Source organism: Triticum aestivum, chromosome 4D, assembly GCF_018294505.1.
Source record: "Triticum aestivum cultivar Chinese Spring chromosome 4D, IWGSC CS RefSeq v2.1, whole genome shotgun sequence".
NCBI classification, from domain to species: domain Eukaryota; kingdom Viridiplantae; phylum Streptophyta; class Magnoliopsida; order Poales; family Poaceae; genus Triticum; species Triticum aestivum.
Genome location: NC_057805.1, coordinates 98,721,683 through 98,793,062, shown reverse-complemented (window position 1 = coordinate 98,793,062; position 71,380 = coordinate 98,721,683). Strand labels below are relative to the sequence as shown.

At 46.7% G+C, this 71,380-nt stretch overlaps 3 protein-coding genes across 5 annotated transcripts; all 3 read right to left on the bottom strand.

The window, feature by feature from the left end:
* Window positions 1-7,652: 7,652 nt before the first annotated feature.
* LOC123096751 (uncharacterized) lies at window positions 7,653-10,568 on the bottom strand. Its single transcript, XM_044518519.1, has 4 exons — window positions 10,128-10,568; window positions 8,238-9,033; window positions 8,058-8,123; window positions 7,653-7,952 (listed from the first exon to the last, which is right to left on the bottom strand). Exons 1-4 carry the CDS (start codon window positions 10,566-10,568, stop codon window positions 7,939-7,941), a joined length of 1,317 nt encoding a protein of 438 aa, XP_044374454.1. The 3' UTR covers window positions 7,653-7,938.
* A 24,519-nt stretch (window positions 10,569-35,087) lies between these two features.
* On the bottom strand, window positions 35,088-41,999 carry LOC123096476 (uncharacterized). Of its 3 annotated transcripts, none has more exons than XM_044518219.1 (14): window positions 41,769-41,999; window positions 41,518-41,682; window positions 40,816-40,911; window positions 40,496-40,582; window positions 40,343-40,411; window positions 40,156-40,252; window positions 39,962-40,064; window positions 39,415-39,622; window positions 39,165-39,278; window positions 38,254-38,385; window positions 37,415-37,495; window positions 36,733-36,849; window positions 35,665-35,790; window positions 35,088-35,587 (listed from the first exon to the last, which is right to left on the bottom strand). In XM_044518219.1, the coding sequence occupies exons 1-13, from the start codon at window positions 41,976-41,978 to the stop codon at window positions 35,701-35,703; spliced, it is 1,569 nt and encodes a 522-aa protein (XP_044374154.1). In that variant the 5' UTR covers window positions 41,979-41,999; the 3' UTR covers window positions 35,088-35,587; window positions 35,665-35,700. The 3 variants fall into 3 exon arrangements, with proteins under 3 accessions (XP_044374154.1, XP_044374155.1, XP_044374153.1); XM_044518220.1 differs by having other exon boundaries at window positions 35,687-35,790; XM_044518218.1 differs by having other exon boundaries at window positions 35,088-35,790.
* Window positions 42,000-44,815: 2,816 nt separating this feature from the next.
* LOC123096477 (proactivator polypeptide-like 1) lies at window positions 44,816-47,523 on the bottom strand. Its single transcript, XM_044518221.1, has 6 exons — window positions 47,289-47,523; window positions 46,797-46,902; window positions 45,895-46,121; window positions 45,523-45,720; window positions 45,378-45,437; window positions 44,816-45,249 (listed from the first exon to the last, which is right to left on the bottom strand). Exons 2-6 carry the CDS (start codon window positions 46,876-46,878, stop codon window positions 45,091-45,093), a joined length of 726 nt encoding a protein of 241 aa, XP_044374156.1. The 5' UTR covers window positions 46,879-46,902; window positions 47,289-47,523; the 3' UTR covers window positions 44,816-45,090.
* Between the last annotated feature and the right edge of the window lie 23,857 nt (window positions 47,524-71,380).

Below are 71,380 nucleotides of genomic sequence, written 5' to 3'. Positions count from 1 at the left end.
AGTTTTAAGGGAGAGGTCGCATCTGCATGTTTGCAAAATTGGGTCGCGACTGCAAGTTTTTAGTGAGGGTCGCAACTGCAAGTTTTCAAAAGGGTCGCAACTACACATGACATATCCCATGGACAATTGCAAGAACTGCAATACATGTGCAACTGGTGCATGCCATTTTTTCCTTTCTTTTTTCTTGAAAAATGATTCTTCTCGAATGTATGTGGACCATGTGCAACTGCATGTGACGCAACTCAGCACAATTGTAATCGACGACATACACACACAATTTGATGCATGCTCGATTTATAAGAAAAATAATATCACTAGTTGTATGGGTATGCCGCTATAATTGATTTCTTAAATAAAAATACCATTCTAAGTATCATCCTTCCTTCAAGCTGTTTTTTCAACATAGCCGTTATTGTTTTTCCCCCTCATGACCAGTGAATCTTATTTGTGCAGCGGCTACATAGAAAAGCTAGAATCAAGTTGTTTTTACTAAGAAAATAAATAAATTATTACATCACAATTCATACAATAAGGGCACAATACTTCCTTTGTACAGGTATGTTTAGTTGTCAGAGTGGTTGAAGCTATCAAGCCATTACGTAAGGTCGTGGGTTTGACCCACATTTTTTGCATATTCCATTTTGCTTTTCTCTATGAGCGATTTATCAGGCCAGGTAGATCCAGCGCCCAGCAACAAGAACAGTACAAATAATTATTGGGCTGGGTAGATGCGAGGCACAACAACAACTGCCAGAAAAAATGATATGTCAGCCCAAAAGAATAAAATGATGGGCTAGTGAAAACAAACAGGTAAAATACATAATACAATGACGTCATGTGAATGAGACCATACTAAATCTCAGCTAGCTGAGTTCCAGGCGCTCCCATAAATATTTCCATGTTTCTTTGATTTTACTCTTTCTCTTCCTTTTTACTCCCAATATTCAGTTTATAAGTCAAATTTTATAAAATTTGGCCAGATTTACATTGAAAGGTATCAGCATCTATAAATTCAAATAGATACAATAAAAATATGTTCTATGATGAGTGTAAGGATCTTGATTTATCAGTAGCGACACATCCAATTTTAGCAGGCACACAACTACCCGGGATAAAGAAAATGCACAAATCTCAGCACCCCGGATTGTGTGGAGGACAATTTAGATGAGCCATTGCTAAATCTCAGCCAGGTTGACAAGGCCCTGCCCCCACCCCCACCTGCGGACCGCACGCAACCCGACATCAATGCCACCATCGCCGACGTGCTGGTCGCGCCCTTGAGCTTCCACGATGTCGGCGTCCAAGCCGGCGACGCCGCCCACAACCCCGCGGCCGGCGAAGAGCCCAACCCCTCCTGCATGCAGCCGGACCTCATCCTCGCCTGCAGCGCCCCTGTGCCCACGACCACCACGACGATGGAGCTGGGGCCGATCACGCAGATGGTGCGACAAACGCAGATTGGGGGCCCCAACGGCCTCTTCCAGGACGTGCCGCCCCCCGTCATCGCCATCCCCCCCCACGCGCCGAAGCTCCGCGCCACTCAAGGCCAGGGCGTCCTCGACTCCCACTCGCTAGAGGGCGAGGCAGGCCGCGGCTCGCACCACTGTGCCGATGGCGCAGCGCGCCGCCCTACTGGTCGTCAAGAAGCTCGGCCTGCTGGGGCCAAAGGAGAAGATGACGGCCAAGGTTGCCCAGGCGCTCATCCGGTGCTTCGACGAGCCCCTCACTGACGAGGACATCGCCATCATCGCGAAGCTCACACGTCTCGACCCGGACGCACTCCGCGTGGCGGGCGGGATGGCCGGACCTGAGGGCGGCGAGGAGGTCGCAATTTAGTGGATCATGTTAATCTATCATCGTTTTAGTCTCCGACGGCGGCTGGCCTTAAGCCGGCTAGAGTTAGGTTCTCTCAATGTCATCTGTAATAGGCATAGTGGCATCGATCGGCGGCAGAACACCTTGGGGCGTATGGGAGGGTTCTGCCGCGCCCATGGTAGCAAGGATGTGTACTTCTTCGTTCGTCTTCTTAGTAGAATTTTATGCTTGTCGGAGAAACACCAGTGGCCATATGAGTAACACACCAAACCTAGTCATGATGAACTGGAACGTGCGCGGCATGAACTCGTCGGCAAAGCAGGCTACTATCTGCGAGATCGCCAACAACCACCGCATATCCGTGCTCTGCCTGCAGGAGACGAAGATAGAAAACTGGTCCCCGGCCATTATTCGCGAGTTAGGTGGTAGCTGTAAGTGCACCTAGTGCCCCTTAGTGATTTTGGTGTATTGAAGACTTATAGGTTAAGTGACTAATGCGTTTGTGAGTGTACACATGTCTATAAGTCTATGAGGAGTTTGATATTTACAGAGAAAGTTGACCCCTAAGAATGAACGTCTTCAACTAAAGACTTTGGATTTCTGAAGACCTTCTGAAAACTTTGAAGATGAAGAAATTGGTGTGACCATGATGACTTGATATTCATGCGAGGAACATGAAGCGTGAAGACTTTTGTTTTCATAGTTTCATTTTCTCTTTCTTGAGTCATAGGAAACACCGTACTGTTAAAGGGGGTCGAGGAAAAACTAAGGAAATGTTTCCAAGTGATGCTCATCTCAAAATCCTACACCTACCAATCCCTTCGAGTGAAGCCATTGGAAATCTCATACAGTTCAGTCAAATTTCTTCAATGACAGAGACGAAGTTCTTCTGTTCTCTGAGGAATTTGTTCTAACTGAGAGTTAGGAATTCGCCAGTGCGGATTGCCTACAAGTGAGGAACATGATAGCCCTGAGGAATTTGAACCTCAAATTTCCGACCGTTGCTGTGCTACGCGCCAGCTGTCCCAAAATATCTACCCACCTAACGGTCATATCACTGAAGGGCATTTATGTCTTATCATGTCGGGCTCTTCCTAGGCTATAAATAGCCGCCCCCTACAACCACTAGCTGGTTGGCTGCTCCGAGAGAAACTGACACTTGTCATTGAGAGCATCCCATGCTCCGAGGACTTTGAGCGAAAATCATTAAGTGAGGAAAATCCAAACTCAAACACCTACAAACCCAAAGTGATTGAGCATCACTGAAGAGATTGAACCTGCGTGGATCCGACGCTTGTTACCTTTGAAGACTGTGCATCTTCCAGACGGTTAGGCGTCATGGTCTAGAGCATCCAAGAGGAAATTGTGGATCGCCGAGTGACCGAGTTTGTGAAGGTTTGGAAGTCACCTGAAGACTTACCACGAGTGATTGGGCGAGGTCTGTGTGACCTTAGCTCAAGGAGAATACAGTGAGGACTATGTGTCCAGGACTGTGTGTCCTCAGGTTTAAATACCTAGCCGCTCCAACCAGACGTACAACTGTCACAACAGTTGGAACTGGTCTACCAAATCATTGTCTTCACCGAGCTAACTGGTTCTATTTCGTCAACCCTTCCATTTCCTCATTATTGTGTTGTGTGCTTGTTCATATATGTTGAATACTTTGACTAAGACTTTCTCAATTTCCTCAGTTCAATTTCTTTAGTCTGTTTGTCTTCATCCTGTTTTATCATGTGCTTACGCTTCCTGTACTCTGTGTTTGTTTTCATTTCATCATAATGTCCATGCTTACGTTATGTCATGTATGCATCTAAGTACTTATTCCGCTGCAAGTAGTTCTTCACTTAGGAATTTCCTCACCTTGAAATTCCTCAGTGAAGAATTCATAAAAATCGCCTATTCACCCCCCCTCTAGTCGACTTAACGCACTTTCAGTAGCCGGCTGCAGGGTTGCGCCGTCCTGCCCGCCATCGGCACCAGCAGGGGCCTTGCTATCCTCTGGGACGTCAACATTGTCGACATCTGCACGCAAGGCGTAGGCGCGTACTCCATCACGACAAAAGTAGTCCTTTCCTCCGGCGACCCCTCCTCCTCGTTCTGGCTCACCACGGTCTACGGCCCCGTGGACAACGCAAGGAGGGAGGATTTCCTCTCCAAGCTAACCAGAGCAGCCCCCAATGGCTGAACCGTGGATCATCAATGGCGATTTTAACACCATCTACGAGGCGAGAGACAAAAACAACCCGAACCTCAACAGGCGAATCATGGGCAGGTTCAGAGGAGCAATTGACAGAGCAGGGCTGCATGAGATCAAGTGCAAAAATAGGAAGTACACATGGACAAACGAGCGCCAAAACCCAACGATGGTCTGTATCAACAAGGTATTCTACAACCATGAGTGGGACGCCAGGTTCCCGGAGTTCATGCTCATGGCCGCCTCTACGTCGTGCTCGGATCACTGTCCTCTGGTGCTCGCGAGCATGGCGGCCCCCCGGCCACCGCCCCGCTTCCGTTTTGAGAGTTTCTAGCCGCGCTTCCCATGGTTCCAGGAGACGGTGGCGGCAGCATGGAATAGGCCAGTAAACCACTCATGCCCATGGGTTCGGATGGAGACCAAGCTACAGAGGACTGCTGCCGACCTGAAAATTTGGGCAAACACCTTATTCAGCAATGCAAAAATTCAATTTCATCTGGCCTCAGAGGTGATCATGCAGCTGGACATCGCCCAGGAGAAGAGGGGGCTGACGCCTAGCGAATTTGATCTGCGCAAGATGCTGAAACAGAGGATTGTTGGTTTGGCGGCAATCGAGCGGGCATGAAAGAGGCAAGCATCCAGGATCACCTGGCTTCGAGCTGGAGATGCCAAAACTGCTTTCTTTCAGGAAAAGATCAATGGTCGGCGCCGCAAAAACTTCATTCACGCCCTGAGCTCGAGGGAGGGAGGGAGCATGGTGACCACGCACGAAGACAAGGCAGATATGATCCATCAGCATTTCACACAGCTGTTGTGCAGGGGGAAAACGAGGGGGCAAACCATCAACTGGGACAGCTTGGAGCTTCCACGGATCCAAAACGATGGATTGGACAACCCTTTCTCTGAAGAAGAACTGTGGGAGGCGATCAAGGCTTCACCAGCAGAGAAGGCGCCGGGGCCTGATGGCTTCTCTGGCACTTTTTTCCGGGCTTGCTGGGGCACAATCAAAATGGATGTCATGGCTGCTTTTGATCACTTCTATAGTCTTGCCACGGGAAACTTCAGCGACCTAAACCGCGCGATGATCATCCTGCTGCCAAAGAAAGACGGAGCCACTACTGTGAGCGATTTCAGACCCATCAGCCTCATCCACAGCATTGCTAAGCTGATCGCCAAAGTGTTGTCCATGCGCTTGGCCATTGTCATAGATCAGATCATCTCGCCGGCTCAGACAACTTTTCAAAAGAAGAAATGCATCCAGGACAGCTATATGTACGTTCAAAACACTATCAAGGCACTGCACCGCAGGAAGATCCCATCGCTCCTGCTCAAACTAGATATCGCAAAGGCCTTCGACAGTGTCTCCTGGGAGTACTTGCTCGAGCTCCTGCAGCGGCTTGGTTTCAGCGCACGTTGGAGGGATTGGATCGCCGCTCTCCTGAACATCGTCGTCGAGCTGTTTGCTGAATGGAAACCCTGGCGCGACCATCTTGCACCGTTGCGGCCTGCGCCAGGGTGACCCCCATTTCCCCCTCCTATTCATCATCGCTATAGATCAACTTCACCGGCTTCTAGAGCACGCGACAAGGGCAGGGATCATGCAGCCCCTACTGGACGACGCCGAGACTACGGGTTAGTTTATACGCCGACGACGCCATCATTTTCGCAAACCCGAGCCGGGAGGAGGTAGATGTGCTACTAGAGATCCTCAAACTCTTCGGGGATTCCACCGGGCTGTGCATCAACCAGCAGAAATCTTCCGCGATCCCGATTCGCTGCGACGACGTCGCCCTCGACCACGTGCTGCTAAATTTCGGCGGAGGACGAGCTAGCTTCCCTTTTAGATACCTCGGCCTCCCCGTCACAACGGCCAGAACCAGGCTAGTCCACTTACAGTTCATCCTAGATAGAATCCGAGCGCGGCTCGCGGGCTGGAAGGGCAAGCTCATACCTCTGGCCGGACGACGAGTGCTGGTCCGCTGCGTCCTTTCGGCCATGGCAACCTTCGCCCTGACTTTCCTACGGGTGCCCAAAAAGCTTTTCAAGGAGATCGACAAAGCTCGTCGTCGCTTCTTATGGGCGCAAGACGAGGAGGTGTCGGGAGGAAAGTGTAAGGTCGCCTGGAAGCTAGTCACCAAACCGGAGGACGATGGTGGCCTCGGCATCCATGACCTGGCGCAGTTTGCGCGGGCCCTCCAACTCAGATGGCTCTGGTGAAGCTGGCAACAGCCGGCGAGACCATGGGTGGGCACCATCACACCTTGCGATGATGGTGATCGCGCCCTCTTCACCGCGTTCACGACCGTCACCATAGGAGACGGCGCCACGGCCTCCTTCTGGCACTGCAATTGGCTCGGAGGACATCCCCTGTGCTCCACCTACCCCCTCCTGTACAACCACTCCTCGAGGAAGAACAGGTCGGTGCAGGCCGCCATGCAGGGGGACGGATGGCTGCTGGATTTGAGGCACGACGATGTGCAGGCGGTCACGCCGCAAGCGGTCGCTCTGGCCCGCGAGCTCCGGGCCACGGCGCCGGCACTCCAGCAGCATGCCAGGGACAGCATCGCATGGAACCTGACCAGCTCGGGTCAGTACTCCACCAGCTCGGCATACAAAGCGCAGAAGGAGGGAGGCAGCAGCAGTGGCTTCAAGACGATCATCTGGAAGGTGTGGGCGCCAGGCAAGAACAAGATGTTCCTATGGCTCCTCCACCTCAACAGGCTGTGGTGCAACGACAGATTGCAATGACGTGGATGGCCAAACGGGTATTTCTGCCCACTCTGTATGCGCAACCTCGAGAACTCGGTGCACCTCATCTGGGACTGCCCAACGGCCAGGCAGGTGTGGAGCACGGCGGCAACATGGGAGGGATGCTCAACCCTGCACCCAAACGCATGGAGCTCGGGGCAGACAACCACGGCCAAGGTCAAAATGATCGTCATTGCCGCCGCCGCGGTACCAGGAAAGGCGTCAAATCCATGATTGCGCTCATCTGCTGGCAAATCTGGATGGAGAGGAACTGCTGCACCTTCAAAGGGAAGCAGCCAAGCCCGGCCAACATCATCAGCGGCTGCCGCTCGGACATGGAACAATGGCGGATCGCGGGCGCGAAATGCTTAGAGCACCCCTTCCGGAACGTCCCATGAGATATCACCATGTTTGAGATTTGTTCTAGTTCCTTTTTCTTTCGCCCACCGATCACTTGATCAAACTCTTGTCACTCCCTTCTGCTAAGCTAATGAAACCCAGCAATGTTGGACAGTTCAAAAAAAAATCTCACCTAAATGAGAATTAGCAAATTTGATTTTCTTTTCTTTTGCTTTTTAGGTGGGTCCCGCCTGTAAAAGTGTGGGAAGGGTGAGTTTTCTTTTTCTCTTTTTAAGCGTGGGTCCCCCGTGTAAGTGATAGAGAGAGGGAAGTTTTATTTCTGTTTTTACTCGGGTGGATCCCACATATAAGTGACATATGGAGACGAGGACAAAATTGTCCAGAAAATGTAATGTAGATGGTCCAAGCTCTTTGACTAGACAGAAACGTGATGAAAGGACATTCATCATCACACTAATATGGAAGACTAAGTTAGTAAACACAAGCCAGGGCCAGATGGGCATTATAGGATCATCAAACGGAAAACCCATGTAAATAGTTTGAAACAATACTCCCTTTGATGCAATCTGCTCTTATAATTTTTTTTTGTTTACATTCTCAATAAGAAAAAGGAAAACATGCTAGCTATTACATCGATCAGTAATACTACGCCACAATTGGCACATGATGCGTTGACCACTCGATCTGGTGGCTGCAAAGTTGGTAGTAACCAGCTAGTTTCTCACGTTTGTAATCTTAATTAAACTTGGTAGATAGATACGTCCCGGGATAAATTGTGCCTGCGTGATGAGCAGTAACCAAATCCGATCGTCGGCACCAGCTCAAGGCGACAAGGCTGCACAGCAGATGGAAGACATCAGAATTCAGCTCACAGCAATCGAGCTTAACCATGCATGGACAGTATGGATTTTTCACTTTCAGAAGTGAGTGAGTAGTTGACCTGAAGAAGACGAGGTCTTCCAGGAGTCGGGAATCTGCTGCACCACCGGCGGCGTCGGCTGCCCAGCTGCATAAGTAGATTCCAAGACCATCATCAATCAAATCAATCCATCATGAGTGAGAAAGAGAGAGCGAGCGAGCGAGAGAGTGAGAGGGAGAGAGATTAATGGCGTTGGCGTACTGAAGCAGATGAAGAGGACTTGGGGCGGGAGGACGACGCCGCAGGCGATGGGGAGGTACATCATGCGGACGGGGTCGATGGGCTTGGGGAGCATGCGGTTCACGTCGCCGAGGATCACCGGGCACAGGCAACGCAGCGACCGGTCGTCCGCCGCCGCCGAGCTGTTGAGGAACATGCCCAGCCCGCCGCAGCACTCGCTCTGCGGCGTCGGCGTCTCCGCCTCGCTCCCCGTCAGGAACGACGCGCACGTCATCAGCCCCGCCAGCGGCGTCACGCAGTCCGTCGGCGCCAACGGCGGCGAGGGCGACGACCCTCCGAAGCCGCCGGCGCCGCCCACCGGCATGCCGGGGAAGCCGGGCTGTGGGTTCGCGGCGGTGCACGGGGGCGAGATGGGCGCCGGCGGCGCCTGCGCCTGAGACGGCGGCGGCGTCATCGGCCTGCCGCTGGGCGACGGCGGCGTTAGCCTGCCCGCGGACGGCGGCGACAGCCTTGAGCGAGGGAAACCCCGGAAGCCGCTGGGGCTACGCTGCCTGGTTCCCGGGTACCAGAGCACGCGGGTGTCGGCGTGGCGCCTCGTCGCCGCCGCCGCCGTCGCTGCCTCCGCCGGCTGCAGCAGCGCCGCCGCCCCCACCGCCACCGTGAACACGACGAGCAAGACGATGACGCTGCACCCCGACGCTGCCATTGCTATCAAATATGGCTGTTTGCTTCTTCCTAGCAAATTGGAGTATGAAGAAGCGCAAGAGCAAATGCTCACAGGAACGATCGATGTAATGTTGCCGTCTTCTTCTTCCTCCTGCCATTTTATATCTCTCGGGATTGCCTCAATTCATGCATGCGCACAAAGATCGTGCATTGTCACATTAATCCTACGTGCTTAAACATTCCATCTTTGGTTTTCCTTGTAAAGAAATGCAAAGCCATCTTTAGATGTACGTGTTCCAGAAACTGAGAAATACACAGACAAAAACTAGGTAGCACATTATCATTTTGTACTAGTATGCAGTGAGAATATGATTATATGAAGGGCCTTTGATGTGCAAATATGCCCTTTTAAAGCATGTACAGCAAGACTGTAACGCCCCGAGACCGACGCTTCAGAAGATTTCCATATATTTCGTGGTCACCGTGTGTTTCTTTTGTGCTTGCTCTTTTATTTTTGCATTGCATCATGTCATCATGCCATCATGTCATTAATCTTTGCATCTCAACTCAACTAATAAATTGCATAGATGGTCGATCTATTTAAATCGAGGGAAGGGTGACTTCTCTTGATAACATATCCTCCAAATATTAGGGAGCTATATTAAATATTTCTTAATTTGGAAATCACCATAACACACTTGCAAATAATCCCAATGCCTTTGTTATCTCAATTCTTGGTCTCCGACTTGTCCTCATATTCTTTTATCGTTTTATCGAGGCTCTTCCTAAATGTTCAACATTTTGGAAACTTCGGATTCACACTCCTTGTTCTAACCAATTGAATTTATATCTTTCAATCATGCCACTTCTATTTTTCCTGGATCAAGCGCATTTTTATGAGCCCGGGAAAATTAACCGCATGCGCAAATCCTTTCTCTAACCCTCTCTTTCCTTTTCTTTTCTCTAATACCATTCTGCCAAAGATTTAAGGGAGAGAGAAGAGAGAGACCCCCAGCGCACCCCAGCCAGCCACTTGGGCCTCATGTAGCTGCAGCCCGTGAGGCCCAGCCCAGCCTCTCTCCCTCGCTAACCCTAGCCTCCCTTCTCTCGATCCTATCTCCCTCCAGCGCCGCCAGGACCCCGATCCCCATCTCCCTCCGCTCGATCTCCTCCTCACCCTCTCGATCTCCCACACGCATACACCCAGCGCCTCCAAGGGAGACGCCCGATCCCCTAGACCCTGACCTCGGCCTTTGGCCATGGAGCCGCGCCAACGACCACCAGCAGGCCGCCGCCCTGTGCGCGCGCCCATGCAGGACTCTCCTTCCTCCGCCGCCTCCGTTCGCCGGTGTCCCTCGCCGCCGGACCTTCCCTCGCACCGTTCCTCTGCTTCCATGCCTCGCACCACCCAAGCCATGGCGCGGTGCCGCCCCTTGTGTCGTCCGCGAAGGCGACCACCTGCAGGTCGCTGCTCGCGCCATCTCTGTCTTCCTCCTCGCCCAGTGCTCCTGCCCTTCTTCCCTGCTGCACCTCTGCTCCGTCGCCGGACTCCTGCCCTCCGCCGCGCCCATCCATCCTTCCATCTCCCTGTGCCGCGCCTCGACGACATGAAGGCCCGAGCTTCGGCTGGGAGCAGCCGCAGCTACGTGGCGCCCCACCTCCAAGCGGTCGCGCATCGACGGCCATGTCTCCGCCGCCTCCTGCCTAGTCTGCATCCCCGTCGCTCCTCCTGGGTTTCTGTGTGGACCTCGTTGCCAAGACCCCAAGACACAGCCCCGGCCTCATGTACCCGTGCTGCAACACTACGACCCGCATGCCTGTCTGCCGTAGTGGATGACCACGACGCCCCGCTGTCATCATGCACCTGCGATGGTTGTTGCTGTTTGACTCAAAGTTCGACTACGTTTTGCTGCCTCGACCAAGACCGCCAAGTACCGCGACATCCGGAGCCCCCGGATACGCCAAGTTCCTCTACGACCGTGTACCACTACCATCGCCGAAGACCCGTGTACAACTACGGCCCGTGCACCACTACTTCCCTCAACGAACTTGATCCGTTCCGAAAGGCACGCTTCGAAGGTATAACCCCAAGACGACGCCCGTGAACGAATGCATGTGTGTTGTATGAGATGCTCGTGTTTGCACCGTGTCCGAGAGAGGTCTTTGCACGTTCCTCGTTTGCCATGCCGCCGTCCCGTGGGAACCCGGAATCCGGGAGCACCCCACCATCCTTGCATGACACGCTCACGCCCACTTCTTTTGCACCGGTATCTCCGTGAGCTATCGGAACCGATATGTTGTTGTGACATCATTTTCGGATTCGTTGCCGTGGCACACGTTTCGTTCCGCCATGGTGACCAAATGCTTCATAACATGCTCATGTCAACATTTTCATAAAACTGCTTAAAACTTGCTTTGTCATCCGCATCATGATAACAAGATTTAAATGTTTAAAATTGTTGTTTGCTTTATATTGCTAAATGACATATGGGGATTTTCCGGAATTGTTGTTTGTTGTTCCGGCCTCATTTAAACTTGCCTAGATAGATAGTCTTACTATGCTTCACCTCTTGCCATGTTTAATAACATTTAATATTGTTGGGTACATAAACGAGAGAGAACTAAATAATTGATGTGGTGTTTTGTCAATATGCAACTCGTTGCATATTGAGCTCCACTTAATTTGTAGTATTGTTTGTTGCATTTTGCCATGCCATGCCTCATTTAAACCGGACATGCATCATACTTGATTGTGCATCATGCCATGTTTATGTGATGGTTGTTTACTATGTTGTTTGTTTCTTTCCGGGTTGCTTCTCTCGTTAGCTTCGGTTTCGTTCCGGAGTTGTGAGGATTCATTCGACTACGTCTGTTTGTCTTCTTCATGGACTCGTTCTTCTTCCTTGCGGGATCTCAGGCAAGATGACCATACCCTCGAAATCACTTCTATCTTTGCTTGCTAGTTGTTCGCTCTATTGCTATGCCGCGCTACCTACCACTTGCCATATCATGCCTCCCATATTGCCATGTCAAGCCTCTAACCCACCTTTCCTAGCAAACCGTTGTTTGGCTATGTTACCGCTTTTGCTCAGCCCCTCTTATAGCGTTGCTAGTTGCAGGTGAAGATGAAGTTTGTTCCATGTTGGAACATGGATATGTTGGGATATCACAATATCTCTTATTTAATTAATGCATCTATATACTTGGTAAAGGGTGGAAGGCTCGGCCTTATGCCTGGTGTTTTGTTCCACTCTTGCCGCCCTAGTTTCCGTCATACCGGTGTTATGTTCCTTGATTTTGCGTTCCTTACGCGGTTGGGTGATTTATGGGACCCCCTTGACAGTTCGCTTTGAATAAAACTCCTCCAGCAAGGCCCAACCTTGGTTTTACCATTTGCTACCACCTATCCCCTTTTCCCTTGGGTTCTGCAGACTCAAGGGTCATTTTATTTTAACCCCCCGGGCCAGTGCTCCTTCGAGTGTTGGTCCGAACTGAGTAGACTGCGGGGCCCCCTCGGGGAAACTCGAGGTCTGGTTTTACTCGTAGGCTGTCTCATCCGGTGTTGCCCTGAGAACGAGATATGTGCAGCTCCTATCGGATTTGTCGGCACATCGGGCGGCTTTGCTGGTCTTGTTTTACCATTGTCGAAATGTCTTGTAAACCGGGATTCCGAGACTGATCGGGTCTTCCCGGGAGAAGGTTTATCCTTCGTTGACCGTGAGAGCTTATAATGGGCTAAGTTGGGACACCCCTGCAGGGTATAATCTTTCGAGAGCCGTGCCTGCGGTTATGTGGCAGATGGGAATTTGTTAATGTCCGGTTGTAGAGAACTTGACACTCGACTTAATTAAAACGCATCAACCGCGTGTGTAGCCGTGATGGTCTCTTTTCGGCGGAGTCCGGGAAGTGAACACGGCTTTTGGGTTATGTTTGACGTAAGTAGGAGTTCAGGATCACTTCTTGATCATTGCTAGTTGACGACCGTTCCGTTGCTCCTCTTCTCGCTCTTATTTGCGTATGTTAGCCACCATATATGCTTAGTGCTGCTGCAGCTCCACCTCACTTACCCCTTTCCTACTCATAAGCTTAAATAGTCTTGATCTCACGGGTGTGAGATTGCTGAGTCCTCGTGACTCACCAGATACTTCCAAACAGTTGCAGGTGCCGAGGATACCAGTGCAAGTGATGCTACCGAACTCAAGTGGGAGTTCGACGAGGACCTTGGTCGTTACTATGTTTCGTTTTCTGATGATCAGTAGTGGAGCCCAGTTGGGACGATCAGGGATCTAGCATTTGGGGTTATCTTCTTTTCATTTGGTTTGACCGTAGTTGGTCTATGTGTGTATCTTGAATGATGTATGAATTTATTTATGTATTGTGTGAAGTGGCGATTGTAAGCCAACTCTTTATCCCATTCTTGTTCATTACATGGGATTGTGTGAAGATGACCCTTCTTGCGACAAAACCACAATGCGGTTATGCCTCTAAGTTGTGCCTCGACACGTGGGAGATATAGCCGCATCGTGGGCGTTACAAGTTGGTAATCAGAGCCATCCCCGACTTAGGAGCCCCCTGCTTGATCGAATCGCTGGCGTTGTTGAGTCTAGAACAAAAATGTTTTGAGTCTTAGAATTATATATATCGGAGAGTAGGATTCTTTTTACTCCTCAGTCCCTACGTCGCTCTGGTGAGGTCTCCTGACGTAGAAGTTTTGACTTTTCTCTCCTCAAATTTCACTAAAAAAATTAGGATCATGCGGGTATCTTGGAATCGTTCCGATGGTTTTGTGACGAGAACATTGTTCTTGGTGCCTCCTGACATTTAGGGGTTGTGGCAGTGTCCCGGGGAGTTGAGCTCCGAGGTGTTGTCGTCACAATTTATCGTTGCAGTTCTGGAATACCTGAGTTTCGCCGACATCGAAAATCTCTTTTATGCAGTTGTTGGTGAGATCACCTCGACTCCACCCAGTACTGGGGCGGGAGTTCGAGAGTATTGCCATAACTCGTATAACAGATGCTTTTCGAAGGTTGAGGTAAATGATTTCCGAAGGTTTCTTGGTTATGTGTTGACGGATGGATACAGCTGGATCTAGGTATTGTTAGTTTGGGTGATATATATTGTGTCCCCTGTATCCCCAACACCTGATTGCATAACCAGAAAGTTTCGGGAGTTTATAAGTGGGAATTCAAGTAGCTCCTAGGATATCTTTCCGACAGATGCATGATATGAGATTGGGGTTCGACGTCTAGTGGTCCGCCTTTCCACGGTTGGTTTTACAGTGGTCTCGTAGTGTCTTAAAGAGTCCTTGGCTATGCCGACTCGGGGACGCTTCGTATGTCATGTGCACTGCCTTGTACATGATGGTGCTGTACGATCGAGCCCGTGTGGGCTCCACCACAAAAACTTTGGACGAAATCTCTATCATATGTTTGTTCCGGCTTATTCTGCAAGCCAAATCCTTTGTTTTGTTTTAAGTTGTGGTATTCGAGTCGCTTCGAAGTCAAGTGTTGATTCCCTACCTTTCCTAAGCGGTGTTCTCATACTTCTATGTGAATACCAATCCTTCTTGATCATCGAGATTGTCATCCCAATTCTTTCCAACCGGCGTGTTTCTCTTCAAGTGCATCTAGTCATTCCAACATTCGCAAGATCAGTTCTAAGCTTTTTCTCAACGGTGTTCTTTTCATCCGACCCAAGTTGCTTTTGTTTTCCCACCCTCCCACCCTTTTTCTTGAAACACTTAGATTTCTTAATCAAGTATCCATCTTATGGATGTGAAGTCTCTTCATTCTTTTCCTCCATGTTCTTAACCGGTGATTTCTCATGGAGATGCTCACGAAGCTTCAAGTTCATCATTCTCTTTTCTTCTCCGGTGGACTCAAGTCAAGCTTTCAGTGTTGATCGTATTCTTTTTCTCGTTTCAAATGCTTTCTCATGTCGGCGCATCTCTTAATCATCCACCTCTTGCTATTCATGTTATCTGGAGTGTTGAAGATATCTCAGGAGATTCACATTTCCATTCCCAATCCGTTCAAGCTATCTCGAGGTTGTTATCTCTTTTGAGCCATTTAATTCGACTGGCGCAACCTTTCTTTTAAATCATTCCAACGGTGTTTCTTTTGAGTGGGCCTAACCCACAGGTTTTTTTCCCAGGATCTTACCTGACGCTTATAATTCTTTCCGGAGTTATTCTCAAATTCATTGCAAAGTTTGACGTAAGAATGAATTATCATCAGTCAAATGTCTTTCTCCAAGATCTTTCAAATTCTTTTCGTCGTTGGTTCAACCTTTCCAATTTTCATTCCAGAGTGCCTCAACAATTCATGGTGGTGTTTCTCATCGTCATTCTCAACATTTCAAGATCAAGGTAGAATTTCTCTTGAATCTTGGTCCGTTCTCTTGAAGATTCATGGTTCTAGCTTATGCCATCCTCTCATAATTGTTTTCGATTGCGAGAATTCTTTTCATACCGATTCGGAGCATTTCAGAGTTGTTTTCATTTCTTGATCATCCAAAGGCCATCATTTCAGAAGATTTCTTCGATCTAAGTTTTCAGCCTCGTTCTCCAATTATTCTAAATTGATGTCTCTTCGTTCATCTCCATATTCTCCCAGTGCATCATTCAAGTATCCTCTAGTCAGCTCGTGATCTATTCGTTCTCATGTATCTAAATTCCCTCGAGTATTTTCGCACGTTCTTTAATTCTTACGGTGTTTCGTCCTCTTTTCTTCAATTGTTTTCAATTCTCGCGGTGGTTCGTTCAAGATTTCTCTTCCTTCGTTATCATATCAATTTATTCGTTGTTTCAATCCTACCGGTGGTTCGTTGAAGACTTTTCTCAAGTTTGCGCTATATCTATCTTAATCCTTTCTACGAGAATAAGTAGTATGCCAAATCCGTTGCTTGTCATCAATCTAAATTGGTGAAGGATACGCGTAATGTAATTCTTATTCTTGTTTCCTCCAAGTGGTTAATTCCTTCTTCCGGAGTTCGTTCATGATATCAAATTCTCGGTTCCAAGTTGTTCATCTTTTCTTTCCGGAGCTCCAAGTTATTTCAATTATATCATTTCAAAGCTTCATCTAATCATTGCAAGGCTTCTCCCGGAGTTCTTTTCAACTTTCCCTTTCGTTTGATCATTCTTTTATTACCGGAGTTCTTCATGGAGGCTCTACATGGTGCTTCGTCAAGGATTCTTTTCATTCTTCAATTGTTCGTCAAGAATTCTCTCGGAGTTAAGATCCGCTAAGCTATACTCTAAAATAAACATGGTGTTCAACACACGTTTTGTTTTGGGGAGTTCAAGCATTCTTCATCTTGCATTCCGAAGTGCAATTCTTTCTACCTTATCTTTTGAGGTGGTGTTATGTCATTGTTGATAATTTCCCTTCGTGTTCCATGATTCGCAAGTTGTTAAGAATGAGATACTTAAACCCATCATATTTCCTTCGTCCATGAGTTGTTTCAACCCATAATAATCTCTTTGTTGGAGTTATCTTGGTATAGATTTCACTTAAAGCCTTCTCGAACGAATGTTGCTAATTGTGGTGTCTATCAATGATCCAAGTTTTCTCCTATCCTCTCGGCGAGAGAAGTTTTCATCTCTTCGTTGATCTCAAGCAAGCAATTGTTTTTGTTAGTGGCAGAATTTCACCTCATGTTTTGAGATGTCTCCATAACCCCACGAGGATCATATCCTTTCTTTGTTGATTTTTTCAACAACTCCATTCTATCCTTCTTTTAAGGATGCTCTCTCAAATTCACTTAAGGTAGAACATTTGTTTTCTTCTCCGTTCTTTTCATTGCATTCTTTCATTTCTACCGGAGCCATTGTGATATTGCTCTCTTCGACCAATCTTCTTGTTTTGTCAAGATCATCTTTTTTCCTTGCTTATCCTTTTAACCGGAGTGTTGTGTCATCTCCTCAATTTCTTTTCATCTTATCAAGTTTTCCTTCTCTTTTTCAACCGGAGTGCTGTCAAAATTATGTCATTCTTGTTCCTTGGCTATCTCGTTATACCGGTGCGCTTTCATATTCTTTTTGGTCCGTTAAGCTCTTGTTTCATGTCCTTCAACCTACAAGGTTCTTGCAATGTGCCTTGTTCCTCTTGCTGAACGGAGTGTTTTAAATATTGTTCACCTCCGTCGTGTCATTTCTTCAAGCTCTGCGACCTCTCAAGGTTCTTTGGTTTCACTCATCTCGCAAAGAAGCAACTTAGCTTTACCTTTTCTCTTCCTCTTCCGTTGTTCTCTGGTGCCATCCTAGATCTCGGGACGAGATCCTCTTGTAGTGGTGGAGTGTTGTAACGCCCCGAGACCGACGCTTCAGAAGATTTCCATATATTTCGTGGTCAACGTGTGTTTCTTTTGTGCTTGCTCTTTTATTTTTGCATTGCATCATGTCATCATGCCATCATGTCATTAATCTTTGCATCTCAACTCAACTAATAAATTGCATAGATGGTCGATCTATTTAAATCGAGGGAAGGGTGACTTCTCTTGATAACGTATCCTCCCAATATTAGGGAACTATATTAAATATTTCTTAATTTGGAAATCACCATAACACACTTGCAAATAATCCCAATGCCTTTGTTATCTCAATTCTTGGTCTCCGACTTGTCCTCATATTCTTTTATCGTTTTATCGAGGCTCTTCCTAAATGTTCAACATTTTGGAAACTTCGGATTCACACTCCTTGTTCTAACCAATTGAATTTATATCTTTCAATCATGCCACTTCTATTTTTCCTGGATCAAGCGCATTTTTATGAGCCCGGGAAAATTAACCGCATGCGCAAATCCTTTCTCTAACCCTCTCTTTCTTTTTATTTTCTCTAATACCATTCTGCCAAAGATTTAAGGGAGAGAGAAGAGAGAGACCCCCAGCGCACCCCAGCCGGCCACTTGGGCCTCCTGTAGCTGCATCCCGTTAGGCCCAGCCCAGCCTCTCTCCCTCGCTAACCCTAGCCTCCCTTCTCTCGATCCTATCTCCCTCCAGCGCCGCCAGGACCCCGATCCCCATCTCCCTCCGCTCGATCTCCTCCTCACCCTCTCGATCTCCCACATGCATACACCCAGCGCCTCCAAGGGAGACGCCCGATCCCCTAGACCCTGACCTTGGCCTTTGGCCATGGAGCCGCGCCGACGACCACCAGCAGGCCGCCACCCTGTGCGCGCGCCCATGAAGGACTCTCCTTCCTCCGCCGCCTCCGTTCGCCGGTGTCCCTCACCGCCGGACCTTCCCTCACACCGTTCCTCTGCTTCCATGCCTCGCACCACCCAAGCCATGGCGCGGTGCCGCCCCTTGTGTCGTCCGCGAAGGCGACCACCTGCACGTCACTGCTCCGCGCTATCTCTGTCTTCCTCCTCGCCCAGTGCTCCTGCCCTTCTTCCCTGCTGCACCTCTGCTCCGTCGCCGGACTGCTGCCCTCCGCCGCGCCCATCCATCCTTCCATCTCCCTGTGCCGCGCCTCGACGACATGCAGGCCCGAGCTTCGGCTGGGAGCAGCCGCAGCTACGTGGCACCCCACCTCCAAGCGGTCGCGCATCGACGGCCATGTCTCCGCCGCCTCCTGCCTAGTCTGCATCCCCGTCACTCCTCCTGGGTTTCTGCGTGGACCTCGTTGCCAAGACCCCAAGACACAGCCCCGGCCTCATGTACCCGTGCTGCACCACTACGACCCACATGCCCTGTCTGCCGTAGTGGATGACCACGACGCCCCGCTGTCATCATGCACCTGCGATGGTTGTTGCTGTTTGACTCAAAGTTCGACTACGTTTTTCTGCCTCGACCAAGACCGCCAAGTACCGCGACATCCGGAGCCCCCGGATACGCCAAGTTCCTCTACGACCGTGTACCACTACCATCGCCGAAGACCCGTGTACAACTACGGCCCGTGCACCACTACTTCCCTCAACGAACTTGATCCGTTCCGAAAGGCACGCTTCGAAGGTATAACCCCAAGACGACGCCCGTGAACGAATGCATGTGTGTTGTATGAGATGCTCGTGTTTGCACCGTGTCCGAGAGAGGTCTTTGCACGTTCCTCGTTTGCCATGCCGCCGTCCCGTGGGAACCCGGAATCCGGGAGCACCCCACCATCCTTGCATGACACGCTCACGCCCACTTCTTTTGCACCGGTATCTCCGTGAGCTATCGGAACCGATATGTTGTTGTGACATCATTTTCGGATTCGTTGCCGTGGCACACGTTTCGTTCCGCCATGGTGACCAAATGCTTCATAACATGCTCATGTCAACATTTTCATAAAACTGCTTAAAACTTGCTTTGTCATCCGCATCATGATAACAAGATTTAAATATTTAAAATTGTTGTTTGCTTTATATTGCTAAATGACATATGGGGATTTTCCGGAATTGTTGTTTGTTGTTCCGGCCTCATTTAAACTTGCCTAGATAGATAGTCTTACTATGCTTCACCTCTTGCCATGTTTAATAACATTTAATATTGTTGGGTAGATAAACGAGAGAGAACTAAATAATTGATGTGGTGTTTTGTCAATATGCAACTCGTTGCATATTGAGCTCCACTTAATTTGTAGTATTGTTTGTTGCATTTTGCCATGCCATGCCTCATTTAAGCCGGACATGCATCATACTTGTTTGTGCATCATGCCATGTTTATGTGATGGTTGTTTTACTATGTTTTTTGTTTCTTTCCGGGTTGCTTCTCTCGTTAGCTTCGGTTTCGTTCCGGAGTTGTGAGGATTCATTCGACTACGTCTGTTTGTCTTCTTCATGGACTCGTTCTTCTTCCTTGCGGGATCTCAGGCAAGATGACCATACCCTTGAAATCACTTCTATCTTTGCTTGCTAGTTGTTCGCTCTATTGCTATGCCGCGCTACCTACCACTTGCCATATCATGCCTCCCATATTGCCATGTCAAGCCTCTAATCCACTCTTCCTAGCAAACCGTTGTTTGGCTATGTTACCGCTTTTGCTCAGCCCCTCTTATAGCGTTGCTAGTTGCAGGTGAAGATGAAGTTTGTTCCATGTTGGAACATGGATATGTTGGGATATCACAATATCTCTTATTTAATTAATGCATCTATATACTTGGTAAAGGGTGGAAGGCTCGGCCTTATGCCTGGTGTTTTGTTCCACTCTTGCCGCCCTAGTTTCCGTCATACCGGTGTTATGTTCCTTGATTTTGCGTTCCTTACGCGGTTGGGTGATTTATGGGACCCCCTTGACAGTTTGCTTTGAATAAAACTCCTCCAGCAAGGCCCAACCTTGGTTTTACCATTTGCTACCACCTATCCCCTTTTCCCTTGGGTTCTGCAGACTCAAGGGTCATCTTATTTTAACCCCCCCGGGCCAGTGCTCCTTCGAGTGTTGGTCCGAACTGAGTAGACTGCGGGGCCCCCTCGTGGAAACTCGAGGTCTGGTTTTACTCGTAGGATGTCTCATCCGGTGTTGCCCTGAGAACGAGATATGTGCAGCTCCTATCGGGATTTGTCGGCACATCGGGCGGCTTTGCTGGTCTTGTTTTACCATTGTCGAAATGTCTTGTAAACCGGGATTCCGAGACTGATCGGGTCTTCCCGGGAGAAGGTTTATCCTCCGTTGACCGTGAGAGCTTATTATGGGCTAAGCTGGGACACCCCTGCAGGTATAAACTTTCGAGAGCCGTGCCCGCGGTTATGTGGCAGATGGGAATTTGTTAATGTCCGGTTGTAGAGAACTTGACACTCGACTTATTTAAAACGCATCAACCGCGTGTGCAGCCGTGATGGTCTCTTTTCGGCGGAGTCCGGGAAGTGAACACGGCTTTTGGGTTATGTTTGACGTAAGTAGGAGTTCAGGATCACTTCTTGATCATTGCTAGTTGACGACCGTTCCGTTGCTCCTCTTCTCGCTCTTATTTGCGTATGTTAGCCACCATATATGCTTAGTCGCTGCTGCAACCTCACCACCTTACCCCTTTCCTACTCATAAGCTTAAATAGTCTTGATCTCGTGGGTGTGAGATTGCTGAGTCCTCGTGACTCACCAGATACTTCCAAACAGTTGCAGGTGCCGAGGATACCAGTGCAAGTGATGCTACCGAACTCAAGTGGGAGTTCGACGAGGACCTTGGTCGTTACTATGTTTCATTTTCTGATGATCAGTAGTGGAGCCCAGTTGGGATGATCAGGGATCTAGCATTTGGGGTTATCTTCTTTTCATTTGGTTTGACCGTAGTCGGTCTATGTGTGTATCTTGAATGATGTATGAATTTATTTATGTATTGTGTGAAGTGGCGATTGTAAGCCAACTCTTTATCTCATTCTTGTTCATTACATGGGATTGTGTGAAGATGACCCTTCTTGCGACAAAACCACGATGCGGTTATGCCTCTAAGTCGTGGCTCGACACGTGGGAGACATAGCCGCATCGTGGGCGTTAAAAGACATAGCAAATTCAGTCCCTTAAACGTCCGCGGACACGGCGGACACTGACTGGGCACGCCTTATTTGTTGGCTTTCACACCCACGTCCCTTATATACAAAACCTCAAAACCATACAACCCATGCAACTGTATGTAAAAGACGACAACGCACGCAGTTCATCAGATCAACATTTTATCGCCAGAAAAAAGGAGCATAGTTCATTGGAGTTCAATGGCGGAAAGTGCAAGTCCATACTACAAAGTACTTAAAACATAACTAAAATTAAACAAAATGGGAAAGGGCGGAGGAAATCACCATTTCCGCACCGACCCCTTCCCCTTACGGTCGTTGATGCGGTTGTGCCGCTCCTCCGTGTAGGCGTCGGCGTGCGGTGGTGCGTTGTTGTCAGAGCTAGAGCTGGAGCCGCCCATCAAGTTGGAGTTTGAGCAACAGCTTCGGCCCGACAGCCTGCGGAGCAGGCGGTTCTACTCCTTCGCATGGCGGTCCGCCTTCACGTTGGCCGCCACCTCCTCGCTTGCCTCGCGCTCGGACAACTCGATGGCGAGAGTGCCTTGGCATTCTTGCGGCGGAGGTGCCGCGCATCCATATCCGCCATCATGAGAGAGCGGCGAAGGGCTGACGCGAGGAGCGCAGCATCGGGATCGATCGGCACACTCACGCGTGCCCGGCGTCCGGTCAGCGCCTCCCCCGCCACCGCCCTCTTCCTTTCCGGTTGTCGCTCGTGGCAAGTTGCTCGTGTGTCAGACTCGGGCGTCCTCGTGTGCGTCGGCACCTGCGCGGGCACGAGGACCCAACGGTGGCCGGGTACCACTTTTGGAATAGAGGGTGGTGGTTACTAGCGTACCTAAAGGACGGGAGAGGAGCGGCCGAAGCTGCGTGCCAGGTAGGACAGGCCGGCAACGTCGTTGGCGCTGCGTCGACGGGCGCTGAGGAAGAAGATTCCCACTGCCGAGGCCGCCTTGCTCGAGCAGCAACCTCCTCAAGGCGATTCGGAGGGCCACCTCCTCCACATCGATGCTCAAGCCATCAGATTCTGCATCAGAGCCACCGCTGCTTCCGTCGCAGGTCATCGAATCAGAAGGGAGGGATTCAAAAGTGGAGTGAAGGAGAGGGGAGTGAAGTGAAGTTTGGATTGACCGATGTCTAGGGTTTTCCGGATGGGGATATTTGTGGGGCACATGGTAGACCAGGCAGGCCAAGCAGACGTGGCGGACGCGCCCGGGCCGCCTCATATTTGGGCTGGATATGAGGGGTGTTGGACGGCCCGGGCGTTTGAGGACCATTTAAGGCGGCAGAAATCACATATTTGACCTGAGGGCGAAATCAAATCACAAACTGACCTGCTCTCGAAAAAATTTCACTCTGTTGACCCTTTAGTGTGGCGCCTGATAGCGAGGCGCCGCGCCCTACTGTGCGGCGCCTCGGCCTTAGGCATCGCACCTCCTGCCAGCATGACAGCCCTGGTCCAGTTGCGGCCCCACAGACAGCTGAGCAGCGCCTAAGGTCTAGGCGCCACACTTGTAATGTGCAGCGCCTAGCCCTTAGGCGCCACACTTGTAATGTGCAGCGCCCGTTTCTTAGGCGCTGCATAGTCTGTGTGCCACTTAGGCTGGCCCCACCCTCTCTCCCCTCCCACCCCCACCCCACACACCCCCACCCCACCCAAACCCTTAGCCTTGCGCCCCTCCTCTCTTCCCCCCTCCCCCCTCTCAAATTCTTCTCAAATCTTGCAAATCCGGAGTATTTGACCGTGGATTTTGAAGCCAACCCCTCCCTTAAGGTAATCTCCTCCGATCCCCTCGTTTTCATCCATAGGAATTGTCACATTTGCTCAAATCTAGCTAGTTTGGGGAAACCCTAGTTTTGGCTTGGATTTGGAAATTTGTGTTGAATCATGTTATGTTTCTTTGCTAATTTGGTATGGTTAGGCTTTCATAGTATGCTAGGGTTAGGGTTATGTGTGTTTGATGTTGGTGTTAGGTTTATGCTATGGTTAGGGTTGTGGTAATTGTTATGTGGGGGTTAGGGTTATTAATTCATATATATGTTAGGGCATATGTATTTTGTGCTAATATTTTTGTTAAGTACTTACTTGATATATGTGTGGTTTTGATTATTGTAGGGATGGGGAGAACATGTGTTTATGTTCATCATGTGGATAAAGAGGCCTTTTTGAAAGGCAATGTTGAGCCGGACCCGGATGAGCTTGACGTGGTGTTTGAGAGTAGTCCTAGCTATGCGGAGCTCTTGGAACAAGTGAGGAAGGATTTGAATTGGATGGACCCAAGTGACGTTGTTGAGTTCGAGGGAAGGCATAATGTTGGCTTTGGAATGCACATCCGTTGGAAGACAATGCGTGTGAACTCCGAGCAACGTTGGGTTGCATACAAGGAGACGGTTGCCGAATCTCTAGACAAGGCTCTTGAGTTATTTGCCTCCAAGAAGGTTGAGCCTACTTTAATTTGGACTTGAACCGGAACCCCTCCCCGTTGGTTGCTAGCACTCCCCCACCCATGAACCAAGACCAAATGAGTGAACCTCATTTCACGCAACAAGATTGGCCAACATTGAGCCCGACTCCAAACAACCAAAATGAAGCTTTTGAAGAGGAGAATGATGAGTACGAGGAGGATGACAACGAAGTTGATCTCCATGACAACAATGTGGGTGATCTCGACCAATATCATGTGCAAGAGACAATGGACCAATCCATCCCTTTTTCCCGTGCATATGCATCGGACTCGGATGACGATGGTCCCGATGAAGAAGTTGATGAGGAGGGGTTCACGCCGAAGGAGGCCCAAGCATTCAAGAAGGTATTCGGGCGGGATCACAAGACACCATTGTTCAAGGACCTTAGTCCCGCGGATGATGCTGTTGTGGATGGTGGCAAATGCATATCTCTTGGAGCTAGGCCAAGTTCTCACCGTGATTTGGAAGACGGCAAGAACGGGATATATCCCGGTTGTGAGTTTCAATCCTTCTTGGAATTGAAGATATGGCTCGACAACTACTCAGTTACACATTATCGTCCACATAAAGTGGCCAACTCGGACGTCAATGTGCGTTACACGGTCAAATGTGAAGTGCCAAGATGTCCATGGATTGTGCGTGCAAGGCCATGGAAAGGAGGTCCCACTTAGCGCATAGTGAGTTGTCTACCAACTCACATGTGCCGGCACAAGAATGCGGATGGCGAGCTTGTGTACAAACAACACGGACAACTCATGTCCGAGTTCATTGCTTACAGGTTATCCAACCAAATATCCACACTTCCAATAATGAGCATCAAGAGTGTCATTGACCTTGTGAAAGCCATCTTTCATTACAAGGTGAAGTACGGCAAGGCATGGAAGGCGAAGCAAGCCGCATTCAAGATGTTGTATGGCAATTGGGAGGAAGCATACAACCGACTCCCTAGGTTGTTGTTAGCTATGGCTGCCACAAACCCAGGCATGGTTCATGTGGTTGAGCCTCATGGGCACCAAACATTGATTCATAACGGGAGGACCGTCCGAGTATTTGGCCGTGCATTTTGGGCCTTTGAGCAATGCGTGAGGGCTTTTGAGCATTGTCGGCCCGTCATCGCCATTGATGGCACATTCTTGACCGGACAATACAAGGGCACTTTATTGGTTGCAATAGCAAGTGATGCCATTAACCGGGTGTTGCCTTTGGCTTTTGCTTTGGTTGAGGTAGAGAACAATGATAACTGGGAGTGGTTCTTGCGTCAATTGAGAACAAGGGTATTACCGGCTGAAAGGGAAATTTGTGTCATATCGGATCGCCATCCAGGAATTCTAAATGCGGTGGTGGTTGACATTCCCGGACATACAAAGTTGCACCATTGATGGTGCATGAGGCACTTTTGTGCAAACTTCTATAGGGCATGTGGTATCAAGGAGTTGGCCGATGATCTTCAAGATTGTTGTCTCGCTTTCACCAACAAGCGGTTTGCCACATTGTTCAATGCATTGCTCAGACACAAGAAACTTGACCCCGGTGGTCTTGAATTTCTCAATAGGAACATTGTCGAAAGGAATATGTGGGCACATGCTTTCGATGAAGATGGCCGGAGGTACGGTCAAATGACAAGCAATATGGCAGAATGCTTCAATAAGGTGCTCAAGGGTGTACGTGCATTACCCGTGATGGCAATAGTTCAATACACATTTCACAAGATGAATGGATACTTTTTAGAGTACTCAATGGAGACGAATAAGCAGATTGCTGGTGAGAACAAGGATAAGCACAAGTACAATTTCCCACCAAAGGTTGAATAATGGTTGGACTTTCAATCACGAAAGGCAGACTCCCAAGAAGTTGTACTATATGACGACAGCGAGTGGAAGTATGAGGTGAAAGAGCCTGGAGAAACCACAAATGATGGCCACCAAGACGGAGGCCGCGCTTTCAAGGTCTCCCTAACACGGTGTGATTGCAGCTGCATGAGGCCATCGTTGCTTCATCTCCCATGCTCGCACTTGTTAAACGCATCCCGTGTTAGGAATGTGCACGTCAATCACCCTCTTACCGTGAGGGAGTCCGAGTTCTCAATCATGATGGTAAAGAATACATGGGCTCCCCGGTTTCAGCCATACTTGGACCAATCACAATGGCCGGAGTATCATGGAGTTCAACTATGGCCGGACCCGAAATTGAAGGTCGTTAGACGGGGAAGACATAAGACAAAGCGACTTAGAGGTGACATGGACGGATGGGGCCGTGGTGGCGGTGGAGAATACGGCACCGGCCAATTCCAAGAGCCTCGTGAGCAATCCCGTTGTGGGGACTGCAGTCATGGGGGACACAACACAAGAACTTGTCCCAAACCAAGAAAAAGATCAAAGAAAAATGATGCAAGCACAAGCCAAGAAAATGATAGCCAACCAAGTCAACCAAGTCAAACAAGTGCCCAAGTGCCAAACCAATCAAATCAAATAAGCCAACGAGGAACTAGGCAACAAAGAGGGAGTCAACTAGGTCTTAGAAGAGGCCGTGGTGGTGGTGGTGGTGGTAGAGGTCGTGGTGGTGGTAGAGGCCGTGGTGATGGTCTTGGCCGTGGTGAAGGCCTAGGCCGTGGTGATGGGCTTGGCCGTGGTGAAGGCCTAGGCCGTGGTGACGGTCTTGGCCGTGGTGGTGGTAGAGGTCGTGGTGAAGGCCTAGGTCGTGGTGACGGTCTTGGCCATGGTGGTGGTAGAGCCCGTGGTGGTGGTCTAGGCCGTGGTGGCGGTAGAGGCCGTGGTGGTGGTCTAGGCCGTGGTGGTGGTAGAGGCCGTGGTGGTGATCTTGGCCTTGGCGGCGGCCGTAGTGAAGGAATGTTCTCTTGCCTCCGTGGACCATTGCCATATGTGACTTACTATGATCTTGTTCTTTTGGCTCAATGCTTGTGTTGTCATTTTGCATTGTCTGACTAACTATTATATGCCATTTTCATAGGTATGAAAACAATGAAGGGGGTGGAGGACACAGAGGGGGAAGGTGAGATCCCTTGGTGATGGGAGGAGGAAGAAGAAGAAGAAGAAGAGAGGAAGAAGAAGAAGGGACAAGGACCGTGACCTTCTTATGAACCAAAATGTGTGCTACTATGTGCCATGAGACCTAAATGACTATGTGTTTTGGCTCAATGTTTGTGTATGACTATGTGATTGGACTACTCTATTGCTATGTGTGTATGACTATGTGATTTGGACTACTCTATGTGCTATGTCTTCTTTCTGTGTTTTGGACTACTACATGTGATTTGGATATGATTATGTGCCATCTATGTGAATCACAAAACATAAAAAGCACTTGGTATTTGAAAACAGCAGATAGTGCAGCGCCTAGAAGCTGGCGCTGCACTGTATATTGCAGCGCCTTACACACGGGCGCTGCACCATGACTTAGCTTTTTTTTGGTGGCAAACCTACTGGAACTGCTCTGTTGCTCTCTGGACTGGCATGTCCAGGTGTGCAGCGCCCAAGGCCTGGGCGCCACACTACATAGCGCAGCGCCTCTCCCATAGGCGCTGCACGGCTGGACATGCCAGTCCAGAGAGCAACAGAACCGTTCCAGTAGCTTTTCCACCCAAAAAATTGCTAAGTCAGAGTGCAGCGCCTAAGGGAGAGGCGCTGCACTATACTGTGCAGCGCCCAACAGCTGGGCGCTGCACAGTATAGTGCGGCGCCTCTCCCTTAGGCGCTGCACTCTGACTTAGCAATTTTTTGGGTGGAAAAGCTACTGGAACGGTTCTGTTGCTCTTTGGACTGGCATGTCTAGCCGTGCAGCGCCTATGGGAGAGGCGATGCACTGTGTAGTGTGGCGCCTAGGCCTTGGGCGCTGCACACCTGGACATGCAACAAAGCACTTCTCCAGCAGTGCAGCGCCCATGGACGAGGCACCACACTTATAATGTGCAGCGCCTAGCCCTTAGGCGCTGCACATCTGGACATCTATTAGGCTGCACCCACCCCCTCCCACCCATCCCCACCCCACACACCCCCACCCCCCACACAAACCTGAAGCTCAGTGCCTCCCCTCTGCCCTCCTCTCTCCCCCTCTCAAATCCTTCTCAGATCTAGAGTATTTGACCGTGGATTTCGAAGCCAACCCCTCCCTTAAGGTAATCTCCTCCGATCCCCTCGTTTTCATCCATAGGAATTGTCACATTTGCTCAAATCTAGCTAGTTTGGGGAAACCCTAGTTTTGGCTTGGATTTGGAAATTTGTGTTGAATCATGTTATGTTTCTTTGCTAATTAGGTATGGTTAGGCTTCATACTATGGTACGGTTAGGGTTATGTGTGTTTGATGTTGGTGTTAGGGTTATGCTATGGTTAGGGTTGTGGTTATTGTTAAGTGGGGGTTAGGGTTAACCAAGAATTCTCGGTTTTGTAGGCATGGCTTCATCCGGTTCCATGACGAGGCCACCGTGTGCTAACCAAGAAGACATGCCGAACAAGTGGGAGGACACATCTTTGGACAAGGTGAAGGAGAAAGATGTCAACATCCCGCCATGTTGGTGTGGAGATGTTTGCAAGGTGAAGGTGTCCACCGACCGAAAGAAATCATGGACGGAAGGGCAGAGATATTTTGTATGCCGAACTATGCTTATGATCGTGCACTTCCAACTAACGCCTATGACCAACCACCGGTAAGCTCGAGAAGTAAAATGCTACTCTCAAATGTGTGTCAACACTAACAAAAATTTTGTATGCAGTCACCGCCTCCTCTATGCAAATACTTCACGTGGATAGATCTTGAAGTGCCAGAAGATGTCCAAAAGGACCAATACCAAGATTTTCTTAGGCGGCAACGACGGTTCGAAGAATCGTTTCGAAGAGGCTTGGAGGAAGAGCGTCGTCAGAAGGTGAGGATGGAGCGGAAGAAACGAGAGGAGGAGAGGGCACGCCAAGCGAAACTTGCTCGTGAGGAGGAGAGGGCAAGAAAGCTTGCAAAGGCTCGCGAGGCGCAAGAGGAGGACTCGGCACGTGACAAGAAGGGGAAATGGCCTCGCCCTACTCAGTAGGGACTTCGCTTCGGTGCACTCGTCGTCAACTATCTTCTAATGAATATGTCGTGAACTTGTGAGGTTATGTGAGATGTTGGTGAACTATCTTCTAGGGCAAGCTGCCATTTTTCATTTGTAATGAATGTGTCGTGAACCATGTCGTAGTAATGTTTGAATTGTCTTAAGTTATGAACTCATCGGCATAAAATTTGTGTTTGTTCAAATTGCTGTGATGCTGCAGTCATTGTAAGTATTATGATGTTCCGGTGAATTGAACGTGCTGTAAACTCTGTTTTTCCAGTAAACAGCAGTGCAGCGCCCAGAACACAGGCGCTGCACTCTACTGTGCATCGCCCAAGGGATAGGCATCACACAGTACAGTGCAGCGCCTACGTCTTGGGCGCTGCACTCTGACTTAGCAATTTTCGTGGATGGTCAGTGTTGCAAGCCTTCTGTGGCTCTCTGGATAGCCATGGCCAGTTGAGCAGCGCCTATGGGACGGGCACTGCACTGTATAGTGCGGCGCCTCAGCGTTGGGCGCTGCACAGTACAGTGCAGCGCCTAACTGTTGGGCACTGCAGTGCTGTTAACTGCTAAACTGCATAAACAGATGCCATTTTGGCCTCATGCAGCACTCACATAACTTGAAAATCACTAAAAGTATTGTAAACTGCACATACTGAACAAAGAGAACTAATAACTTGAACATCACATCATTTAGGACAATTCAACATTACTACAAGTTCGCAAACACAAATACCACACTAGTAAGAGTTCACCAACATATAACATAACCTCACAAGTTCATCAACCTAATGAAACAGCTACAAGAGCACTTCCATAGTAACAAACACAAGCACTAATGCCTTCCGCGCGTGTTCCTGGTGCCACGCCTGCAGGCAATCTTCTTCCTGGGAGGACGAGCCTCCTCTTCCTGCACTTCCTCCTCCGCCTCCGCCTCATCATCCAAGCTAGCCATCCGCGAGGTCCCTACGACCGCCTTTGGGTTGCCTCTGTTGTCAAAGTCGTTGGGCGTGTACCGGCGTCTGGGATGTCCAGGCTTGAACATATATGCGGACCGAACTTGAGCGTCCGCCAAAGTCATGTCATCATCAAGCTCATGGCCCTATCACACAATCAAACAATAAGGTGAAGACCGGCGTCGTAATCAAGTGAGAATCACATCTAAAGGATTAGTCATACCTCTTGGGTGACCGCACCCTCATCATCCAGATAAGTATATGAGGAACTCACATCGTCCCCCTGATGGTGAGATGAGGGGTCTGATGGTGTACCAGACCTAGAGGCAGATGGTTCATCAAATTTGGGATCACGGCAATCGAGAAGATTCGATAACCGCCTTAACTTCTTGGCCGGACGCTGTAACATGAACAAGTGTATAAGATATCAAACTCCGCAACATAGACTGGCTCTCATAGTGAATGCAATATGTACCTTGAGGAATGCTCGTAGTGAACCATCATCATTGCCTTTTCCAACCGGTGTCTTCTCCAGAATAGACTGGCTCTCATCAGCTGCTTTCTTGATCTCGGTGCGCTGCGGATGAGAAAGAATGAACACGTTAGCCATTCAAACATGTGTAATACGGCCAACGGGAAAGTAAAGAAGGGAACACTTTGTTGGGGAACGTAGTAATTTCAAAAAAAAATCCTACGCACACGCAAGATCATGGTGATGCATAGCAACGAGAGGGGAGAGTGTGTCCACGTACCCTCGTAGACCGAAAGCGGAAGCGTTAGCACAATGCGGTTGATGTAGTCGTACGTCTTCACGATCCGACCGATCAAGTACCGAACGTACGGCACCTCCGAGTTCAGCACACGTTCAACTCGATGACGTCCCTCAAACTCCGATCCAGCCGAGCTTTGAGGGAGAGTTCCGTCAGCACGACGGCGTGGTGACGATGATGATGTTCTACCGACGCAGGGCTTCGCCTAAGCACCGCTACGATATTATCGAGGTGGATTATGGTGGAGGGGGGCACCGCACACGGCTAAGAGATCCAAGGGATCAATTGTTGTGTCTCCAAGGGGTGCCTCCCTCCCCGTATATAAAGGAGTGGAGGAGGGGGAGGGGGCCGGCCACCCTAGGCGCGCCCCATGAGGAGTCCTACTCCCACCGGGAGTAGGACTCCCCCCTTCCATGTGGGAGTAGGAGAGGAGAGGGAAGGAGAGAGGGGGGAAAGGAAAGGGGGGCGCCCCCCCCTCCTTGTCCAATTCGGACTGGGGGGAGGGGGCGCACGGCTGCCCCTTGGCCGCCCCTCCTCTTCTCCACTAGGGCCCAATAGGCCCATTAGACTCTCGGGGGGGGGGGGGCGTTCCGGTAACCCCCCGGTACTCCGGTATATGCCCGATACTCCCCGAAACCATTCCGGTGTCCGAACATAGTCGTCCAATATATCAATCTTTATGTCTCGACCATTTCGAGACTCCTCGTCATGTCCGTGATCACATCCGGGACTCCGAACTACCTTCGGTACATCAAAACACATAAACTCATAATATAACCGTCATCGAACTTTAAGCATGCGAACCCTACGGGTTCGAGAACTATGTAGACATGACCGAGACACGTCTCCGGTCAATAACCAATAGCGGAACCTAGATGCTCGTATTGGCTCCCACATATTCTACGAAGATCTTTATCGGTCACACCGCATAACAACATACGTTGTTCCCTTTGTCATCGGTATGTTACTTGCCTGAGATTCGATCGTCGGTATCTCAATACCTAGTTCAATCTCGTTACCGGCAAGTCTCTTTACTCATTCCGTAATACATCATCCCGCAACTAACTCATTAGTTGCAATGCTTGCAAGGCTTAACTGATGTGCATCACTGAGTGGGCCCAGAGATACCTCTCCGACAATCGGAGTGACAAATCCTAATCTCGAAATACGCCAACCCAACAAGTACCTTCGGAGACACCTGTAGAGCACCTTTATAATCACCCAGTTACGTTGTGACGTTTGGTGGCACACAAAGTGTTCCTCCGGTAAACGGGAGTTGCATAATCTCATAGTCATAGGAACATGTATAAGTCATGAAGAAAGCAATAGCAGAATACTAAACGATCAAGTGCTAAGCTAACGGAATGGGTCAAGTCAATCACATCATTCTCCTAATGATGTGATCCCGTTAATCAAATGACAACTCATGTCAATGGCTAGGAAACATAACCATCTTTGATCAACGAGCTAGTCAAGTAGAGGCATACTAGTGACACTATGTTTGTCTATGTATTCACACATGTATTATGTTTTCGGTTAATACAATTATAGCATGAATAATAAACATTTATCATGATATAAGGAAATAAATAATAACTTTATTATTGCCTCTAGGGTATATTTCCTTCACACTTTACCACATAGTTAATCACCGGAACAGCAGGGACTCCTTGCCCTGCCCTGACATCTCTGTTGTACTTCCCCTTTGATAGCTCCTCAAAGTTTACGGGTTCTTCAAGAATATCCTCATTATATGCCTGCGGGCATATCTCAACTCGAGTATTTTCAAGAAGCCATCGTATGTAGTTATCAAAAGCAAGTGAGTTATGCTCACGAAGCTGGGCGCGTGCACTGCTACGAGCTTGCTCCACACAAAGATGGAAGCGGGTAACATACGAAGCATGATGCTTGTCCCGGTCCTTTATCTTCCGTTGCCTTTTCCTGTCCAACCTGCATGGTACAAAACCAAACATTAGCAAAATCAAGAAGGAGTGACGATGCTTAGTCAATACGATTCATGCTCTCTTACCTATGAAGTGCTTTGTCCGTATCCACCCATTCCGGCGGGTGAGCCTGGAACAGACCAAACTGACGAAACACGCGATGTGGCAAATGAAACTCAACCGCCCAGTTGCATATCAGTGGGCACCGCATAAGCTAGAGATCCCTATCCCGCAAGCACATCGGGTTGATGGAAAACTCCTCGGTGTACCCAAGTCTGTCATCGGCGCCATATGGCTGCCATACCACCTATGAAATAGGGCAACAATGCAAAATTAGTGACTTTTTTTCAGGCAAGCATGAGAAATGACTGAAGTAATGACCTCGTTACCTGCTCAGGCGTAATCGTGTCCAACTCGGCAATGTACTTTTGGTACATGAGATTGACATCGTTCGTCATCTCGGAAACCACATCCCACTTGTAAGCCCAAGTGGGGCGCTGTAATTCGTCATCTTCATCTTCATACCAAGGATTAAACCTGACGCTCTTCGGGCGTCCAACAGGCAGACGCTCCCAGCTTCATACAGAAAGTAGAAGCATATTACCACCAATGCCTGCACTATTTGTGATCCTGCAACACGCATCGTCCAGCTGCATATGAAAGAAAAACAATGTTAAGTTGACAGCAAGGTTGCATTGGTAATGAAGAAATGAGTTGATAACAAAACAAACCAACTACTTGTCGGTACAAGTACGCAAGAGTCGCTGAACCCCAGCTCCATTTGCTATCGAAGACAGTCAACGCCTTCAGCCACATCCATGGAGCGTTCTTGCCCGTGGAGTCAGGAAACAAAGTCCTCGAGACAACGTACCACATATAGACACGAGCATGTGTCTGGATCACATCATCAGTGGCATCCGCGGGGCACGTCGCAAAGTTATTTTGAATCCACGTGAAAGCAGCTCCGGTTGCTTTACTTTCCCTCTTCTTCTTCTCTTCTCCCTCCTCTACCTCAGCCTCAGCCTCGGTAGGAGCCATACCGATAAGAGCAATCATCTGCTCGCGCCACCCATCAGAATCGGTGCTCATACAGAGAGGCCTCCCGTCGATAGCAAGACCGGTGATCAACGAGACATCCTCAAGCGTCACGGTCATCTCCCCAGTCCGAAGATGGAAACTGTGCATCTCCGGACTCCACCGATCAGCAAGAGCGGACACCAGTGGAGCGTTCAAATTCGGCGTGGACCAGCTGACCAACTGAATCCACGGGAGTAGTCCTGCCTGCTTGATGTACGGTGTGTACCGCTCATCGTAAGGCATGGCAGGACCAGAGACCCCGTGATACCGAATCTTCAGAGGTTCAAGCTTCTGCAAAAAAACAAGTAATGACCAATCTTAGGGCATGTAAATTTCAACTAAAGGCAAATTTGCAAAATATTTAGATTACTCGTTATTACCATCTCCTTCTCGCGCATCATGTAGGCCCGGTGTTTCGTGTCGTAGACATCATCGAGAAGCCAAACCATCCTTACAAATTTCAAATAATAAACATATATGAGTTCATCTTAAATATCGGTATACACGCAACATTTCATATGTGTTCATCTAAACATCTCATATGTATTCATCTACAAGAATCTCAACATCTCCTTCTCACACAATGAATAAATGATTGTAAATTCTCATATATATCTCGTATGTCATATGTGTTCAAGTAAATCAACATCTCATATTTCAAATAAACTCAACATCTAATATGTATATAAAAAAACTCAACATCTCAGATATAGCTACAAAACTCAACATCTCATAATTATCTACAAAACTAGGCATCTCATATATATCTAAAAAAATAAACAATCTAGGTTTCACTAACAAGAATCATATAGTACCGGGTATGACTACACATCCTCCATCACAACACCCAATCTTGGACAATAAAGATCCAAACCAAGCAAATCAAAGGTTCCACCTAATCTTGGGCAAATCCCTAAAATTGCAACGAATTTACGGAGGAAAAGAAAGGGAACGGAGGAGTTTACCTAGTAGGAGGGATTGGAGATCGAATCCATGCCTCAAATCTTCAGATCTGAGAGGGGTGTGGGGGGGATCCGAAGGGGGCGCCGCCGCCGCTCTCTGTACAGAGAGCAACTTCCTGAAGAGGGGGAAGAACTGCCTGGGAGGGGCTGGCCCGATGCGGCTTAAGTCAACGTGCAGCGCCCAAGCGATAGGCGCTGCACTTTCCACAGTGTGGCGCCCAAGCCTTAGGCGCTGCACTGCTGTCTGTGGGGCCGCAACTGGACCAGGGCTGCCACGCTGGCTGGATGTGCGACGCCTAAGGGAAGGGCGCTGCAGCGTTGGCTGCGGCGCCTCGCTGTCGGGCGCCACACGAAAGGGTCACCATTGTGAAAAAATTTCGTGAGTAGGTCAATTTATGATTTGATTTCGCCCTCAGGTCAAATATGTGATTTCTGCCATTTAAGGCGCCCATCTGGATCGGTTTTTCACAACCGGTCAGTGACCTGGCCACCCGCCCAGGCGTTTGGGATGCCTGGCTGTAGATGCTCTTCGGACTTGCAAATTTCACAAAAGTTTCACAGGGAAGCCAGTTCAAATCACACACATATACAGAAGTATTTCACCGTCGCATCAGTAGTCCAGGTTCATCAGATGGTTGTCGGTATTACACATCTCTGCAAATGATATGCAGTCTGGGAGTGGTATTGGACAGTACATTATTTTATGCAGCGCAGCAGAACAATGCCCAACCTATCCAGCCCTACTTTTCCCCATAAACAATGAATTAACATGCTTAAAGTTTGCATGACACAATTTTCCACCATGAAAGGATGGACTAAAAGCAGATACAAAATTCGTGTATTCTTATACTCTAAGCTGCTAGCCTGCCAGTACTATTTATGTCTTCCTCTATGTTCACCCTTCAGGTAGTTACTTTACTTCCAGTGTTATATTCGAATTTCCGTGTTGTCAATTTGTAGCCCCTTTGAAATGTGCAGACAAATTCAATGCTGGTGGCAAAAACCTCGTCTTCGTGACATACCGTACTTCTGGATTCTCGAACCACTTCCGTGTATTGAGTCGATATCCTAGAAAAGTAAAGGCCATGCACAAACAGCCTTACTCAGCCACATGTCTTGATAGATGTCAAGAAGCACCACGATACCTATTATTTAGGTTCCAGATACATGTTTGGGAGGAACTAGGACGGGTCAGAGGCTGCCTGAAGCTTGGCAAGATTTGTCTGGAGCCGTCCCAAATGAAATGCAATGAGAAGCCAGACAAAGCAGAGCTGGTAACAAAAGGAATAAGCACAAGTCATTAGACCAATCTCCCAGGACCCCCAAAAAATGCAAAAAAAAATGCTGCACAGTTAATACCAAGATATTTATCTGGAAATTTGTAGGGACCGCATGGAACTTAATCGCTGAGAGTTCACTGAAACACAGTCGATTCCAAAAAGGTGTGTAATTACGCAACAAAAAAAACAAAAGGTGTAACTTAACTACTCCCTCCGATCCAAATTAATCGACGCAGCTCTAGTACAACTTTGTACTAGAGTTGCGTCAATTAATATGGATCGGAGGGAGTACAAAAGAGTGCAACTGGTATGGTGGCAGTAGTCAAGTAAGGTGTGCAGCGAGAGGTCATAGGCTCAAATCCCACCCAGCTCATTGACTATTCCTAAAAGCACATCTCCCACACGTATCTCCGCGCAGATCCAGCAACCACAAAATTGACTGAGTTATCAAAAAATCAGGCGATTGTGTTTAGCAAACCCATAAATTGTACTAGCTGTGAAATAAGAAGGGTCAGCAGTAGTTGGCAAGGTTAACCAGGTTTTAACATACAAGTAGAGATAGGTAAAATGTTTGAAGCAAGATATTTTAAATTTCAGCATGGATTATTTATTCAGTTGTGTTCAGCAGTTCAGCTAGCAAAGAACTCGCCAGACTTTGAACGCTTTGGTGGGAGTATACACACTTTTGAGCAGCCAAATATCCAGACATGGACATTTTACCATTCAAAGCATCTTCACACGAGAAAAGTGTATCTTAATTAGTTTCTAGCAAAGTATTAGTGCAACATCTGCATCAAGAATTACCTACTGAGGCACGATCAAACAGACTACAATGCCAAGGAGCTATCTTTGAGAGATTAAAAAACACATTAAACATACAATATGATATGGTAAACGGAAATGAGCAAGTAAATGATCAGACATGATTCATACCGGCAATGCATAGAGGTTGACAATGGATATTTTCTTCTCAAAGCTGCTGAAAAGTAATGTGTAAATTCCAGCAGCTGTCGCATCACCAAGCCTTTGAACAATAACATCTATACAGACCTACAAGAAAACGTTTATTTAGCCAAATTAATAAGACAAAATCAACACGGAAAATGGGCAGCAAAACAAGATAAAATCCACATGATTTGCCAATATCAGGCAAGATGCTTTAAAAAAATATTACACTTGCAATAAGGTGAGTACTCAACAGTAACAAAAGCACTCCTCGGTAGCAAATACTGTCTCCAAATTAGACTTTTTAGGTTATTGATGTACTCCTACTTCTATTTGCAGAGAGAAGTAGTTCCCCTGATGCACCGCAATTAATTAGAAGGAAAAAATGTTGAATGCTTAAATTGTTCACTTGACGCCAAGTATCATGTTTCTAAAAAAGATAATCTGATCCCTACTATGGTGATCCAAGTTACTAAAATCATTCTGGGCCCAGGTGGACAGCTAGTGGACCTACCTCCAAATAAAATCAGGTGGAAACCGGTCAAAATGAGAGCGAAGGGTTATATCCCATGTATATGCTATTATCATTTGATCATCTATGGAGACCAAGTCATGCCTCATCATGTTTCCTAGTAGTTAGCATGCTCAAATTACATAACTCATTTTTTACCTTGGCTTTGTACTTCTCATCCTGTGAGACAACAGTAAATAATAACTCCCTTCCCGGTCTAGTCAAAACATAGGTAGTTACCTGCAACGAAGTTAAAAGATTGAGAAACAACAAATTAGAAGAATTATGTATTTATCTCAGAGTACACATGAAGATAGAAATAATAACATGTACTCCCTCCGTTTCAAAATACTTGTCGTGGTTTTAATTCAAATTTGAACTAAAACCAATACTTGTCGTGGTTTTAGTTCAAATTTGAACTAAAACCATGACAAGTGTTTTGGAAAGGAGGGAGTAGTAAATACAACAATTAGTAGGTACTCACAAACATCACCTAGTACCAAAACAACATTCAGTATGCCCTAAATCAGTATTTCTTTTGCCTAAATCAGTGTTGGTAGATGAAGAAAGTCGGTTGTGGCTATAACCCTTTTACCAAACAAGAATTTTGCAAACCACTGGCAGTATAATGATTTTTGATATATTAATTACATACAGAGCCAGCGCCTTGATTAATTTTGAGTATAACAGATGTTATCATGCATTGGTTCCAGATGCAACTAGATGAAGCTGCACTAATATTCGAACTGAAGCGAAAATGAATCCTGCCATTGATAATTTCTCAGCTTATTAACAATAGGAAAAATATACTAAAACACATAAGCTCTTTCATACGAAATCATTTGAGGGTACTAAACCAAAACTAACGCAAATTCAATGGTAATGGCTACTCAGCTTTTGCATATGGATTACCTTTACATGCATCTTTTTTATATCAACATCTAATGGTAGAAAACTGGTATCGAGAGTTCAGTAAGAGTGCCCTGGTCTATCGATACCTTTCGAATTGTTTCAGTGACAGCAACAGCAACCCAAGTTGGCCATACAGCAAGGGCAATCAAATTTGAGGCAGCAATAAATGGAGATGCGCAAATAGCAACTGTTACACCAGCTACTGTAAGGATATGACCCTGAAATAAATACTTGTTCAAATCATATACCCAGAAATTGATAGAGCGACAAGAATGTTATAATTACCATAATGCCATGTTTACCTATGATCTAAACAGGTCATACGAATGAAAAGAAAACACTAATCTACGTTGGTCATTGCAGAGTCTTCTAACTACCATTTGGCTAAGGCATATCTTGATTTGTCGATTTATATTGTTTTATTCACCACCAAATATCATTGTGGAATTGTTAGACAGCTAGAGTCACAGCATGCATCAGTTGGACTACACTGCATGAAGTTTGTCCCTTGACACAGATAATAGAAATGCAGAACTCATGGGTGTCTAATTGGAATTATCTCAGTGTGCACGGGAATTAGTTTCGAAGGGGAAGCGTATTGAGATTCCATCGCATGATGGAAGGTTATTTTCTTGAAAGTAATAACCGGGTGTCCCACAAAAGAATATTCAGCAAACACTATACACAGAAAAAATAGCAAAAACGGGAGGTGCACATTTATAAATTTTATTCAGTAATGCTATACTGCAATTACATTGTTGACGTGCTGATCTAGAAGTGGAAGTTATGATGGAATTACTATTGCAATTATGATTTGCATTAAGGAAACAAACAGCATAGATATTAAGAGAGGGTGATATAAGTTTGATTATATTTATATCTTTTAATAAGGTAATTCTTTGGTGATAACTTATCTGCCTGATATTCACTTATTCACACTGGAAAGGGGGTAATGAAGTAGAATAAAACGAGGATAATATCGAGATGGAAAAAATACCGTCAAAGTGAGCTGTCCGGCAAGAATAAAAACTGCTATAAAGCTGTTTATCAGTGCAAATGTTCTCCTTCTGGCAGTTGGGCTTGATATTGTAGTAGCAACTATAGTTACTTTCTGGAAATCAAGGAGAAAAGGTTGGGTGAGAAAATGGAGGATCCTTTGTGTTCTACAATTTATTTAAGGAAGCAACATGCTCCCAGGATTGCACAACTTATCATCCATGTCATACACGAAAGGAGAACAATCATACCTGGAAGTAAAAGAAGGATGAGACAACTGCACTCAGCCATAGAAGCAGAGATATGTATATCAGGTAAGGCGAGCGCATGATCAGCCAGAAACCTTCAAACATCACAAAAATCCCAGGCTTTGTCTTTTGAGATTGGGAAGGTGTTCTAGGTGAAGGGACCAGCGAAGACATTTCATCACCAAGCTCGGTATTTTGACTTGGTTCTGCTCTGCAGTTTGTAATAAATTGGAATGTCTTAAATGCTCGCTTGTGAACAAAAGGAAGCACCAACAAGTCGAATAAAATCATCAGTAACACCTAAAAAATAATGTAAAAGCCCACCATTTTAACTCCTATTTTTTATCATAAATTTTTGAAACTAATAAAATCATTCCAAGTTAGTCATAAAGTGGACTATTCAGATTTCAGAGATTGTATTTGTGGCTCAAAGTTCGCTAAAGTTAATCAAGAAAGAAATTTTGCACATAAAACATGCTGGTTACTCATGTCAAAATTAACAGGAAAATAAGTCAAGAACTTGTAACTCATGCCCAGAAGGATTACATACCCTGTTGATAGCAATTCTGTTGAACCATGATTAGCATCAATGCAAATTCCTTTAGATGACAGTGCAGCAAGTTCCATCAAGAGGGAGGAAAATAGGAGCAGAACTGAGGAAATTTTAGTAAATATGACATTGCATCCATGAAAAATCAGACAGGAGCTCATTATGTTATTCAGAGGAACGTCCTAGATACGTACAGGGTCCCATCCATGCCATGCTTGCAGCAAACAAAGAACCAAAAAGTTGCCCTAGCGTAGCACCAGCCCCAATAAAACCAAACAATCTTGAACCTGACTGAATCAAAAGAGAAATAAGGATTTGAAAAGAACATGCGAAATGTCTAAGGGGTAACCGATATTTTCTGGTGCGGTTGTCAAATGATACCTCACTGTCCATGACATCAATTACCCTTGCCCAAGTGGATGATATTGTAATGAGATTAAGCAAAGCAACCTTCAGATGGAGAGAGTAATTCAAATGGACGATAGCTTAAATCTCAAAAACATGAACAGGATCATGCAATAGGAAATGGCTTACCCAAAGAAAGAAGCTTATTCTCACAACTATGTATAACCAGCTGTGGTTTCCCCACCCAGCAGGTTTATTTGAACTATCTTCACTTGACTTGATCATAATATCGACAAAAATAAACAAAAAATAAGTTTGGCCCTGCCTTCTTCGATTAGGAAATTTAGAAAGCGAGCAAAGTGGCTGGAGTGCAAGATGGCTGATGGATTCAAAAACAATTTTTTTTTTCCGGTGTAATATCAACATGTGATATTAGCGAACTCCAGGGAAAACTAATCATGCATACAAAAAAAGAGAAAATAATCCACCATGTTATCAGTGTGTGTTACCTGGGCGGTAGATGGGGAGCCCGGCTTCGAGGCAAACCAAAGCACAAAAAATACAAGAAGGGATATGCTGAAGAACCTGTGTATCAAAACCAAAGCCTGAAATTGCAGGTACAGGTAATAGGAATTAGCTTGTCTCAGTGAAGAAGAAATAATTGCTAGTCCCTCCGTTCCAAAATAAGTCTTATTTGAACTAAAACCATGACACTTATTTTGGAAAGGAGGGAGTACTGGAAAATTTCTACTTCATAAAATCATCGCCAATTACCTGAATAAAAACAGGGGCTCGACAAAGGAAAATAACATAAGCTTATATTTAAAAATGACTTGCAGCCCTAGACATAAACCACATGAAATGGCAGACCATTGCAAAAACATACACTTTGTTCTGCTAAATACTACTCCCTCCGTTCCGATTTACTCGTCGTGGTTTTAGTTCAAATTTGAACTAAAACAACGACGAGTAAATCAGAACGGAGGGAGTAGTAAATAGTAAATAGGTTCTGGCGAATGTGTGTGTGCTTTAAACTAGGTCCAACAAGGCGTTTGGTTTGCAAATCTTGTCTTGGGTGTGATGGTTAGGGAAGTACAGTCCTTTGTTCTGTTGGATCCTTGCATTATTTGCATTGCTTTTGTCTGCTGTGGTTGAATTTTTTCCGTTAAACACGAGCAAACTGCAACGACCCAAGTGAGGAAGGCACGGACCCTGGACTTGGGGACGGACGGGAGCGAGAAGGCGAGGGATGCGACGGGGGCGGCGAGGACGGTGAGCACGAGCGAGCCGGCGAAGAGGCCCGGGAGGGCGCCGAGGCCCAGAGAGATGGCCCCCTCGTCCCGCAGCGGCAGCACCACGAAGTAGGCGCTCAGGATCTGCGTCACCCATGGAGTGAGGATTTTCCGTTCTCCGCTGGTGGCTGAATTTGGAAGGTACAGATTCGACGAGAGAGATGGCTTACGAAAAAGAAGGTTGAGGCGGCGCTCGTCAGCGGGGGCATCTCGTGGGGGCGGACGTCCACCAGGGCCGCCACCGCCGCCTCGGCGCGCGCGCGGAGCCGGTGGGTCTGAGCTGTCCCCGTCGTCTCCGCCATTCTCCCCTCCGGCCGGTGACCGGGCGGGTTGGAGTTGACTCGCCTCTGCCTCCCTTCCCTCCTTGTCAGCCCCATCATCTCTTCACTCGCGTTGTAATGTTGCTCGTGCTCGTGATATTATAATATTTGATTGATAATCTCTCTCTTCATTTTTATAAGACGTTTTGTAGTAGTATTTGATCGGCACTTCCAATGTATTGTCTCTTAACACTAGTAAATGCACATGTGCAATACACGTTAATATTTAGGCAATATATTAATTGCACATGGATATTAGGTATATGCTATTGTTTGTGTGTTAATTCTGTAATTTGTACAATATTTGGTATGATATTAATTGCGCGTTAAACATGTTGAAGGTTCGCCATTGAAGCAGTCTAGATCGTTTGATTGACTTAGTTTGATGGCCGAGATCAATTGGATCTGCCCCTTTAGGTCTTTTTATATTGGTATAGATGTCATCCTTATTAAATTAGCAAAGATTTTAGTTTGAAATCCTTTCATTAATTAGCCATCCCTGCAGTTTTCTATGCTCTAATTTCTCAGGCCTGATTTTAGGCAGAAAAAGAAAAGGGCAAGGCTCGCAAAGAACAAAGTCTTAACACATTATCCTAGATATATAAAAATAAATAAAATACAATCATCCCAATGCATTGTATTTTAGGTGTTGTATCTCAGTGATATTGTATTTAATCGGTTTATTAAGGATTTATTTTGGAATTTTAACACTGTTTCCTAGCTGCAAAGAGAAGAAAAGAAGTGGAAAATAAGAAGATGAGGCACAAAAAATCAAACATTAATTGTACTGCACATAAAACTGAGTTAAGAGTCATATCTTAGGTAAGATACAACTCCACTCCCTCTTTTTAACTACAGTGCTACATCAGCAATTGTCTATACTAACGTATTGGGTAATATCATAAGTTAATGTCATAGTATCATAGATTTGTATTTTGGATTATCTTATTTACTGTCATGCAAAACATATATAGTATAAGAGCATCGTTAGTAGATCCCGTAAATAGACCACCTGTATACAGGACCCTCTAAAACAAATTTACGGTACCGCGAGGCATCAGGCAGAACAGATCCCGTAAACTCATGCCGTAAAAGTTTTCCTTTTCTTTTTCTCCTCACGCTTCTTCTTCCTCGAGATGCACGCATGGACGAACTCTTACTCCAACCGACCAGAACGGCGCCGCTCCGGCCCGCTGCCTACTCCGACGACGCTCCGGTGATGCTCCGGCGACTCTCTAATGACGCTCTGGCTTGCCGCGTGCTCCGGCGATGATCCGGCCGGCCGCCGGCGAGCTCCTCCGCCTGCTCGCTGCTCGCGCGTGGCGTCGCAGGCCCGTGCTCCAGCGTTGGCCGGTTTTACATGATCATGAAAAAACGGCTCAAATCCTCCATATTCGGTACGGTTTTTTATGCCCTAAATCTGTAGGTTTGACCGTTCTTACGGGATCTACTAGAGATGCTCTAATACTCCCTCCATGCAATAATGTAAGACGTTTTTTGACACTATACTCAATCCTCTTTTTTTTATTTTATCCTATGCACATTATCAAAATTACCTAGTTGACATGCACAATAACACTATGTGTGATACTCCAATTACGGACACCCTTATACCAAAACGTCCGTGGTGGTACAGGGTAAGCATGATTTGATTAGAAGTCACTCTACCCATCTCTCTTCCCTCACATTGCACGGTTGCTTGTGCTTGCGGTCAAGATATTATTGGATTTTATTTGGTTGCACTTTACCTACTCCCTCCATGTCTATATATAAGGCCATTTCATATTTTTATCTCTAACTTTGATTATTGAATTTTCCAAAACAATGAGTTATATGCAACAAAAAGTATGTCATTGAATGCACATTTTAAAGAACCTTTTGATGATATATAATCCATATTTTGTTGACCAAAATTATAAGTTCAAATTTGACTCGAAAAACAAAAAATGGCCTTGTTTTCAAAGATGAAGGAACTACAACATTTTGTTCTATTTATCTTATGTGCTTGAAATTTTATATTCTTTTCGTGGAGTCCTTCACTTAAGAAAGAGTTCAATGACATAAAAGAATGTATCCTCGCATGGTATTTGTTGCATGAAGACAATTCTGGAAATCATGTTCCCGTCATGCATTTATTAACATGTTTTTTTATGTAGAATATGAATGTTTGCAATAGAGTGCTTTTTTATTTTGGGTTTTTATCATTTATGCCACTAGTTATGTCCCACTACTCAGTTTTGCCATTAGAAGTTACGACTACTCAAAAATGCCATCGTTCTGTGAGATGCTCGCTAGAAAATGCCATTAGATATCTAAAAAATGCCATTGCTCTATCAGATTTTTGCTCAAAAATGCCATTAGACATCGTTATTGTCAGGTCAAACTCGTTGACCATGTTATATGGTAAAAATACCCCGACCCACATGTCAGTTATCTCTATCTCACAATGATAAGTGTGGGCCCCACTTGTCAAAAGTAAGCAAGCGAATAATTTTACAAGAAAATAAAAATGTTGTTGGGGTCAAGTGGGGCCAACACTTTATTGTAGTGAGATAGCGGCAGAGCTAACATGTTGATTCATAGGTATTTATGTCATTATAACATGGCAAATAAGATTTGAGCTGACAGTAATAATGTCCAGTGGCATTTTTGAGCAATTGAAATTCCTAGTGGCAAAACTAAGTAGTGCAACACAACTAGTGGCATAAATGATAAAAACCCTTCGTTGGCCAATCCATTGGCAAGCAAAACCTCAACCAAAAATTTGGCAACTAACTCTTTGGTAGGGGCAATCCATTTGTTAGCATGTTCAACGGCAAAGGGGACAAGAAAATCTACCTCTTCACCGACCGAAATCTGATAGTCAGAACAAGGCATATGACGAGACTAGAGCCCCATAGCAGACAGACTGAAACTCGATTTAGTATCTACAGTTGTTCAAATGTCATTACAAATTAAACATTGACGAAGTAATAAGTACAACACGGCTTCAAGTTGACATAATAAACTGCTCGTCATGCCGCTCCCTTTATAATACAAAGCATCCACAGAATGCAGGAGCAGCAGCACAAGGCAAAAGCCAGACGAATTTTTGGACACCTATGTACAACAAGGAAGAACTAGTGCATAATGTTCGTCTGGGTTTACGCAGCCTGGTGTGGCCTTTCTACCTTTATGCATCGCGCAACAAACCCTCCTCGGAGAATGGCCCGACCATCGTCTTTTTGCCAGCATCGCACGCTTGGACGATGGTACATATATCGTTCTTCTCGAGGAACTTCTCTCCGTTCACCAGGATGAGAGGGATGTATTGCAGGACCAATCGTTTGCACTGTCGAACAAGAAAATTATCAGCCTGTGCATCCTTTGCGTGCTATATATTGAACATTAACCGAAGAAGCTGAGATGTCTCCTTTGCGCATTATTTTGTTTTTAAAAGATGAGCCGGATATAGCTTACTTGCTGTTCATGACCTTCGATCTTCTTGCACTCCTTGAGGAGAATTTGAATTATCTCAAACTACAGATATCATATGGAAATTATTAAAGGCGGACACAAGGTAAAGGTGAAGACACCGACGATGCAAGTGAGATAAAGGAAATACCTCAGCATCAGGATCCTTCAGTTTGGACAAAACTTCATCCATGAGGTGGTGGCAAAACACACATGTGCTCTCACTTCTCACACCAGACAGAAGAGCATTGTCCCTGCAGAGGCCATTTCGTTTGCAGAACTCTTCTGGCTTGATCTCAGCGATCTTGGCAAATAAGAGAGTTGCATAGGAGTCCACAAACTCAACACACTGCAGAGACAGAATGTCCATGCTTAGAAAAATCTATAAACTATTTCTGTTTAGGGTATCTTTTTATCAAGAAAATATAATCACTATGCATGTACTATCTTTTTATCAATCTTTCTACAGTACCTAAAACTCGGTATGTACCGAATTACAGACCAAAGCGTTCAAAATTACTACCTTCTTTTCCAAAGAGAATGTCTGAGAACAAGCTTCATGAAGGACCTCCATCATCTTATCTTGTGATTGTTTCTGACTAAGATAGCTAAGAGCTTCATCTGTAAACTTCTCACAAGCTGGGCATAGTGGGCTGCCCCTCTCAACACGCACGGGAATTTTGCTCAAAGTTAGTTGATCGTTGATGATTTGACCAGGGCCTCGAGCCTCCTCCTGGATATCAAGAAAAACTGGGAACAAACAAATCAGATGTTACTGGCCAGAACAATTGCGGACACAAGGAGGAATATCTCCATAAACCTGAATCTTCTAACACCGAAGATGATATGCACTATCATGTATTCTTGTGTGTATCAACATATACTAGAAGTTGACGATGTTAACAATGGCATAGACCATCCAAATTCTATCCTTATACAACCATGCATGATTTATATATGTGGATTGCCTAGCCCTTTCCATCAGTTCGGACTTTTGGTTGCGTTGGCTAGTGCATGAAGCTTAACTTGGTATCAGGGCCTAAGGTCTTGAGTTCAAGTCCTGGCTTTCGCAGTTTATCCAAAAAATTGCTGTTGCCCCTTCTATGTCAACATATAGCCCTCTTGAGCCATACCTCTGAGTCTATCCACGTGTTGACTTTCCGCGTCACACGTGAGAGGGTGTTGAAGTGTATATGTGGATTGACTAGCCCTTTTCATAACTGATATCATGGAAGCAATTGGACGATATGACAACTTCAATTTCGACACCAATACTACGAACTCGCATAAGAAGATTTCACAACAGGTGTATCCTTAATTCCAGTTCTAATTCCAACCCCAAGCCACTGATCTCGATTTAGAGATGAATGAACAACATAACTACCATCATATGGGATTGGAAAGGGGCTGTTGTGTGAGATATACCAGTGCTCCGGCCTTGTGCGCTTCCGAGGCTGACGAGCAGCAAGAGGAGTAGACAGAAGGGCAATCTCAGTCCTAAGCCCATCGCGCGACAGGTTCCCACGTTGACCTGCAAAAAATAGGAATCATCACATATGGAATTAGCAAATCCATCAATCAGTTTTGATCAGAAAGCCGCAGGAAAACGAAAGGGGTGAATTAGTCTCATGAACAGCAGCTGAGCCTGTAATATCTCCGTTCCAATTTCAGAAAATTTCACATATAACAAAGCCAACGACGCAAAGAACCACGAAACCGACCGGTAAAGCCGATCGAATCGACCGGGCCAGGTCAACAGAATCATCAACAGGAGGAGGGAGCGGATCGATCGGGGAAGGCGCGATGACACCGAACGAATCGGAAAGCTCGAGCAAGGGGGTGGGGGGACGCCGCGATCCGAAATCCGAGGCTCACGGGGAGAAACGAAATTGGAAGCGAGCTGAGAATCAGACCTACCCTGCGGTTGGGGAATCGAGTCGAGCAGGCAGCCGCCGGGAGGAGCAGGTGGTGGTGCGTCGGGGTCGTCCTGATCTTTTTTCTGTTTTGTGTATCGTGTATAGCGTGCTCGCGATTATAGAAGTCTGGTGATGGGGCTAAATAGGGCGTGGGTGGGGGTGGGTGATTGATCTCGCTTCGCCTTCGGAGTTGGGTTAGCGTGGAGGTTTTGGATCCGTGGAGGGAAGAAGTTGAGACGGTTAAGCAAGAGTAACTGCTTGTTATTATTATTGCAAGTACTACTATCATTACTATGCGTATGAGTATACTAATACAAATGCCCGTGCGTTGCTTCGGGCGATAAAAGGGGCACAACATGCTTTATGTATCATGTTATGCTATTTTTTAAATTATTAACATTCTTTAATTTCCCAAAAAATTGCTTCAAAAATTGCAAACATTTTTTGGATATGACAAACATTTTGAAAAAACTTACAAACATTTTTTGATTTCACACACATTTTATTAAAAATTTATCATCTTTTAAAATTTTTGGAACTTTTTTAAAGTACAAAATTATTTAAAGGAGAACAAAACAGAAACGAAAAAGAAAAATAAGAAAACAAAATTTAAAAGCAGACTGCTGGCACATGGCCCAAACAGGCGCGCTGTATCTTCTCCCAGTGCACAGAGCACAGTATTATAGATGGTTCATACTGCATTGGCTGGCCCAGACGCCTGTGTGAAATAATTTTTTTTGTCATTTATAGGTGGCATACACCTCTAGAGCGGGCATGGCAGAGCCGCAAATAGGCTGCAGCCTTGCCAGGGGCGGCATAGGAATGCGCCGACAACCACGAATAGTAATAGAAACACTCGAGCCTCACTCACTGCTCAACTCCCCTCACTCTGTAACAGAAAAATCACACCTGCAATGGCTGCAACATAAGTACGTCAACATCAGTCCAACACCGAATCAATCTACCTCCATTGGCTCTCTCGCGGCCCTATTTCACCACTGCAGCAGCCAACTCCACATATAGCGACCCGATCCCAATGGACCGTAGTCTCTGTGCTTAAGTGTCATCCCTGGATCGGTATTGCTGACACACACAGTACTCGAGGATTTATAACAGAGTTCAATCACACACTTATTACATCGAGTGTCTCATCAAGAGTACTTATTACAATAATATGGCTGAAGGCCATCTAAATAAGATAACTGCGGAAGCTTCGAAGATAAATGAGTCCATCCAACTCCATGGCAAAACTGAGTGCATGACAACGACCTATCGCATCTTACTCTTCGTCTGAAAATTCTACAACATGATACGTTGCAGCCGTGTAGGTTAGCACATGGAATATGCTGGCAAGATCACACTATAGAGCAATGAAGAAATAATAGCTATCACTACATGCATATTTGGCTGGTGGAGGCTCTAAGTTTAACATTTGCATAAAAGCTAATTTTTCCCTACAACAAAGGAATGTATTTTATTTAACTACCAAGTTTATGCCATTATTGAGAAGGTACCCCCAACTCAATCCCAAAATTAACAAGTATAATTAATAGTAACCCAACAAATTAATTAGGCAAAGTGATGAGATCAACCAATAATTCAAATACCAGATACTCAAAATGTCCATAACCGGGGACACGACTAATCATGATTAGTTTGTACACTCTGCAGAGGTTTGCACACTTTTCCCCGCAAGACTCGATCTCCTCCGTTGAATTTCTCGCACTGCATGATGTTTGAGAAACGGATGATCGAGACACAGTCTTTCTGTTGGGGATATGACTATCAGGTATGACCCGCCCAGGAGGGGCCGGGTCATCCCTATGGCGGTTCATCTCAATGAAGCCCAAGAGCATAATAACAATGGCGGTTCATAGATAGGCTTAGTAGAAGGCCCAAACCTGAAGGCGGCTTAAGGCCCACGGATATAAACCGCCATGTATATGTAGACTTGTATCGTAAGGCATGTAAGATAAGTCACCGAGCCGGACACGTTATATGAGCCGGCCGGGACTCTGTAGGCCGCAGGGCGTCGACCCGTGTATATAAGGGGACGACCCGGTGGCGGCTTAGGACAAGAAACAACAGATCGAGAGCCAGGCTAAGCGTATTCGCTCCCTGGTCATCGAAACCCTAGCAATACCACCTCAAACTGGATTAGGCCTTTACCTTCACCGCAAGGGGCCGAACCAGTATAAACTCCTCGTGTCCTTTGTCCTGATTAACCCATTTAAGCTAATCTCGTTGCGATGGCTCCATGACTAAGTCCTCACACTAGGAAATCTGTTGTGACAATTCCACGACAGTTGGAGCCCACCATGGGGCTATCGCACGATGGTTTCAAGTTCTTAGAGGGCAACTTCGAAGGGATCAAGGGGTACGTCGTGGGCCGGATGACCAAGAGTCGTCGTGGCAAGCTCTACATCGATGATGCAGGCTGGGGCCCCGAGGCCGGCTCAATTGAGTACGGGTACCGAGTACCCTTTGGCGGAATTCACGTTTTCATCGGCAAGATCGGCGAGCCGGGCCCTGAGCCGGACATCTGCACCGACATCGTCGAGACGGCTCAGCGTGCAATACCCGCCCGAGCTCAGCCCGCCATGAAGCGTACCTTCGTGGGGTTCATCCATGGAGCGGAATCTGAGGATAGATCGGTATCTGGCGGTGAGATAGTCGTCTACTCTGATGGCGAGTCATCCACTGGAGAAACCGGGTCGTTATACCAACTGCAGGACGGCCGGCTTGGGGGCTATTCCGATGGCGACAGTATTTCGGACCCATGTGAGCCGCCAAACAGGGTTGCGATCTTCATGGCCGGTACGCAGCCCGTACAACACTCGTCGACTGCAGCAGCGATGGTTTCCGGGTCAGCAACGGCAACGGCTGCCGGGGCGGGAGGCCCTGTGCGCCTGCCGGCTCAGGTCTTAACTGACTTGCTGGATAAGCTGACAGCATTGTTGACCGCAGTGGTTAACCCGGCAGATCAGGATCAGCATAATGCGGCGGTTGCAAAGTTGCGTGATGAGATAGCACATGCCAAGGAGGAGCTGAACGCAGAAAGCACTAGGATGGCCGAGGAGCGGGCTGCTTTGGATGCTCAGGCACGACGGATTCAGTCAGAGTCCTTCCGGCTCATGCTGGATCAGAACGCTTCAAACGACGTGATGAGGAGGAGGCATCAGACTCGTCTGCCCCCGGTTTACGAGGCAAGAAATCTCTTTAACACTCCAGGAGCAGGAACCAGTAACCCGCCAGTGGTAAATCGGGTTGAAGCGCCTGAGACGGGTACGCCGGTTCAGCCGCGCACGGCAGACCCGCCTCGTCAGAACAATAACCCGCCGCAGCACGTGCCGACGCCACCGGGTCATTACTCTAACCCTTTGGATAACATGATCGCTGTGGCGTCACGGTTGGCAGCTCTCCCAGTTGAAGGCGAGTCTCCGACGACGGTTGAAACACGGAGGGCTAGAGAGCTCCTTCAGATAGCTTTGGTTCAGCAGCAGGCTTATTCTTACAGCCGTGACAGGATTCATTCAACCCCTCGCCCAAGCCGGAGTTATGGCAGGCATATTGAGGAACCGTCCGTGTCAAGCAATGGACGGAACCGTAACCCGCCCCGTGGAGATAACCCGGCGGGTGGTGGGGTTAATGCCCAGAACGTCATGGATCAAGGAAGAGCGCGTCGGGAGGCCGAGCTGGCGGCTCAGTATACGGCTCATCGGCATTCCCCGGTTCGTCCGACAGCCTCAGTGGAGACATGTGTGACTTTTAGAACTTTGGGTGTGCCGTGTTTGGCTCCGGCTCTACGTAACGTACGGTTGCCCAAGGATTTCAAAGGTCCCCGTAAGGTGCCCAACTACATTGCCGACTTACCCCCTGAAGCATGGGTTGAGAGTTATGAGATGGCGATGGAACTGCTGGATGTTGATGATGCTGCCTGTGCTAAATACTTCGCCATGATGCTGGAAGGGACGGCTCGTACTTGGTTGAAGGGGTTGCCAGCCAACTCCATTGGATCATGGGCCGAGTTAAAAGCCCGGTTTATCCAGAATTTTAAGGATACGTGCAAGCAGCCCATGTCAATTGTGGATTTAGCCTCCCGTGCCAAGAAGAGGGTGAGTCAACAACCCATTGGGTGCGCTGGGTTTCAACAATCCTGCACTCGTCGGATCGCATCAATGCCGATTCAGCAGTCTTAATGTTGGAAAACAATTGTCGGTTCATACCCTTGAAGCAGAAGTTAGGACGGCTCAAACGTCACTGCAATGACATGGGGACACTCATGGCGGCTCTGGTTAAGTATGCTGACTCTGATGGTACCAAGGACCCCGAGTCTGATGATGAAAAGTCGGGAAAGGGAAAGAAGAGCAGCAACACCAGAGGACAGCAGCATAACCCGGTGAATCAGGGAGGCAACGGTAAGCGCAAGGCTGATAATAGCTTGGACTTTGTGGCTAACACCAGTATGCAGAATAATGGCCAGCGTCGTAAGGGTAAACCGCCCCCACGGACTGGAGGATCAGGCATTAATCTTGAGTAACTGCTGAATCAGCTCTGCCCAAGGCATGGTACGCGAGAAAGACCATCTGGTCATCTCTGGAAGGATTGCTTCATTATGAAGGAGTACAAAAATTCCGATCTTTTTCAAGACAATCACGGGTCGGGTGGCGGCTCAGGATCCGGCTCTCATGGACCGGGTTACGGCGGCGGCGGCTCTAACTCTGGATTCCAAGGAAATCAAGGCAATCACGGCAACCGGGGTGGTTACAATCAGTAGAGTAATCAGGGGAGTCAATAGCAGCAACAGTCTGGTTATCAGAGCAACCCGAAGCAGTTGAATAGTGGACAATATCACGTCTTCACCACTAGCTTATGTAAGCGTGACCAGAAGCTTCATAAGAGGGCTGTCAATGCTGTTGAGCCGGCGGTTCCCCATTACTTACGCTGGTCTGAGCAGCCCATTGTGTGGAGCCGAGAAGATCACCCGCCCCGGATTGACAATCCGGGTCACTTGGCTTTAGTGGTCGCACCCCAGGTCGGAGGATATAAGTTTACCAAGGTACTCATGGACGGAGGGAGCATCATCAATATCCTTTATTATGAAACTTTCTGCCGCATGGGGTTGACTGATAAAAACCTTAAGCCATCAAACACTGTTTTTCATGGCGTGGTGCCTGGTAAGTCGGCCTATCCGGTTGGTAAGATAGCTCTGGAAGTGGCTTTTGGCGATGATCATGACTCTAGATCGGAGACACTGACCTTTGAGGTGGTCAAGATCCACAGCCCATATCATGCTCTGTTTGGACGGCCTGCTTACGCCAAGTTCATGGCACGGCCTTGTTATGTGTACCTGCAGCTCAAGATGCCGGGTTACAAGGGAACCATCACGGTGCATGGAAGCCGGAAGATAGCCTTGGAATGTGAGGAAGGTGATGCTGCTTATGCTGAGTCTGTTTGTGCAGCCGAGGAGTTGAAGTTTTATAAAGAGAATGTTGACCCGGCGGACATGACATCTTTGAAGAAGCCAACTACAGAGCAGGATCCTTCACTCAAATTTAAGTCGGCAGATGACACTAAAATGGTTGATTTTGTTCCTGGTGACTCATCAAAGTAGTTCGGTATCAGTGCCAATCTGGATCCGAAATAGGAAAGCGCGCTCATCGAGTTCATCCGTGAGAACCGGGACATCTTTGCATGGAAGCCTTCAGACATGCCGGGTGTAGCGAGGGAACTCGCTAAGCACACTCTTAATGTTGACCCAAAATTTAAGCCGGTCAAGCAGTTTCTTTGCCGATTTAATGAGGAGAGACGGAAGGCCATTGGAGAGGAAGTGGCCCGGCTCTTGGCAGCCGGGTTTATCGTCGAAGTTTTCCATCCTGAATGGTTAGCTAACCCAGTGCTGGTACTCAAGAAGAATGGCACTTGGCGGATGTGTGTGGATTACACGGACTTGAACAAGGCTTGTCCGGCTGATCCGTTTGCTCTCCCTCGTATTGATCAAATCATTGATGCTACGGCGGGTTGCGAGCGTTTGAGTTTTTTGGATGCTTATTCTGGTTATCATCAGATCAAGATGGCAGTTAAGGACCAGGAGAAGACAGCTTTCATTACTCCGTTTGGAGCCTTCTGATATGTGTCTATGCCTTTTGGGCTCAAGAGTGCCCATGCGACTTATCAGCGGTGTGTGCAAAATTGCCTTCACAATCAAATTGGGCGCAATGTTCATGCTTATGTCGATGACATTGTGGTGAAGTCAAGAAAGAAGGAGACCCTGATTGATGATTTGAAGGATACGTTTGACAATCTCCGGGTCTATAAGATGATGCTTAATCTGGCTAAATGTGTCTTTGGTGTGCCCGCAGGCAAGCTCTTGGGTTTCTTGGTTTCTAACAGAGGCATTGAAGCTAACCTGGAGAAATTAAAACCATTACCTCATTGGCTAAGCCGGCGTGTGTTAATGATGTTCAGCGCCTGGCGGGTCGTATTGCGGCTCTGAGCTGGTTCATAAGCCGGCTGGGTGAGAAGGCTATCCCCCTCTATCAAATGATGAAGAAGACAGGTCATTTTGTTTGGAGTGATGCTGCTAACCAAGCATTTGAGGATTTGAAGAAACAATTGGCTGAGCCGCCCATGCTTGCTGCCCCTGTTGATAAGGAGCCTCTGTTGTTATATGTGGCTGCTAATAGCTGGGCCATCAGTGTGGCCATCGTGGTGGAAAGGAAGGAGGCAGGCAAGGAATATCCGGTTCAACGGCCGGTTTATTATATCAGTGAGGTGCTTATTGAGTCCAAGCAGGGATACCCACATTGGCAGAAACTTGTGTATGGGGTTTTCATGGCAAGCCGGAATCTTAAGCAATATTTTCAGGGTCATCCCATCACTGTGGTTAGCTCTGCTCCTTTGGGGGATATTATCCAAAACAGGGAAGCAACTGGCCGGGTTGCTAAGTGGGCCATTGAGCTTGGACCTCACGGGTTAAAATATGTGCCTCGTTCGGCTATCAAGTCCCAAGCACTTGTGGATTTCATCAATGATTGGACAGAGTTGCAGGCACGAGAGGAAAAGCCGGATAACACATATTGGACTATTCACTTTGATGGATCTAGACAGCTGGAGGGCTTGGGGGCTGGAGTTGTCTTGACTTCCCCACGAGGTGATAAATTTTCTTATGTCCTCCGGTTAATGTTCCCTTGTACTAACAATGCAGCTGAGTATGAGGCCCTGCTCCATGGTCTTCGGATGGCTAAGGAGATGAATTTAAGCCGGGTGAGATGCTTTGGCGATTCAGATTTGGTGGCCTAACAGGTTTCTGGTACTTGGGATTCCAAGGATCCGCTCATGGCGGCTTATCATCCAGAGGTCGATGCCATTGCAGGTCATTTCAAAGGTTACCAAGTTGAACATATTGATCAAAGAAAGAATGAGGCGGCTGATAACCTAAGCCGGCTGGGCTCTCAGCGTAAGCCGGTGCCACCGAATACGTTCCTGGATGTTCTGCTCAACCCTTCGGTCAAGTTGCCTACGGAGGAGGACCTTGCTATTCCTGACCCGGAGGAACAATTGGTGGCGGCTCTTCATGCTATTCTCGATTGGACAGTTCCATATTTGGCTTACATGACCCGGGGTGAGTTACCTGAGGATGAGACCTTGGCCAGGCAGATAACCTGACGGTCTAAGTCAATGACAATTGTCAATGGGGAGCTGCACCATTGCAGTGTTACATGGGCATTTTAGCGTTGCGTTTCTCCTGAAGAAGGCTGTGAGATTCTGCGTGAGATCCACAAAGGAGATTGTTGTCATCATGCCGGCTCTAAATATCTGGTAGCCAAGGCTTTTTGTCACGGTTTCTATTGGCTGACGGCTCATGCTGATGCTAAGGACTTGGTCAGAAAATGTGACGGTTGTCAGAAGTTTTCACGTCGAGCTCATGTTCCGGCTCAGGAGCTGAGGATGATTCCAATCACTTGGTCGTTTGCAACTTAGGGGCTTGATATGGTTGGGCCTTTCAAGAGGTCCAAGGATAAGAAGACCCACCTCTTGGTGGCGGTTGATAAGTTCACTAAGTGGGTCGAGGCAGAGCCAGTCAGTAAGTGTGATGCAGCCACGGCGGTTCAATTCATGAAGAAGGTGATCTTCCGCTTTGGCTTTCCACACAACATTATAACAGATAATGGCACTAATCTCTCCAAGGGTGCTATGAAAGAATTTTGTCAAAGTGAGCATATCCGGCTTGATGTATCATCAGGGGCTCACCCCCAATCCAATGGTCAAGCTGAGAGAGCCAATTAAGAGATCCTAGGGGGCATCAAGCCCCGGCTTATGGTTCCCTTACAAAGGACGCCGGGTTGTTGGGTGGAGGAGTTACCTTCAGTGTTATGGAGCATTAATACCACCCCAACAGGTCTACGGGTTATACACCTTTCTTCATGGTCTACAGAGCAGAGGCGGTTCTCCCTAGTGACATCCGTCACGACTCACCTCGTGTGGCGGCTTATGTTGAAGCTGACAATGAAAAAGCAACGTCGGGAAGCACTTGACCTGTTAGATGAGGAGCGTGACATCGCAGCGGATCGTTTGGCGATTTACCAGCAAGATCTGCGCCGTTACCACAGCCGCCGGGTTAAAACCAGAACTTTCCAAGAAGGCGATCTAGTGCTCCGGCTCATCCAGGATCAGACTGATATGCACAAGTTATCCCCACCTTGGGAAGGACCCGTTGTGGTCAGCAAGAATCTGAACAACAGTTCATACTACCTTATCGATGTTCGAGAGCACAAAGACTCACGTAAGTCAGAGGAGAAGACCCACCGGCCCTGGAATATTGCTCATCTTCGGCCTTAATACACCTAAGCCACCGGCTCTTCTAATGTACATATTTTGACAATGTATATATTATGATCAATATAATAAAGCCGGCATCCCTGTTAAAGCAGGGCCTCTGTCGTTTTCTCTTAAAGAATGAGTTTTTGGTCACTTGGGGGCTTCTGCTTTATAGAGCAAATTTATAATTACCCTTTGATCCGGCTTATAGGCCACACACACAAAAAAACTTGGGGGCTTGCTACCCAGGTTAGAGGGACCAAAGAGAGTTTGTTGCAAAAGCACAACTCAAACATAGGTGCCCATTGAGCATAGCTCAGAAATATTGCTTGGGGGCTCTTTTGTTCTAAAGAACAAGAGTTGCTATAACTCTTGTGATAGGCTTAAAAGCCAGGCTTGGAAGCCAGGTGTATTCACCTAAAACCCCGGGTTATCCTGCCTTTTTAAGTAAGCCACTCCACCCAGGTATTCCTGGAATGACCCGCCGAACGTTTGACAAGTCAATCTTATGCAGACCCTAAAATGACGATTGGTTATGTGAGGTCCATCTTATAAGGTTTGTAAAACGGTTTAACTCAGTGGCCTGTGCAGCCCATGAAAGCACTCGATTTTCGGCCTGGCAGCCCATGAAAAGCCTCGTTTTTCGTTTGTTTTTTATTCGATAAATCTTTTGAGGTTTATTTGATGAGGCTTATAATGCTTTATGATTCACTGGTGTTTACTAACCCGGCCTGGCTTTTGATTATAAGTTGCCAATATGAGATATGATAATATCCAGAGTTTATTAACCCGACCTGGATTTGTTCATAAACCAGCAATCTATGATAGTCGCCAGTGCTCGAATTTTGGATTATCACCCTTTTTACACTGGCTTGGTCCACCAACAGTGTGGTCAAATATCATAGGTATGACATATTTTGTTATAATTGAACCAGTCCTGGTTATAAACTATTTTAGTTTCCAGTGATTATGCATTGGGCATTATGACCCGTCCTACGGTAAACCGTGGGACACTTGTGATCTGTTTTGCATACAGGAACAGACTTAACAAGCTGATATTATAAGCATTAGTGGAACAACAGTTTCATGCAAAGCAGAACACGCACGATGCCGCGGTAGACTCAAAGTTTTGCTATCCTATTACATGCCTCCATGGGCCAAATGAGATCAAAGTGTTTTTCAACAGATCAAGTGTTTAGAACCGCTCGGCGGTTCAATCTTCTTGGCCTTGCCGCTCGGAGTCTTCTGCATAATCCTTTGCCGGCTCTTCGTCTTCTTCCGCTGTCTAAAAAGTTGGTGATGACCAATCGATGCCAGATAAAGCTTCAAATTCAGCCTCATCGTCTATAAGCTCAGACGGATCGACTTCAGGAGCAAAGGTGTGCTTACGGATTGGCGGGATTAAGTCCATCACTTTGTAAGCCGGGTTGGCATCTTCTTATTCTCCTGGTTATAAGCCGGATGGTACTTGGAGAGGTCCGAATCATTGGCAATCAGAGTGGCCATTGGACGTATTTCCTTTACGCAGGCTGAGAAGTCTTTCTGATTGAAAGGTGTACCATCTTCTTTCAAGCTTGGGTAACCAGTGGCTACCTCAGACGGGTCAAGCTCTGGTACCCATGCCTTGGCCCGGCTCAAAGCCGTCACGACGCCGGCTCTTGCAGATGACCGCTTTATCTCATCAAATCTCACAGGCAGCACAGAGAGTTTCTTCAACACATCTATCAACATAGTTGGTGCTTGACCTGTTGGCGAAATGGCGGCTAATGCCCATTGAGTCCCGGTGTATAGCTGCTCGACAAATGTATAGACAGCTTTAAGCTTCACAAGCATGTCTTGATTGAGGTTGTTGCTCCTGGGACCTGGATATATCGCAGAATGATTAAATGGCAGGTTATATGATCAAAATAATGATTCATTTTTTATGCTTGACAAGGCGGCTCACCAAAGATAGCTGAAACCATCTGAGTTACACGGTGTTTTTAACCGGTGAGCTCAGTGGTCACCTCTTGAAGCGCTGTTTCTGCCTTCTCAGCACATTGGGTTAAAGCCGTCTTTTCATCCGCCCAAGTCTTTTTCTCTGTCTCAAAGCTGGTCTTCAGTTTTTCCGACTTAGCCACGCTAAACTGGAATTTTGACTCAGCCTTCTGGGTCTCAGTTTCCTGAGTCGCCAGCCGGGTCTTGGCATCATTCAATTGGGACTCCATTTCAGCAGTGGCAGCCTGTATAAAGTATGGAGTTATCAACATTTATATTAAGAATACAAGTCCCAAGTCTTTTGCCAGCAACAACACTTGAGACTTGGGGGCTAATGTCTATGGAAGCATTTTTTCAAGACAACGGCTCTTATGAATAAAGTCCCAAGTACTTTGCAAGCAAGACTACTTGGCACTTGGGGGCTAATGCATATCGTTTGTATCTTTTTTATCATGAGCCGGAAAGTGCTGTAAACAGTCCCAACCGACTCATGGGGGCTATGCATTCAAGCTCTTTTTTCTTATACAAAGACAAATAAGACCGGTCATTCCTGCGGATTAAACCGGCCCTTGGGGGCTACGGATGCAAAACTCAAGCTTGGGCAAACATCCGGTTTAAATTTAAACCGGACAAGGAGGGATTCTAGGACAGAAGTTTATGGATTTTTTCTAAAGTCTACAACCTATTCAATCTTATCATAGCCAGTAGACTTGGGGGTTGGCAGGATATGTATATAAATTACTTAAAGCTGGAAATCATACCTCATATTTTTGGTGCATCTGTTTCACCATATCAATTTCAAGGTCACGGCTGGAGTGGACCTGGATGAGGTAGCCGGAGAGGATCTCATTGATGTTCAGTTGTGCATAGTGGGAGATGTCAAACTTCAGTTTCCGCCTCTCAATAACCTCTTGCTTGGCAGTATGTTTGGCCAAAGCTATTGGATTTCCCGGTTCAACAAAGCCGGTGCCAGTAATTTGAAGGAAATATGCCCTAGAGGCAATAATAAAGTTATTATTTATTTCCTTATATCATGATAAATGTTTATTATTCATGCTAGAATTGTATTAACCGGAAACATAATACTTGTGTGAATACATAGACAAACGGAGTGTCACTAGTATGCCTCTACTTGACTAGCTCGTTGATCAAAGATGGTTATGTTTCCTAGCCATAGACATGAGTTGTCATTTGATTAACGGGATCACATCATTAGGAGAATGATGTGATTGACTTGACCCAGTCCGTTAGCTTAGCACTCGATCGTTTAGTATGTTGCTATTGCTTTCTTCATGACTTATACATGTTCCTATGACTATGAGATTATGCAACTCCCGTTTACCGGAGGAACACTTTGTGTGCTACCAAACGTCACAACGTAACTGGGTGATTATAAAGGTGCTCTACAGGTGTCTCCAAAGGTACTTGTTGGGTTGGCGTATTTCGAGATTAGGATTTGTCACTCCGATTGTCGGAGAGGTATCTCTGGGCCCACTCAGTAATACACATCACTATAAGCCTTGCAAGCATTGTAACTAATGAGTTAGTTCCGGGATGATGTATTACGGAACGAGTAAACAGACTTGCCAGTAACGAGATTGAACTAGGTATCGAGATACTGACGATCGAATCTCGGGCAAGTAACATACCGATCACAAAGGGAACAACGTATGTTGTTATGCGGTCTGACCGATAAAGATCTTCGTAGAATATGTGGGAGCCAATATGAGCATCCAGGTTCCGCTATTGGTTATTGACCGGAGAGGTGTCTCGGTCATGTCTACATAGTTCTCGAACCCGTAGGGTCCGCACGCTTAACGTTACGATGACAGTTATATTATGAGTTTTTATGTTTTGATGTACCGAAGGTTGTTCGGAGTCCCGGATGTGATCACGGACATAACGAGGAGTCTCGAAATGGTCGAGACATAAAGATTGATATATTGGAAGCCTATGTTTGGATATCGGAAGTGTTCCGGGTGAAATCGGGATTTTTCCGGAGTACCGGGAGGTTACCGGAACCCCCCGGTAACTTAATGGGCCTTAGTGGGCCTAGGTGGAAGAGAGGAGAGGAGGCCAGGGCAGGGCCGCACGCCCCTCCCCCCAGTCCGAATAGGACAAGGAGAGGGGGGCGGCGCCCCCCTTTCCTTCCTCCCCTCCACCTCTTCCCCCTCTCTCTCCTAGTCCAACATGGAAAAGGGGGGAGTCCTACTCCCGGTAGGAGTAGGACTCCTCCTGGCGCGCCTCTCCCCTTTGGCCGGCCGAACCCCCCTTGCTCCTTTATAGACGGGGGCAGGGGGGCACCTCTATACACACAATTGATCATTGATCTCTTAGCCGTGTGCGGTGCCCCCCTCCACCATATTACACCTCAATAATATCGTAGCGGTGCTTAGGCGAAGCCCTGCGTCGGTAGAACATCATCATTGTCACCACGCCGTCGTGCTGACGAAACTCTCCCTCAACACTCGGCTGGATCGGAGTTCGAGGGACGTCATCGAGCTGAACGTGTGCTAAACTCGGAGGTGCCGTGCGTTCGGTACTTGATTGGTCGGATCGTGAAGACGTACGACTACATCAACCGCGTTGTGTTAACGCTTCCGCTTTCGGTCTACGAGGGTACGTGGACAACACTCTCCCCTCTCGTTGCTATGCATCACCATGATCTTGCGTGTGCGTAGGAATTTTTTTGAAACTACTACGTTCCCCAACAGTGGCATCAGAGCCAGGTTTTATGCGTTGATGTTATATGCACAAGTAGAACACAAGTGAGTTGTGGGCGATATAAGTCATACTGCTTACCAGCATGTCATATTTTGGTTCGGCGGTATTGTGAGATGAAGCGGCCCGGACCGACATTACGCGTACGCTTACGCGAGACTGGTTTCACCGTTGCGAGCACTCGTTGCTTAAAGGTGACTGGCGGGTGTCTGTCTCTCTCACTTTAGTTGAATCGAGTGTGGCTACGCCCGGTCCTTGCGAAGGTTAAAACAGCACCAACTTGACAAACTATCGTTGTGGTTTTGATGCGTAGGTAAGAACGGTTCTTGCTAAGCCCGTAGCAGCCACGTAAAACTTGCAACAACAAAGTAGAGGACGTCTAACTTGTTTTTGCAGGGCATGTTGTGATGTGATATGGTCAAGACATGATGCTGAATTTTATTGTATGAGATGATCATGTTTTGTAACCGAGTTATCGGCAACTGGCAGGAGCCATATGGTTGTTGCTTTATTGTATGCAATGCAATCGCCATGTAATTGTTTTACTTTATCACTAAGCGGTAGCGATAGTCGTAGAAGCAATAGTTGGCGAGACGACAACGATGCTACGATGGAGATCAAGGTGTCGCGCCGGTGACGATGGTGATCATGACGGTGCTTCGGAGATGGAGATCACAAGCACAAGATGATGATGGCCATATCATATCACTTATATTGATTGCATGTGATGTTTATCTTTTATGCATCTTATCTTGCTTTGATTGACGGTAGCATTATAAGATGATCTCTCACTAAATTTCAAGATAAAAGTGTTCTCCCTGAGTATGCACCGTTGCCAAAGTTCGTCGTGCCCAGACACCACGTGATGATCGGGTGTGATAAGCTCTACGTCCATCTACAACGGGTGCAAGCCAGTTTTGCACACGCAGAATACTCAGGTTAAACTTGACGAGCCTAGCATATGCAGATATGGCCTCGGAACACTGAGACCGAAAGGTCGAGCGTGAATCATATAGTAGATATGATCAACATAGTGATGTTCACCATTGAAAACTACTCCATTTCACGTGATGATCGGTTATGGTTTAGTTGATTTGGATCACGTAATCACTTAGATGATTAGAGGGATGTCTATCTAAGTGGGAGTTCTTAAGTAATATGATTAATAGAACTTAAATTTATCATGAACTTAGTACCTGATAGTATCTTGCTTGTCTATGTTAATTGTAGATAGATGGCCCGTGCTGTTGTTCCGTTGAATTTTAATGCGTTCCTTGAGAAAGCAAAGTTGAAAGATGATGGTAGCAATTACACGGACTGGGTCCGTAACTTGAGGATTATCCTCATTGCTGCACAGAAGAATTACGTCCTGGAAGCACCGCTGGGTGCCAGGCCTGCTGCAAGAGCAACACCAGAGGTTATGAACGTCTGGCAGAGCAAAGCTGATGACTACTCGATAGTTCAGTGTGCCATGCTTTACGGCTTAGAACCGGGTCTTCAACGACGTTTTGAACGTCATGGAGCATATGAGATGTTCCAGGAGTTGAAGTTAATATTTCAAGCAAATGCCCGGATTGAGAGATATGAAGTCTCCAATAAGTTCTACAGCTGCAAGATGGAAGAGAATAGTTCTGTCAGTGAGCATATACTCAAAATGTCTGGGTATAACAATCACTTGATTCAACTGGGAGTTAATCTTCCGGATGATAGCGTCATTGACAGAATTCTTCAATCACTGCCACCAAGCTACAAGAGCTTCGTGATGAACTATAACATGCAAGGGATGAATAAGACAATTCCCGAGCTCTTCGCAATGCTAAAAGCAGCGGAGGTAGAAATCAAAAAGGAGCATCAAGTGTTGATGGTCAATAAGACCACTAGTTTCAAGAAAAAGGGCAAAGGGAAGAAGAAGGGGAACTTCAAGAAGAACAGCAAGCAAGTTGCTGTTCAGGAGAAGAAACCCAAATCTGGACCTAAGCCTGAGACTGAGTGCTTCTACTGCAAGCAGACTGGTCACTGGAAGCGGAACTGCCCCAAGTATTTGGCGGATAAGAAGGATGGCAAGGTGAACAAAGGTATATGTGATATACATGTTATTGATGTGTACCTTACCAGAGCTCGCAGTAGCACCTGGGTATTTGATACTGGTTCTGTTGCTAATATTTGCAACTCAAAATAGGACTACGGATTAAGCGAACACTGGCCAAGGACGAGGTGACGATGCGCGTGGGAAACGGTTCCAAAGTCGATGTGATCGCCGTCGGCACGCTACCTCTACATCTACCTTCGGGATTAGTATTAGACCTAAATAATTGTTATTTGGTGCCAGCGTTGAGCATGAACATTATATCTGGATCTTGTTTGATGCGAGACGGTTATTCATTTAAATCAGAGAATAATGGCTGTTCTATTTATATGAGTAATATCTTTTATGGTCATGCACCCTTGAAGAGTGGTGTATTTTTAATGAATCTCGGTAGTAGTGACACATATTCATAATGTCGAAGCCAAAAGATGCAGAGTTGATAATGATAGTGCAACTTATTTGTGGCACTGCCATTTAGGTCATATCGGTGTAAAGCGCATGAAGAAACTCCATAATGATGGACTTTTGGAATCACTTGATTATGAATCACTTGGTACTTGCGAACCGTGTCTCATGGGCAAGATGACTAAAACACCGTTCTCCGGAACTATGGAGAGAGCAACTAATTTATTGGAAATCATACATACAGATATATGTGGTCCGATGAATATTGAGGCTCGTGGCGGATATCGTTATTTTCTCACCTTCACAGATGATTTGAGCAGATATGGGTATATCTACTTAATGAAACATAAGTCTGAAACATTTGAAAAGTTCAAAGAATTTCAGAGCGAAGTTGAAAATCATCGTAACAAGAAAATAAAGTTTCTACGATCAGATCGTGGAGGAGAATATTTGAGTTACGAGTTTGGCCTACATTTGAAACAATGCGGAATAGTTTCGCAACTCACGCCACCCGGAACACCACAACGTCATGGTGTGTCCGAACGTCGTAATCATACTTTACTAGATATGGTGCGATCCATGATGTCTCTTACTGATTTACCGCTGTCGTTTTGGGGTTATGCTTTAGAGACGGCTGCATTCACTCTAAATAGGACACCATCGAAATCCGTTGAGACGACGCCTTATGAACTATGGTTTGGCAAGAAACCAAAGTTGTCGTTTCTTAAAGTTTGGGGTTGCGATGCTTATGTGAAGAAACTTCAACCTGATAAGCTCGAACCTAAATCGGAGAAATGTGTCTTCATAGGATACCCTAAGGAGACTGTTGGGTACACCTTCTATCACAGATCCGAAGGCAAGACATTCGTTGCTAAGAATGGATCCTTTCTGGAGAAGGAGTTTCTCTCGAAAGAAGTGAGTGGGAGGAAAGTAGAACTTGATGAGGTAACTGTACCTGCTCCCTTATTGGAAAGTAGATCATCACAAAAACCAGTTTCTGTGACACCTACACCAATTAGTGAGGAAGTTAATGATAATGATCATGAAACTTCAGATCAAGTTATTACTGAACCTCATAGGTCAACCAGATCAAGATCCACACCAAAGTGGTACGGTAATCCTGTTCTGGAGGTTATGTTACTAGACCATGACGAACCTACGAACTATGAAGAAGCGATGGCGAGCCCAGATTCTGCAAAATGGCTTGAGGCCATGAAATCCGAGATGGGATCCATGTATGAGAACAAAGTATGGACTTTGGTTGACTTGCCCGATGATCGGCAAGCCATTGAAAATAAATGGATCTTCAAGAAAAAGACTGACGCTGACGGTAATGTTACTGTCTATAAAGCTCGACTTGTTGCGAAAGGTTTTCGACAAGTTCAAGGGATTGACTACGATGAGACCTTCTCACCCGTAGCGATGCTCAAGTCTGTCCGAATCATGTTAGCAATTGCCGCATTTTATGATTATGAAATTTGGCAAATGGATGTCAAAACTGCATTCCTGAATGGATTTCTGGAAGAAGAGTTGTATATGATGCAACCGGAAGGTTTTGTCGATCCAAAGGGAGCTAACAAAGTGTGCAAGCTCCAGCGATCCATTTATGGACTGGTGCAAGCCTCTCGGAGTTGGAATAAACGCTTTGATAGTGTGATCAAAGCATTTGGTTTTATACAGACTTTTGGAGAAGCCTGTATTTACAAGAAAGTGAGTGGGAGCTCAGTAGCATTTCTGATATTATATGTGGATGACATATTACTAATTGGAAATGATATAGAATTTCTGGATAGCATAAAGGGATACTTGAATAAGAGTTTTTCAATGAAAGACCTCGGTGAAGCTGCATATATATTGGGCATCAAGATCTATAGAGATAGATCAAGACGCTTAATTGGACTTTCACAAAGCACATACCTTGACAAAGTTTTGAAGAAGTTCAAAATGGATCAAGCAAAGAAAGGGTTCTTGCCTGTATTACAAGGTGTGAGATTGAGTAAGACTCAATGCCCGACCACTGCAGAAGATAGAGAGAAGATGAAAGATGTTCCCTATGCTTCAGCCATAGGCTCTATCATGTATGCAATGTTGTGTACCAGACCTGATGTGTGCCTTGCTATAAGTTTAGCAGGGAGGTACCAAAGTAATCCAGGAGTGGATCACTGGACAGCGGTCAAGAACATCCTGAAATACCTGAAAAGGACTAAGGATATGTTTCTCGTTTATGGAGGTGACAAAGAGCTCATCGTAAATGGTTACGTTGATGCAAGCTTTGACACTGATCCGGACGATTCTAAATCGCAAACCGGATACGTGTTTACATTGAACGGTGGAGCTGTCAGTTGGTGCAGTTCTAAGCAAAGTGTCGTGGCGGGATCTACGTGTGAAGCGGAGTACATAGCTGCTTCGGAAGCAGCAAATGAAGGAGTCTGGATGAAGGAGTTCATATCCGATCTAGGTGTCATACCTAGTGCATCGGGTCCAATGAAAATCTTTTGTGACAATACTGGTGCAATTGCCTTAGCAAAGGAATCCAGATTTCACAAGAGAACCAAGCACATCAAAAGACGCTTCAATTCCATCCGGGATTTAGTCCAGGTGGGAGACATAGAAATTTGCAAGATACATACGGATCTGAATGTTGCAGACCCGTTAACTAAGCCTCTTCCACGAGCAAAACATGATCAGCACCAAGACTCCATGGGTGTAAGAATCATTACTGTGTAATCTAGATTATTGACTCTAGTGCAAGTGGGAGACTGAAGGAAATATGCCCTAGAGGCAATAATAAAGTTATTATTTATTTCCTTATATCATGATAAATGTTTATTATTCATGCTAGAATTGTATTAACCGGAAACATAATACTTGTGTGAATACATAGACAAACAGAGTGTCACTAGTATGCCTCTACTTGACTAGCTCGTTGATCAAAGATGGTTATGTTTCCTAGCCATAGACATGAGTTGTCATTTGATTAACGGGATCACATCATTAGGAGAATGATGTGATTGACTTGACCCAGCCCGTTAGCTTAGCACTCGATCGTTTAGTATGTTGCTATTGCTTTCTTCATGACTTATACATGTTCCTATGACTATGAGATTATGCAACTCCCGTTTACCGGAGGAACACTTTGTGTGCTACCAAACGTCACAACGTAACTGGGTGATTATAAAGGTGCTCTACAGGTGTCTCCAAAGGTACTTGTTGGGTTGGCGTATTTCGAGATTAGGATTTGTCACTCCGATTGTCGGAGAGGTATCTCTGGGCCCACTCAGTAATACACATCACTATAAGCCTTGCAAGCATTGTAACTAAAGAGTTAGTTGCGGGATGATGTATTACGGAACGAGTAAAGAGACTTGCTGGTAACGAGATTGAACTAGGTATCGAGATACTGACGATCGAATCTCGGGCAAGTAACATACCGATCACAAAGGGAACAACGTATGTTGTTATGTGGTCTGACCGATAAAGATCTTCGTAGAATATGTGGGAGCCAATATGAGCATCCAGGTTCTGCTATTGGTTATTGACCAGAGAGGTGTCTTGGTCATGTCTACATAGTTCTCGAACCCGTAGGGTCCGCACGCTTAACGTTACGATGACAGTAATATTATGAGTTTTTATGTTTTGATGTACCGAAGGTTGTTCGGAGTCCCGGATGTGATCATGGACATAACGAGGAGTCTCGAAATGGTCGAGACATAAAGATTGATATATTGGAAGCCTATGTTTGGATATCGGAAGTGTTCCGGGTGAAATCGGGATTTTTCCGGAGTACCGGGAGGTTACCGGAACCCCCGGGTAACTTAATGGGCCTTAGTGGGCCTAGGTGGAAGAGAGGAGAGGAGGCCAGGGAAGGGCCGCATCCCCCCCCCGCCCAGTCCGAATAGGACAAGGAGAGGGGGGCGGCGCCCCCCCTTTCCTTCCTCTCCTCCACCTCTTCCCCCTCTCTCTCCTAGTCCAACATGGAAAAGGGGGGAGTCCTACTCCCGGTAGGAGTAGGACTCCTCCTGGCGCGCCTCTCCCCTTTGGCCGGCCGAACCCCCCCTTGCTCCTTTATATATGGGGCAGGGGGGCACCTCTATACACACAATTGATCATTGATCTCTTAGCCGTGTGCGGTGCCCCCCTCCACCATATTACACCTCGATAATATCATAGCGGTGCTTAGGCGAAGCCCTGCGTCGGTAGAACATCATCATTGTCACCACGCCGTCGTGCTGACGAAACTCTCCCTCAACACTCGGCTGGATCGGATTTCGAGGGACGTCATCGAGCTGAACGTGTGCTGAACTCGGAGGTGCCGTGCGTTCGGTACTTGATTGGTCGGATTGTGAAGACGTACGACTACATCAACCGCGTTGTGTTAACGCTTCCGCTTTCGGTCTACGAGGGTACGTGGACAACACTCTCCCATCTCGTTGCTATGCATCACCATGATCTTGCGTGTGCGTAGGAATTTTTTTGAAATTACTACGTTCCCCAACATAATTAACACGTCATCATTATGAGTCTCTGACGGCTTAGGTGAACTTGAGGGGGCAGGAGTTGAAGGATTAATAGCAGTACCATCAACACTGGGATCCGGAATCATAGGCAGAGTGACAGTAACAGGTTCTTCCGGCTGTTTATCAGAAGCTTCAGGAACGGAGACTTGTGGCTCCGGCTCAGCAGTTTTCGGCGCTTCAGTTGGTTTATTCACCTTCGCCTTCTTGTTGGGTTTTGCTTGTCCACTACGCGGATTGTGACAAGTTAGTATAAATATAAGGGTATGAAGGATTACAGGGTAAAATCAATTGCTATTACCCAGGGGCAGTTTTGAAAGCCGGCAACTCAGTTTGTGATGAGTCGCCAGAGGAAGAACGGGCAAGTTCCTGATTAAGGGTTATCAACAGAGTTAGAAGGTAAACAGATAAGATCCGCCAAACAGATAAAACGAGTAATTAGAAAAAGAACCTTATTTCGATGCTTTCGAGGGGCAGGAGTGTTCGGTAAGCCGGAAGATAACTCGTCACCTCCACTGGTCCGGGTCTGGTGGTGGTTCTCGTGTTGCTGTTGTTTCAAGACAAAGTGAGGATCGAAATAAGCCAAGGGGTGTGAAAACCTTACTTTCCGGGTTACTTGTCGAAGTTTCTGTCTTGGCAAAGGGTCTGAGTCAGAGGAAATAATAGTTACCTCTTCTTCAGCTGCTTGGCTGGCTCCCGTCTCAGCCTGATAATAATCAGTGTCAATAAGATGATTGAAAAATAAGCCGAGAGAGTCAAGGGCTACCTCTGACTCAGAGGTGTCATCCAGCTTGAGCAGGTCAGAGGCGCTTGGCTTCTTCTTCTTCTTCTTGGTGGTCTTCTTGGCGGTTTTCCTAGCGGCCTTCTTGGCAGCCCTGGCCTTCTTAGCAGCCTCGTGATCATACTCCACTTTCCAAAATTCAGACTTGGCCTGCAAAGGTTACTAAAGATTGAGTTAATAAGATATTTCAAATGACGAGGTGAAGATAAGTAAGTTCAAAGGCTTACATCTGGCGGCGGGTTAAGCTTGTAGAAAGGGGCCAGACCCACTTTGACATAATCTTCCGGGTCTTCATTCAGAAGAGACTTAACCATTTCATTGATTGCTTCATCAGTTAAAGGTGCGGAGCTGTGGCGCAGTGAATCTTTTTCACCACCAGTGTAAGTACACATTAAGCCGGTACGGCGGCTTAACGGAATGATCCGCCAAGAAACCCAACACCTGACTAAATCAACACCCGTCAGCCCATTTCCTAGTAGAGCTTTGACCTTCACAACAGTAGGTGCAATCTTCTTCCATTCAACGGCAGTAAGTTTTTCGGGAAGGTTATGTTTTGGGTCCAGGCGCTCAACACGATAACCCGACAGCGGATTCTCGTCAGCCGGAGAAGTATCTTTGCAATAAAACCACGTCTGGTTCCATTCTTTGGGGTGAATCGACAAGCAGGCGTAAGGAAATATGGCGTCTCTTCGGCGTTGAATTGAAATTCCTCCGAGCTCCAAGCTAGGACCATTTGTGAACTCAGTCTGGCGTTTTAAGTAAAAATACTCTCTAAAGAGTTCAACACTGGGCTCCTCTTGAAGGTACACCTCACAGAAAACTTGAAAGTTGCAAATATTTGACACGGAATTGGGTCCGATGTCTTGAGGGTGGAGCTGAAAAAAGTGCAGAACGTCTCGGAAGAATTTAGAGCCGGGCGGTGAGAAGCCCCGGTTCATGTGGTCAGTAAAAATGATGACTTCGCCTTCTTTCGGCTGAGGTTTTTCTTCACTCGGGTTAGGAGCACGGTAATGCATCACACTCTTGGCGGGTAGATACCCGACTTTGAAAAAGTCTTTAAAAGTGCCCTCGGTGACGATGGAAGGGACCCAATTGCATGTGTACACTATTTTGGGCGGCATTGTGAAAGAAAGCCTAAAGGAAAGAAAAAGTGTCGTTTCAAGTTAATTGGTGAAATCAGAGTTTAAGCGCTGGCAGTATACATTCAGAATGGCGGCTTAAATGAGGACTAATGGTATATGAGTAATTGTAAGCCGGACGTGTAAGCCGCCATGAAAGGTACATGTATTCAAAATCTGACAAAGGGTAAAATTCTACTAAGTGTTGGACAAACATGTTTCACAGATTAAAGTTATGGATTTGGATCTGAAACTGTTCAGAAAAGGGGATAAATTTAAAACCTAAAGAGGCGATAGTGGAAAAGCAGAGGTGCTCCAGAACGGATCTGTAGCGATGAGGGTATATTCTAGTATCGAAAACAGGTGCTAAAACTACTACCACGCGAGATTTATGTGGTTTTTGGATCTAGTTCATGGATATAAACAAGGATAAAGAAGGGCGGCGACGAACACTGACGAAGCTGATGAACACCAAAACCCTAATGCCAGATCTGTGGCGAAAGAAAGGAGGGCTTACTGACGCTGATGGGACAACGGAGAGGCGCCGTGGTTTTCTGGTCCGTTCAGGGTGATGCAGCGGCCAGAGTTGAGGTCGGGGACGAAGGTCGACGGTGGCGGAGTTCGTGCGGGTTGGTGCGTCGCGAGGAGGAAGAAGAAAGTGAGAAGAAAAGAGGGGAGAATGAGAGGAGAGCCTGAGGTCTTATTGATAAAGCCTAGAAGGACAAACGACAGGCGCGAGAATCGAGGAGGCAAAAAATGGATAAGCGACGGCGCGGGCGCTTCGATTTCCGGAAGGACAGTAAAGAAAGAGATTTATTAAGATTTGGGTTCTGTGAATATTAATGGCAGGAGACGTCACGGCGGGTTACCGTAAATTCCGGAGATGATGTCATGGCGGGTTACAATATTTCACAGTAAGATGAGGAAGGATTTTTCTAAGTGTTGAAGATTGACATGAACAAGTTCAAATCAACCTAGGGCCTAATGTTGGGGATATGACTATCAGGTATGACCCGCCCAGGAGGGGCCGGGTCATCCCTATGGCGGTTCATCTCAATGAAGCCCAAGAGCATAATAATAATGGCGGTTCATAGATAGGCTTAGTAGAAGGCCCAAACCTGAAGGCGGCTTAAGGCCCACGGATATAAATCGCCATGTATATGTAGACTTGTATTGTAAGGCATGTAAGATAAGTCATCGAGCCGGACACGTTATATGAGCCGGCTGGGACTCTGTAGGCCACAGAGCGTCAACCCGTGTATATAAGGGGATGACCCGGTGGCGGCTTAGGACAAGAAACAACAGATCGAGAGCCAGGCTAAGCGTATTCGCTCCCTTGTCATCTAAACCCTAGCAATACCACCTCAAACTGGATTAGGCCTTTACCTTCACCGCAAGGGGCCGAACCAGTATAAACTCCTCGTGTACTTTGTCCTGATTAACCCATTTAAGCTAATCTCGTTGCGATGGCTCCACGACTAAGTCCTCACACTAGGACATCTGCCGTGACAATTCCACGACACTTTCCGAAGAGGTCCCCTTAACCGATAGATAGGCCGGTACACCTACAATCCCCTACATCTGCTAGCCCATCATGGAAAGGATTCCCACAACTTACTCAACTATACCAAAGCCCATAATGGCATGTGGCTGCACATGGAAGTTTCTAGC

Coding starts and splice junctions, on each gene's coding strand:
- LOC123096751 (XM_044518519.1), bottom strand. CDS start 10,568: ATGGCCGTCGATGCGCGACCGCTTGGAGGTGGGGCGCCACGTAGCTGC. Junction 9,034..10,127: donor CTCCATGGCCAAAGGCCGAG/GTCAGGGTCTAG, acceptor ATAAAATGGCAG/GAGGAAGAAGAAGACGGCAA. Junction 8,124..8,237: donor AGTCCTCTTCATCTGCTTCA/GTACGCCAACGC, acceptor CTACTTATGCAG/CTGGGCAGCCGACGCCGCCG.
- LOC123096476 (XM_044518218.1), bottom strand. CDS start 41,978: ATGATGGGGCTGACAAGGAGGGAAGGGAGGCAGAGGCGAGTCAACTCC. Junction 39,623..39,961: donor ACAGAATTGCTATCAACAGG/GTATGTAATCCT, acceptor TACAAACTGCAG/AGCAGAACCAAGTCAAAATA. Junction 36,850..37,414: donor ATGAGAAGTACAAAGCCAAG/GTAAAAAATGAG, acceptor GTTTTCTTGTAG/GTCTGTATAGATGTTATTGT.
- LOC123096477 (XM_044518221.1), bottom strand. CDS start 46,878: ATGGGCTTAGGACTGAGATTGCCCTTCTGTCTACTCCTCTTGCTGCTC. Junction 45,438..45,522: donor TGAAGGATCCTGATGCTGAG/GTATTTCCTTTA, acceptor TGATATCTGTAG/TTTGAGATAATTCAAATTCT. Junction 45,250..45,377: donor TCGAAGGTCATGAACAGCAA/GTAAGCTATATC, acceptor CTTGTTCGACAG/TGCAAACGATTGGTCCTGCA.